At 40.2% G+C, this 72,089-nt stretch overlaps 1 long non-coding RNA gene across 2 annotated transcripts; it reads right to left on the reverse strand.

The window, feature by feature from the left end:
• Positions 1-16,281: 16,281 nt before the first annotated feature.
• On the reverse strand, positions 16,282-47,713 carry LOC148039681 (uncharacterized). 2 transcript variants are annotated; one of them, XR_015688337.1, is made up of 3 exons: positions 47,581-47,713; positions 40,626-40,741; positions 16,282-16,640 (listed from the first exon to the last, which is right to left on the reverse strand). It is a non-coding gene; the product is annotated as an uncharacterized LOC148039681 (long non-coding RNA). The 2 variants fall into 2 exon arrangements; XR_015688336.1 differs by lacking the exon at positions 16,282-16,640 and adding an exon at positions 20,369-20,884.
• Between the last annotated feature and the right edge of the window lie 24,376 nt (positions 47,714-72,089).

Consider the following 72,089-nt stretch of genomic DNA (forward strand, 5'->3'; position numbering starts at 1 on the left):
TCGCATCTCTCGAATGGTGGGATCTAAGAGGCCAAAGCTTCAACAACACACTTCATGAAAGTTTGTAGTGTAAATTTATAGTTAATACATAAATGACTACTACTTTCTATAACTTTCAATCAGTTCAAAACATTCGGTTGGATGTGTGCATTAGTAGAAAGATACATTTTCAGCAAAGATTGGTCTTCTATTTTGGAGCTGAGAGGTTGAGAGAGACCTTGTTTTCCCCTGATCCCATAATACCCCTTATTTTGGATTATAACATCTTCTTTAATGTGCACATATTTATTCTACTCTAAGTGTATCCCATGAACCATAGGGATTTGTACGGACCTATCCGTCCACTTGCTAGGCAAACCGTGCATATAATAGTTAGCACAAAGCTCAGGTTTCAAAATATCATAAGGGGCTTATTGGGCCCTCGTCATCTTGCTGAGATTAATGCATCTATGAATCCATTTATTCTACCCTTAAAAAGATATAACTTGGGCCTAGACGTATTTATCTTTATTTTGTATTGAGCTAGATCAACATCTTCCTATCATGGCTTTTCCAAGCTTTTTTGGGCACAAAGGAGAGAAAACTCTAGACTTTCTAGATGACTTAGAAATGGCCTTCCTAGTCACAAGACGGGATTATGAAACGACCAAATTACGGGCCTTCTCTTTAGCTCTAAAGGGTGATGCTCGAGTGTGGTATCAAGCTCTCTCGAAGGCTACAAGGGGTAGCTGGGAGGATCTCAAGACCGCATTCGTACATGAGTACCAAGGTATAGAGCCTCCTGAAGATATTTGGAGATAGCTCCTAGATCTTCGCCAAACCTTACCAGGGGAGTACTAAGCATATGAAGGCACGTTTATAAAATTGTGGGATAAATGGATAGCCTCCTTAGCCGAGGGAGAGAGAGTACTTGATTGCCTTAAGAAAGATTTTTTTCTGGCCGGACACCACCCTTTACTAAGGGAGAAGGGCAAAGGAAAGTTTCCCACATCCTATGAAGAATCAGTCACTTATGCCAGGGAGAAAGATAGAAAATTGAAGTATCAAGCCTAGTTGAAGGGGAGAGTTGAGCCCATGTAGGTTTTACCAACCATGCCAAGGCCTAGAGAAATAGCAGAGGCCCCACCCGAACCAGAGATACCATAGCAAGAGCTCATACAACACATTACTAATCAACTTGAAAGCCTTTTGTTGAATTTGGTGCAAGGAGTACGGCCCCCTCCCCTCACAAATGAAGGCAATCAAGGTCCAAGGAGACAAGAAAGACAGTACGTTTGCAATACTTGTGGGGAGACTGGCCATGTTATGTAATTTTGCCCTCATCCCAGGCGTTTGCTAGGAAATGGATTCCAACCAAGAAGGAGGGGACAACAAGTGACACCACCTAGGGAGAGGCTTGTTCCACCAAATTTTGGGCCTCCTACCACAACCGGTTCAAGTTATCTAGCATCCTCGACCACTTGCAGAGGTGTCGCCCTTGCCTGTCTAGCCACCAGAGAATCGTGATGTTAGGATGATCAGTTTGGATGCGAGTGATGTCAAATGTAAGGCCAAAGTAACAGAGGTTGAAGCAATGTCAGTGAAGAAAGCCTGTAGAATTGAGAGGATGGAGCCTACACCACCAGAGGTGTTTGAAAATATGGAAGAGGAGGCACAGAGTCTTCAAAGGCTGTAAAGACACGTAGTACTAAAAAGAGGAGGGCTCGCTCATGCCAACACATTGAGCTAGATGATTTTTCCCTGGGTAAATGTACTAGAGCTTATGATTTGCTACTGATGTGAGGAACCAAGGGCCAAAAATTTCATTGCCACAATTACTACATCTATCTCCAACAGTGTGGCGACGATGGTCAAAGATGGTAAGCATTAAACCCATGAAGAATAGACATGTGAATGCAATCCAGGCTAGAAAGACGAAAGATATTTCACCTCTAGTGGAAGCCGAAATCAATGGGCAGAGAGTGTCAAAGACATATGTGGATGAAGGTGTAGAGATTTGTGTCATGATGGAAAATTTGATGCATAGTTTGGGCTTAGAGGTAAATGAAGCTACTGAATTTGGGGCTAAAATGGCTAATAATGTAGTAGTAAATTGTTTGGGAGCTATAAAAAAAGTCAAGGTAAAGGTGTGCGGAGTGCAATTGGAGCTTGACATGTATGTGATGCCAGTGAAGGGGGATGGCTATCCACTCATTCTCGGGCGACCATGGATAATGGGAATGAAAGCCAGACAAGATTGGGAGACAGGGGCTTTATAGCTAAGGCCACAAAAGGGGATGTAAAAAAAATGGAAGAGCACTATCTACAACATGAAGGAGGGCCGACAGGAGGATCTTGTGTTAGAGACCACCGCTGATGAATGGAGTTCTAGCGAGGATTGGTCATCTACGACAAGGGGAGAGTCTTCTAATGAGGAGAAAGAAAGCTCTCTAGAAGTGATGGGGATTACACTAAAAGGGCCTTCTAGTAGTGAAATTCCGCAGCAGCTTCCAAAGGTCAAGAAGGAGGGGTTAGAAAAAATGTTGGCTAAGGATCTATTAGTTGAGGAGAAGGCATCCTAGATGGAAGTGGTGATAAAACACTCTGTATTTTTTATTTTTGATTATGAACACATCATAGGTGTGACAACAGTACAACATCACATTAATCTAAAAGAGGGAGCAAGGCTAGTGATGCAGCGACTATGACGGTTGGGAGAAGTTCAACAAAACTCTCTACTCATTGAGGTGCAGTGACTTTTGAAGGCAGGTTTCATCTATCCAATAGGGGACTCATAGTGGGTTTCACCTATAGTGGTAACACCCAAGAAGAATGGCAAATGGAGGATTTGTGTGGACTACAAGCTGCTAAATGCTGCAACAAAGAGAGATCACTTTCATCTTCCCTTTCAGGATGAAATACTCAACGAGGTGGCTAGGCACGAGAGATACACTGTTTGTGATAGGTATTCATGTTATTTCCAGATTTGAATAGCTGAGGAGGATCAACAAAAGACCACCTTCACCACGCCTTGGGGGTGTTTTGCTTACAAAGTAATACCATTTGGATTAATAAATGCCCCAGCTACCTTCCAATGATTCATGAATTATGTCTTCTAGCCATATTTTGGGAAATCCATCAGGGTCTTTATTGATGATTTTGTATTTATAGTTCTAAGGCTCTACATCTAGGGAAGGTGGATGAAGGTTTCAACCACCTTGCACAAATGGGGGGTAGTTAAACCAATAGAAGTGTCGCATTGGTGAAAGTAGTGTAATTTTTTTAGGGCATGTCGTAAGTGTGAGGGGCATTGAAGAAGATCCAAACAAAGTTAAGGCCCTATTGGTAGTGCCATCACCATCTTATGTGAAGCAACTAATCTCTTTTATTCAAAAGGTGCAATATATGGGGTGATTCATTCATCTCCTCTCCCAATTAGTATTTCCACTGCAACAGTTGACTCACTCTGAGGAGCTCATGTGGAGTGACGAAAGCAAAATGTGCTTTCATGAGGTGAAGAAGGCTCTTAGCACCCTTCCCATAATTTTACAGCCTTGCTGGGATTAAGAGTTTTTTGTCAACCCGAGTTTTGGGGAAGATTCTCTAGGGGCAGCACTAATACAAAAGGATGCTAAAAGTGGCCTGATGAGGCCGGTTTACTTTTCTAGTAGAGTAATGACAGCATCAGAACCAGGGTGCAAGATGGTGGAGGTGATGGTTTTGTCTCTAATGTTTGTTGTAAGAAAGTTTCGTCCTTATTTTCTCCCTAGGCCGTTCACAGTGATCACGACAGAAGAGCATTTTCCCTATGCCTTACAGCACATGGATGTTTTAGCCAGAATCGCTAAGTGGGTGATACAACTCCAAGAGTTTGACTACACCTTCAAGATGGAGGACTCTACTCGGGCTTGCCTAGCTAATTTGTTGACCCATAGATGCCATCAAAATAAGGAAAACGAGAAGGGAAAGGTAAAAGAGGAGAAATCTCCTCTTGAGGAGCCGCCACGGGTGGAGAATGCCCATGCCCTCTACTTCGATGGGCCTACAAGCGTATTAAAGACAGAGCGGCAACATGAATAGTGGTGCTTTGTCCCAAAGGTGACAAACTTTATGAAGAAGGTATTAGCTTGGAGGATGTCCATTCTAACAATGAGGCAGAATATTAAGCCTTGCTTTTAGGTTTGAGGTGGTGTCTCTTACATGGTGTCACTCGACTTAATGTTTTTGGGGATTCTATGCTAATTGTTAAGCAAATGAAACAAAATTGGGCTTGAAAAAAAAATAACTTAGTAGTTAAAATGAGAGAAGCTAAAACTCTCATGAGAAAGCTACAAAAAGCCCAAATCTATTTTTTTTGAAGGCGCACAAATGGCGACATAGATGCTATAGCAACTGAAAAATTGAAAGAGGTAATGATGGGCATCATTGCAGTAAAGCTTCCCTTGTTTCAGGGTAAGTTTCAACTACAAGATGTGGTTTATTTTCTTGAGCATGGTGAGGCACCTACACATATGAGTAAGAGTGAGAAAAGGTATTGGTCACCAATTTACAGCAGAAAGTCTACAAAAGCTGAAAATTGGTGAAGATTATTTTATCTTGCCGGCTGAAAACCAAATCTTCATGCAGATGTTAAAGAACCATGGTAAAGCTTTTTCATTTCAGCCACATGAAATTGGCTGTGTGGATCCAAGCATTGTGGCACCAATGGTAATTTTTACGGTCCCACATGTGCCTTGGAATCTTAAACCAATTCCGATTCCAAGGGCTCATTTGCCTAAGTTATTGGAACTTTTAAATGAAAAGATTAAAATGTGAATATTGGAGCCATCTTCAGCTCCATATTCCAACCCTTGGTTTACCGTACCTAAAAAGAATGGATCTTTACGATTCATTCAAGATTTACAACCCGTCAATAAAGTCACTATTAGAAAGGTTGGACCAGGACCAATTGTGGATGAATTTGCTGAAGCTTTTGCAGGTAGGGCAATCTATTCCATGGGAGACTTATATTCAGGCTACGACCAATTTCAGCTTGCTTTGGAAAGCTGTGACATTACCACAATGAAGATGCCTCTTGGCCTAGTCCGCATGTGTACTCTACCTCAAGGGGCTACAAATTCAGTAGCTCACATGATGAATGCTATGCATAAAGTATTGAGGGATTATATTCCTCAATTGACTCTTCCTTTTCTTGACGATGTTCCAATCAAAGGATGTGAAGTTCATGAGAAAAATGAAGAACTCAATGAACTTGGATGTCGAAAGTTTGTCTCTGATCATATTAATGATTGTGCTCAAATCTTGTCTAAATTGGAAAAAGTCCATCTTACTCTTTCAGGAGCTAAATATGTTTTTGGAGTCGAAGAAGTCCTTGTGGTCGAACATATGTGTGGTCCATATGGCCGAAAGCCTTCTCCATCCAAAATAGATGCTATCAGCAAAATGCAAGAAGAATGTACAAATGTTTCAGAGGTGAGAAGATTTCTTGGTGCATGTGTCTTCTACCTTATTTGGATTCCACATTTTGCCCATGTTGCTGAAAGTCTTTATCAGCTTCTAAGAAAAGGCCAAAGGTTTCTATGGACAAAAGAACACACTCAGGCTATTCGGAAACTCAAGAAAATGTTGATTTCAGCCCCCACTTTAAAGAGGGCTAACTACTCTAATGGACAGCCCATTATACTCACAATGGACACAAGTCCTATTGGAATAGGATGGGCAGTTGGACAAGACGACCTTGAAGGCAACAGATATGTAATCTGATTTGGAGCGAAGGTTCTTAATGAACGACAAAGAAGGTATGCATTAAAAGAGAGCTTTGGGGAGTAGTAATTGCATTAAAATTTGACAAGGAGTACTTTATGGGCGCACATGTTATAGTTGAGACAGATTGCCTTCCACTCTTGGGCATGATCGCCAACTGTTCCACTCCTGACATAGCCATGCTCAAATATATAGCCTATATTAAATCCTTAAATTCTGATTTGAAACATATTCTAGGTAGAGATAATCCAGTTGGTGACATGCTTTCACGTGCCAGATATATAGATGAAGAAGAAATGATAGATGAAGAAGAATCAAAGTTTATAAATGATGCCGTTAATGCAGGTACAATAAAAATCACAGCAAGAACAACAGTTTCAGCTGTTAAAACAACTTTTACATCGGCAAGGAAGGATGAATTAACCAAAGAAGGATAATGGTCAGGTAGTAAACAGCATATTCCATGTTTTGTTATGGTTTGTTTACACTTTAAAGAAGAATATTATGCAGATGATTGGCTAAAAATTGGCCAATTTTTAGCACTATGATGAAGAAGGAAGGTTGGACTAATGAAGAGTTCAAGAGAATTAAGAGAAAAGCCTATGGTTTTTTCTTAAAGATGGTTACCTTTGGAGGCATGCGAAAAAGAAAGGAAGGGCACCTGTTCGTGTCTTAGGAGATAAAAAGACACAAAGACAGGTCATGCAAGAATTCCATGAAAGCCTATTGGCTGGACATAGAGGCATATGGGGCACTTTTGCCAAAATAAAAGAAAAATTTTGGTGGCAAAACATGTATAAAGACATTGAGCATTTTGTTGAGTCTTGTCATGCTTGTCAAATATATTCTATGGTAAAGCATATAGATGGGCTTTAGCCTACCTATCCTTTATCCATTCACTATAGATGGGTTATTGATTTAGTAACCATGCCTACAGGAATTTGGAACATGAGATATCTAGTACTTGCTAGGGAAGATCTCACAAATCAAGTGGAAGGAAAGGCCTTGACAACAAAGTCCACTCATGCTGTTTGTAGATTTCTACTTGAAGAAGTATTTTGCAGGTATGGATGTGTTGCTAAAGTAACTGTTGATAGAGGGGAATTGGATGCCGATGAGGCTCGCCATTTCTTTGCTCAATTGGGAATTAAGCTATCTCTTACGTCAGCCTACAATCCTGAAGCAAATGGTAAGAGTGAAAGAGGCCATCAACCAATTCTTAAAGCTTTAGCAAAATCATGCAAAGGGAAGTTGAGGGAATGGCCTAAAATGCTACCATTCGCATTATGGGCTGATAGAACTACCCATAGTGCAGTGACAGGATATATGCCAGCTGAACTTATGTATGGATAGCCACCCGTTATGCCTATTGAGGAATCCATTGTCACATGGAGTATCTTGCCTTGGGATGAAGGCATGAATAGAGAAGAATTGCTGTCTTTACGCATAAGGCAACTTGAAAGAAGGCCAGAAGATGTCAAAACAGCCATTGAAAGGCTAAAAACAGCAAGACTAAAGAATAAGAAGAGGTTTGACAAGCATCATCGACTCCGTCCAAGAGCTATTCAAGAGAATGATTGGGTTCTTGTCTATGATAGCAGCCTGGACAATCAATATAGTGCTCATAGGAAGTTAGCCAGGTTTGGACCATATGTTGTAAAAGTAGTACATAATAATGCTACTTACTCTTTGGCTGAAATGGATGGGACCATGATAAAGATTCCAATAGCTGGGAAATGAATCAAATTTTTCAAACGAAGAGAATCTTCAACTTATGAACTTGATGACATAAATATAAGCCCTCTACTTGAAGACATGTAGGAAGAAAAAGACTTAGAGAATGAAGATGATAAAGAAGATCCTCCTTGACCTGTAATCTTATGAAATGGCACATGCTGGAGGATGTGCAGGTTAGGAGGGGGTGAATGTCAAAGAGTTTACTGTTCATAATATAAATCATGGGATTCTTATGAACACAGAAGAGCTTCACTGGAAGTTATATGAGAAATTTGTATACAAAATTCAGACATTGTTATCCAATAACCACCTTAGTTATACAAGTTCTTTTGTATTTAGCATATAATTTTCAGTCATACCATGTATACTTATGAAAAATAAGTCTATGGGAACCTACAACTTGGTCATCTAGAAGAAATTGACAGTCTGCAGGATAAATCACATTAATTCAGGTACAAAAATATGGTCAGAACCCAAGAAAGATGCCAAAAACTGCCAAAAGTCCACTAGGTCCACATGGGACCTGGAGTAACAGACTTAAGTGACTAGCAAGTGACCTAGTCTGGTTAAAAAGTGACCAGGGACTGAGCAAGGAGCAGCCCGCGTTTTTCAGTGCAAAATGTAGGTTGCATTGTCTGAGGCAAACTGGAGAGAGCGGGAGCTATGGTGCATGAAATGGAGCATGCAAACTAAAGATCAACAGGCCCAACTACTGAAGATGTAAATATGGTGAGAGCTCCACTTCTCTGCCTCTTTGGTTTGACAAAAATGCATGCTGAAACAGTCTATAAAAGAGGGAAATCTGAGAAAAGAGTATTCAGCCTGCTCTTATGCACGACTTCTCTCATCTTGTTTACCTTATTCTTGGTCCAATGAAGCCCGACTTGTACCCAAGTACTTGAGTGACTTTGGGGCAAGAAAAGGGTGAGGATATTGAAGACTTATGGGCTGTTATGGGCTGAAATAACCAGTTAGAAATAGGGCAACCCACTATTATGGTCCATTTTTATGAGCAAAAATGGGATTTTTATGGTTGTAATGGAAGGAAATGACCTTTTTTCTTCAAGACATTGTTCATGAATGATTAGAAGTGCTTCCTCTTGAGTTTATGCACTCATTTTGAACTTGATTATGGGCTGAAATTTTCTATTTTAAAACAGGGATGAAGCTAAAATTATACTTTTTCAATTCATTTCATGTATCTTTGGCCCAAATCTTGGATGCATTTGAATCTATCAACAATATACTTGAACCAAAGGGTTGAAATCCATCTATGTACTTGAAATAAATGCCATTAGAGCTTGCATTTGACATTCATAAATGAATTGAGAATCTAAAAATATCCTTTATGATATGATGTATGTATCCAAGAGGCATTTGATGTAATCAAGATAGACTTATTCCTTCTGTTCATGTATGCTAAGTACATAGTGAAAAGGCTTGAACTCTTCTTCCGTACCTAAATCATTTCTAAATCCCGGATCTTATAAAATCCCAATCCATTTTCCCTTCTCGAATCTTGAATCCTAAACTCTTCTTCTCCACTAAAAGCCCCGTTGGTAGACCTTCAACTCTTAACCTGACGACATCGCGCAGCGAGAAATTTTCAAGTAACCTCCCCGCGACAAAAAGACCTTGGATAAGCACTTACTCCGCGTGCATCATCAAAATCTAGCCCGCGTTGTACGAAAGAGGTCGATGCTAAAAACTCGCAAGCCCACGCAGGAACACACTTCACGAGAAAAGAAAATGGATAATGGATAAGAATTTTGCTAATTTTTTACTATTAACCCCTCCCCTTCAATCGTTACATAGCGGGGGAGAAGAAGTGTGAGAGGAGTGATGAGGAGTAGGAGAGCACGGGGGGAGGAGGAAGCATGCAAACTAGCCACATGTGTGGCTATCTCCCCCCCCCCCCCCCCCAGCCCTATAAAACCACCCCCTCCCCAAGCTTGAGGGAGGGGAGAGAAGAGAGAGAGGAAGAAAAAACCTACCGCCGTGCTGCCGCCATCAACTGCCACGCTACCGCCGCGAGGGTGCTATTGCGCCACACTGCCGCCAAGGCTGCCGCCTCACCTCCACCTGCACCATCATCATCATTATCCTCATCATCATCTCCTCCATCAAATTCTTTCTCTCTCCACGTTTCTGACAGTAGACAGAAGCTTAGAAACTTCTTTAGAAGCTTCTAAAAAAATAAGGCTTCTAGAATCCCTGTACACATGGCCTTCCCCGGGTTCTTTAAAAACCATATCTTGTAAAGGCAATTCCTGTGCAAGGGGGGGAGTAGGTAGTTTTTGAGGTGATTTACCAAAGCTTGGAGGGAGTTCGAAGATCACATAAAGGCAAGGACAAGTTTGCGGAGCCAAGGATCTACGTCATCGATGGCTCCAAAGCTAAAGACACGAGGCGCACACGACACACGAGTCTCCAACCCAAGTTCACGCGTGGACAACGCTGCAAGTCCTCATGCCCAGGCTCCAATTGTATTTCTCGCATGAAAGGGATGCGTTAAGCACGATGGTTTTTAGAAAAATTTAAATGCATTCATCCATTTGTCTTACAAAGTTTAGTGCATGCCGATTAATTGAAATTGCATGCACTCTGTCAATAAGGGTAGTTGCAAATCTTCTTGAATGATAATGCATAGATTAGAAGAGGATATCCTGCTAAGAAGGATAGAGCTTATGTTGCATGTTGCACTTATGGTTTAAAATTCATGGACGTGATTTGTATAGAGGATAATCTTAGTCGCCCATTGAAGGTTGTCCAAAGAATTGCAATGCATGGAAAGGAAACCATGAACTTGCCTATTGCATGCGAGGATGCTTGTATTTTAAGTCGGGTTAAGTGCTGTAGAACGGATTGAGTCAATAATAGTCCTATGACATTCGCTCATGCATGAACTTCTTTTATCGAAGTTGTTTTAGAAAAAGATGCATTTCATATTAAAGCTTGAATTCAATGCATTAAGCAAAGGGTTATGAGCATAGTTCTTGTTGAAATTCAACGTAGGGTTTATACAAGTTAGCCATAAATTGTCAATCTTTATAGTTTAGGCAAAGAAAAGAAATGGGCATTGTAAAAAAAGTCCATGAACTGCATATTTGCATGGAATGTTGCATTTTGAAATTATTTACATCTTTTTAGGAAAAAGTATTTGCATCTCTAAGAAGAGATCACCTCTTGTCGCAAGACCATTAGATCGATTAGGTAATTCGCTTGCAAAGGTGTAACTCAAGAAATGATCACCTCAATGCGCTAGATAGAGTTAAGTCACGATAAAATTCTGCTTAGTATTGCATTGTAAAACCGAATTGATAACTCCGACCTCAAAGGTCCTACCCACATTCACGCAACGTTAGGGTTAATTGGACGCCCATAAAATAACGATCTAGGGTTTTTACCCTAGGGTAAATTGGCCTAATACTAGACTTCCGATTGAGTTTAGAAACCCTAGGGCCAAACGTTGTTGGCCTAGTATGGTTAGGGTTGGGTTGGGGTAAGAAGACATCCCAAACCCTACATCTTGACCAAACATATTTCTTGACCAAGGAAGGTCGTTTGATGGGAGGAATGATCCCACAAGTTAGGTGCGACACTTATCTCGTGCAACAAGTTGCAATGTTGCATGGCTTTGTGTTTAAATCATAAGATAGATTTGCCATTCCTTGGAATAACATTGGTAGGTTCTAAGTGCAAGTTTAATTTGCAAGAGGAGGAGTAGTCATCCTGCTACATCACCCTTCTATGAGGATGAGTTGCCAAGTTAGGGTAACTTTGAATTGCCTAGCAAGCAATTGACCAATCAAGCTAGGGCGACGAGGGTGCCCAGGATTTACTCTCTTAGTTTAAGGAACCTAAGGTGTTTGTTAGTTGGGTTAACAGGGTATAAACCCTAACCCAAGGATAAAAGGGATAAACAAACAACGAAAACCCTTGGGGGATCTTGCCATGTCGCAATTGATACCGGATAGAATGCTGGATGCATTCGGAGAGAAGGATTCAAACCTTAGCAGCAACTGACCAAATAAACGACCACTAGATTGATTGTGTTTGTACAATTAGGAGCATTGTTTGTACTTCTTTGCTCAAAGAATCTAATGCTGGAAAATAATTAATGCTTCAGGTTGAAGGTCTGGAGGGAGAGGCAGTATCAGTTACCCCCGAACTGACCCTATCCAAGGGGGTTGTTAGCCGCGCTGGGTAGGTGGACTGAACCCGCCGCGAGAGGTCTCTCCGTGGGTGCTACTTGGAGCAAGAGAACTCTTGGGTGCCAGGGGGCTCTGGTCGTAAATCCCTTGCCTCTGGGTCCTGCACAAGAGGCCGACGTGACTCGAGATTAGATCTCGAGGCCCACATACTAGTCTGCGGGGGCGAAAACTTGGATTAGTAATCCTTGAGGATTGCTAGATTAGTCTTCGGGTGGATTAGGCTTCGGACTGGATTATGGAATAGCCTTCGGGCTGGATTATATGATGTATTCCAAAGACTGATAAATAAGATCAATTGTTGAAAAGGAACCTGTTTGACATTGTTTTTCTATGTTAGTGCTAAGATTACATGAAGGAACCGGTGAATAATTGGCTAATTAAGGAAGCTATTTTTGTGTGTCAAACTAAATGTGATAGGTAATTAAATAACTAAAGCACCACCCTGAGGAAAGTGTGGTGGATGTGACCATGGGTCCATCCTATGAAAGGGTGGTCCCGATTGGTTGAGAACTTTTCTCGAAGGAAATTGATAGCAAGAAACGATGACCTAGAATCTAGGATACTAGAGTCCGGATTTATGTTGTTTTAGGGGAATGGAATGGGACTATGCCTTACGGGCAGAGAGGTCGAGCCTTGCATCCCTTTTATTTCCACTAAGTGTAGCATGAATCCGCTTGGACGCTGACGTTTCTGCGTAAAGTAGTTCGTCTGGTGTTCAACGCTAGTTCGTGGCGGACTCAGAAAGACCTAGATCGCAAATCCCGTGACATTTCGTGGGAGTGTCGGGCAGCGTTTTCTGGATTCTCTTTCCGATGGGCTGCTAAGACATGTCATACAAGTGAGCAGGTGGACACATTACACAATGTCTCGATGGTCATTATGATCCTCACATGACCACTAACTTATCACTTATTATATTAAGTTTGTTACACCTATCTACAGGTGGACACGTTACACAGTGTGTTGATGGTCATTATGATCCTCACATGACCACTAACTTATCACTTATTACATTAAGTTTGTTACACCTATCTACAGATGGCATAGTCATAGTGCAAGTCAAATAGTATAGTCAGTTATGCTACAAAAGTTATTAGGTGATTTGGATGTGCAAAGAGATGTTCCAATTATCATTCACTTTGGCAGCATGAGTAGCATACAATTAACTAGGAACCTAGTATTCCAATGTAGGGCAAAACATATTGAGGTGCATTACCACTTTGTGAGAGAGAAGCTAATTGTAGGAGAGATCAACTTGTTAGTATACATAGGATCAGATAGCTAACATTTTAGGCATTGGTTATAGAGAAGCTTCAAAAATTTTGAAGCCTACATGGAGTTGCAAAGATACAGATGAGCTTGAGGGGAAGTGTTGATATGGCAAGCTCAACATGTATGGACATTGATGATGGACCACCTAGGTAGATGGGTTTGCATGTCTACACTTAGCACATTGATTGTCATTATGATACTCACATGGCCATTGATTTATCACTTATTATATTTGGTTTGTTGCACCTACTTATAGCTGGTATAGTTATAGTGCTAGTCAATTAGTATAGTCAATTATGCATTGTTTGACTTAGTAGGCCACTTTCCTTTATATTGTATATTACCTATAGTTTGTGTACATTTTATTTAATGTGAAAGAAAAAGAAGAAAAAATCAACAAGAAAACATCTAGGCCTCTATCTCTCTTCTTGTGTTCTTGAGTGAGCTTCCTCTTATGTGTATGGTGTGTGTTTGGCATAGCACCTATCTCAAGAAAAACCCCTTCACAATGTGATTCATGATGCCAACCACCTATAAACTTATAAATCCTAGAAATTCTTTATGCTCATTTTTATTTTTTAATCTTGTTTTACTGCCAATGAATCCCAATGAATTTTAAGTCTTTTCCAATCCCAAGTGGTCTTTTGTGATCCACCACTTGTGATGAGAGATAAAATGGTAGACAAGGCACCTACATGGGCTTTGAGACTCCCAAGATGTGCAAATTTCATTCTGGGCGGGCTAGGTTATGCACTTCTATAGAGTCTTAAATATCAAGGGAGGGTCAATTGTCTTTTATCTTGCTATCTCATCATACTGACTTTAATCTTTTTCCTTAGCTAATATGTATGCATTGTTGTGCTAGTGTTCTAGAAAACAAGGATGATATGCATGGTTGAAATAAAGTTTTGGGCATTCAATGATATGTAAGAATTTGAAAGCTCAATGAAATCAAAGAGGGCTGAGAAAGGTTATCTTTAGTAACTAGTGACCCACTGGATTACTAAACTCACCTTTTACAAATTCTTAGATATTTCAATATATATGATTATCAAAAGATCAAAATTCAAAGATTAGCTAGTCGCATAAGTATGAAATTACTCAAAATTTTAGGTAACAATATACTTACATTCATGTATCGTTCATGGGAAGTATTAATGAAAGAAAATAAGCTTATAGACTAAATTATCGAGCTCATAATCTTGGAAATTCAACCTTCAATGGATGGGCATTAAAGTCTAGTCAACTAATGCTTAGAATTTCCATCAAGCAATGAGGGCATTAAACAACATTAAAGAATAAGAAAATGCCGTGAATCTTGATAGCTTGCTTCAATATTGATCAAATCTTCATAGTGTGGCCTTGATCTTGCTTCCCTAGAGTAGAATGCTTCAAAGTCCCCATGATTTGAATCTAAATTGATCAAATATTTAAGTAAATTTGTGGTTGCCCTATTTTTTTCAAATTGGAGAGGCAAAAATACATGAAATCTTACTAGAATGCTTCAATCTTGTATCCTTAATGCATGCTAAAGATCAAGAATAGTATTTAGGAAGAAATTGAATAAAAACCCCTTGAAAATTTAAGAATTCAAGTAAGATATTGCTTGCTATCTATAAACTCTATTGCTAGGGTTTGGAATAAGCTTCAAGAATGAAGAGTGAGTATAATGTCTAATGTTTGAAGTAAAAGAAAGTTTATTGGAGTTTAGAGAGTAAAAGCCCCAAGAAATCCTAAAGAAATTCACAAAACCTTAGTGTTATTCTAAGATTCCACTAAGAGAGAGAGAAAGAATCCACCATAATTGACCCAAGAAGGTTGTAGATGATTCCAGCTCGAAGAAGAGTCATTAGGAAGTGCCATGAACAATTTTTGAAGCATCAGATATGCGATTGAAACTAGAGAAGAATGCTAGAATATAGAGTGATATTTTTTGTTCATTTTGCATTGATCAATCCTAATTTTCCACATGGCTTTTCTACTCCTTATCTTGGTCACTATGCTGCTCCAAATACTCTTGGGAATAAGAGGAATGATGTTTTGCACTCAAAAGAGGGAGATCAGGTCACGAGAGGTTGATTAGGCTATGAAAGCAACCATGAAAGCTTGAAGCAAGCTACGAGAAGAGAGAGAAACCTGGATTAACAAAAAGTAACCCTACTTATGCTTTTTATAAACTCCATTTATCCCAATCAGGCCAAGAATCTCCAAAATGGACCTCTTTTTTACTACGAATTGCTAAAATGTCCAAAATCCTACAAAATGGATAAATTTACACATGAGTCAAAATATCCTTACATTGGCACCCTCTTGCTTTTGTACTTTAGCCTAAAGTAAGCTAATTTCCCAAACTAAGGGGCATGAAATTTTTTTAATTACAATCCTAATGATTGTGGATATACTGACTAAGATTACTCACATTATGCCAATCAAGTTGACAGATGATTTTTGACATCGAGAAGTGCTTAAAAATAGCCAAAAATTTTGAATTTCAGGGAAAAAATAGACTTCGTCGAAGGTGGCAGCTGCAATCAGTACGATTTTAAGCGGCAAAGCCCAAAAGTGCTTTAAAGACCCATCGGGCGAAGGTTGGGGAATTTTCATAATTTTTGCAATTTTCGGATTGGGATCTGGGAGATGCCTAGAAATGGGGAACTTTGAGACATTCGAGCAAAAATTTTCAGACCTCGAATCCAATGTCGGACACGGAAATGGGGGTGCCCGAGAGGCCAAGGGCCAAAGGTCAAGTGGAAATGGACTTTAGAAATGGCAAAGGGTGTGACCCTTGGGGGCTCGCTTTGGGGGGACCCTAAAAAATCTTGATTTTGTGGGGGCAGGGGAGGGGAGGGGTCCATTTTTTTCATGTGGGAATTAGGAAGATGCCATGGCAACAATTTTGGTGGAGGGGAGGCATAGGCCATCTCCCACCTCCATATACCCATACTAACCAATCTTACCAATCTGATACACTCTCTCTTCTCTCCCTATCGCCACCTTCAGCCTCTAAATGGCTGCCTAGATGAGGAGGTGCAAAATTAGTCTTTCTCTCTCCTCCCTCTCTCTCCCCTTAAGGGGCAATTCATGCCCATGAAGAAGAATGAAACTGATTGAAGGATGCTTGCCCGAGATTGAAGGATGCTTGCCCGGCATGAACCGGATCGCTCCAAGATCAAGAGGAGGTTGAGGGGAGATGTTCAGCATTGAAGATTTGCTACTGGTCGATCCATTGGCAGCCCAAAAAATGTAATTACAAAACCTGCAACACACAAATAAACGGTATGCCTCATTTTTACAAAGGAAATTTGCTTCTTGTTGATGTTTGATTGTCTAAGTGAAATTCATATGGAACAAAAATTTTTTGTGGCCTAATGAAGAACATAGCAGCCATCAAGGGCATAAGATTGTGTGGCTTCTAAATAGTCCTTTCGCAATCCATCTTGAAGATACAAATTTTTTATTCTCTCAAAAGATCCCTTGCAATATACATGTACAGCAGCTTGATTATCTTGAACAATCACACTCATCATTGCTCTACCTTCTTACAGACATCGAGCCATTGGAATTTGCATCCCAACAAAATCTCGTGACAAGAAGAATTTCCATGTTTCCTATCTTCGAAATCCATGACCTTGCTTTGGGTTGACCGCTTCAACAAGTGTTGCAATGCAATGTGCCCTATTAAAAAAATATGCTATTAAATAAAACTTTGTGTCACATCATTCATGATTTGAGAAAATATGCAAATTAAGATCTATATGATGTAGTCAATCAATCAATGCTCCACGCAAAAATTATGAATGCGTCATGCAAAATGCAAACAAAAAGACGCACATAATGGAAATTGTATTCCTAATGACACTGACTAATGTGTTCAAATTCTTGGCAAAAAACACAACTTTGTGTCAAATCATTCATGATTTGAGAAAATATGTAAATTAAGATCTATATATAATTAAATTATGGCCCAAAAAGTGCATTTTTAGTGTAAAAATGAAGGTTTTATTGGTTTCGGGTCGAGAAAAGAGATGCGCATGGGATAAAATTTGGAGACAAAACATCTTTTAGCTGGCATAATCAATCACTAATCATAAATCAGAAAATAATCTATTTTTATGCACAAATAAATAGAGAAAAATAGTTTAAAATGGGAAAAAATAGAATTTTCGCATTATAAAAATCTAGAAAATTATGATTCATGATTGTAGCTGTATAACGAAGCTAAGGCATGAAGTTTGGATTTATTTTGGCTTTTTTTATGTGTTATATTTTGTGTTTTTTTTCATTTTATGCGAAAAATACATACAAAATAATACCATACACCTATGCAATGCAGCATAACCTAAACGTTAGAGGGAAAGGGTGATGTTAAGAGATAAAGAGGGCTGAGAGGGTTTGATTTTGTGAAACATTTGATTGTGCATTCCATTTATAATTGTGATAATTGAGTCTAAGGGACTAGTAGCACGAGAAATCGGTGCTAGTCTCCATACATCGAAGCATACGTTTAGCGAAAATCATCAAAGGGTTGTTTTGTCCACATCACAAAATGCTGATTTGATAAATATTGTTTGTGCACTAGGATCATATGCACTATGCATGACGCATGACATGGTGTCAGCCTTGGATTGCATAACAATTGTCTTCTAGGACATGACTTATACGTTGAGTGGGAAGGAGGTTTTGCTATAGGCCAGTTGTACGCTTTCCTTGGGACTATTTGGTGAGGATTTCTATATTCCTGGATCATACAAAACAAGAAAAGAGTGGAGTTTGTGAATTATGTCTTATATGTTGGAGCTACGCATCTTGGGGCCAATCCGTGAGGTGTAGGAGAGTCGTAGTGGAGCCGCCGAAATCAACCGAGGGGAGCTTCCTGATGTTTGTGTGACAAGGCACTATGCCTACATGTTATGGGATCTCCCTCTGAGGATAAGGGAATGTAAACGTTGGACTACATATCAGCTAAAAATGCATAATTAAGTCTATCTAGTGTCTATCAGTGTATTAGAGACGCTCCTGGACCGCGAGATCATGTGGTGGTGGTTAATGATCGAGAGCTAAAATTACATGGGAGCAATCATCATGGGACAAAATCTTCCAGAAGCCAGTCTTATGATCTTTAATCTTGATCCACTGATGATGGATTATGCTAAATATTGATTGGTTTGGGATTCATCTACTATTCTTCATCAACATTAAGAGGTAATTCTATTGCTTTCAGTTGAATCTCTCTTTTCATCCAATTGTTGAACCAGTCCTACTGTTGATAGGAGAGATTGAATGAAATAGATCCTCTTAAATATCCAGTGAAGGACATGTAGAATTCAACCTAGGATTGATTATGATTGCTTATGAATTTTCTTTCCTGTCCATTCATATATTGATGCCAAATTGATTGCATAAGTGTTACTCTCTATCTACTTAACTTGGAATTGATATTGTAAAAGTAGTGAGTCATTGCCAAAGGGTAATACCCTATCCATAGCACTTTCAATTCAATCATTTTCCAAAACCCACTTGCATATTATTAAAGAATTTAAAGGCTTTTTCAATCAATGCATAGCATCCTTGTCTAATTAGCCATTAGAATTTACTTGCCATGTTGATTTTGTGAGGAAAAATTGGCTGCCAAGCAAGTTGGGAAGACAATAGTGAGGTGACCCTCCCTTTTTGATTATGACCCTGAAGGGGTGCACAACCCGGCTTGAGGAGGAACTTTGCACATCCCTCAAGTCTCGGAGCCCATGCCCTTTTCAAGTTTAGGTGTTGATACATTCCCATTGTCAAAGTTTGACAATAGCACAACAATGATTACCTCTATTTAGAGTGCTACAGGTGGTTGAGGTTCCATTGGAACAATTTTGGAAGAAGTGGAGGGCATCTCTTATTCTCTAGATACATACAAGTGGACACAGTTACACAATTTTATACAATAGGTACCTACCAATCTACAAGTCATTCTTGAGCCTTACAGGTACCTCATAAACCTCTTTAGGTTTCTATGGAGGTTTCAAGGGTTGTTTTCACTCAGGGTCCCACATGGTCAAACAAGGCAGTTATAGGTTGTGGACAGGGTGCAGGAAACTTCTGTTCAAAACTGAAAATCCTATTACACAATTTTTTTTCCTGATCCATATTGATAACTTGATATCTCCATTCAAATAGTGAATCCTAATATTTTATTTTAATCAAAATTTTTTTCGATCCGATATTGGGAGCTCAAGTTATTGTTGATTTACTACCAGTAGGTACACTAAGAGAGCACCCAGACAGCATATAGGGGAACATTGTTTATCATTGTTTCACCTAAACTCTCCAGCAGCCCAAGTTGATATCTTTTGAAATTTTTATATCTCCATATAATAAACTTCCCATAGATCTATTAAGCATCAGGATTGGTGCTATATTCTGAGAGAAACATGGACTTTATTGACAAACTATCTACTATTACAATAGTGTCTTCTAATGGCAAGGAATAAGAAGAAAGATCCTATTACTGAAGCATTGAATGAGGGTGTCAAAAACTTCCAAGAGGATCAAAATTACACAAATGAATCCAATAATTTTGAGCGAATAGATGTGACCTAAGCATTGGAATTGCTTAACACAACACATACCAAGAAAGGGATGACACACATGAAGTACATGTAGTGAATGAATCACCTATTACTGTCAAAAGCGTTGGATCATGTGAATGAAGGCATTTATAAAGAATTTAAGAATTTTAATGAAGGCTTAATACATGTGAATCAAGGTTTATTGCAAAGGATGGCATAATTTAATAAATGTATCAGTAATCTTTAGCAAAGCAACAAATCTTTATTTCAAGAACTCGTTTCAATCATAAAAGAAATTGGTAGCAAGACACAAAGGAAACCTCAAACTATTGATGACCCACAATGTTGGAAATTTTTCCCATCCAAACAAAGAAAGTTCTCAGCTAGCTATGCATACTTTTTAAAGAGGAGAACCATCAAGAGGGAGGGGTAACCATCATCCTTCACAAGTCCATGGTATTCATACCACAATGCCTCAGTTTAGCAGCCCAAAGTATAGTCTTAGACATGAAGGGGAACAAGATAACAATTGGTGGGATAATGATTATCATGTATGTGATCCCTTCTACAATTCTTTTTACCATCATCCCTCTAATGTGCAAAAAGAAAATGCAGTTGACAATCAAGTTCATGAAGGTGAAAGAAATAATGGGAGATGATCAACCCATGATCTCTCAAATAAAGAGCATGTTTCAAAAGATCAACCCTCATCTCATGGTTTTGGCCACCTACTTTTAGGCACAACTCTTGGAACAAAGATTCATGGAAGCAACATTTTTATGAACAACCATTGTACGATGAAAAGGAGTATAAGGAAAAGATCAATATTACTAATTTCAAAGGGGATAATGCTTCAACTTTGGAGTGGGAGGAATGGATTAACAAGCTTGAATTGTACTTCACCCTTTATCCTCAAAGTAAAGAAGCCAAGATTTATTTTGTGGCTCTTCATCTTGAAGGTTACGCCCATACTTGGTTAATTACATGCACAAGATTGGGAAAAACTTTCTCACTTGTTGGGAGGAGTTCAAGCAAGCAATGATTGATGTTTTCATTTCCTCTTTGGAAAAAGAAAGGCTTCAAAGAAGATGGTACGCTTGTGCTCAAAGAGAGTTATCCACCATTAGAGACTACTCCAACATCTATTTAAATCTCTCCATGTACATTGAAAGCATTCCAGATTTTGCTAAGCTGAATAAATATATTTTTGGTCTTGACCCTGCCCTATCATCGAAGGTGGGAGCTCAACAACCAAAACTTTACATGAGGCCATACAATTGGCTGAAAGATACTCCTTGAAGTATAAGAGAGATGCAAGAAATTTATAGCAAAGGAATGCGGGCAACAAATTTTCCAATCAACCTACAAAATATGGGCAAGTTTTTAGCCAATCAAGAGACACATTAAAGTAAGAAAACAAGGGTTATAACAATCAAAACAGTTATAATAGCAAAGTGCCAACTTTATCTATTGTTTATGCCTCTAAACAGGGTGGAAATTATACACATAAACATGGGTAAATTTTTAAAATTTTGGGTAAGACAATAGGCAATTTTTCAAGGGCTAAAAGTGCTCCTAAACTGTTCTAAAACAATTCTAATAGCAACTTCCTTTCTCACACAAGGTTAGAGAAATGCATGCTAAATGATTATGTTTCAAATATGGGGAGAAGTGGTCACAAGATCATAAGTTGAAGTGCAAAGCCAAGAATTCAAAAATCAATATGGTAATCACTCAAGATGTTGAAGTTGAAAAAGAAGAGGAACATGAGGGAAATCTATTTCATGTTGATGATTACCCAATGGTAGAAGAAATTCATGAAGAAGAGGATGTCACTAATGAAGGATTCTATGATCCCATGGATGGATTTTCATTTCATCTAAGTGGTTCTCATGATACTCATTCTTTATTATATATTATTTCACATTATGCATGGACCAGATGCAAAGGGAAAAGTACACTTAGACTCAAAGGTATTATTAATGGCAAGGATGCATATATTTGAGTAGATATGGGTAGCACTCATAGCTTCATCAACACCAAATATTTGGAAATGGGCTAAAGTTGCTACCCATTGCATTGGAATCATCCTTGTCGATACAAGTTTCCAATGGTACATATGAGTCTTGTAAAGAAGTGTGTCCATGTACTATCACCCTCTTGCACAATACATGTGGATTTGATCACTTTGAATAATATGGGGTATATTGACATTGTTATTGGTTGAAATTGGCTAAAAATCCTTGGCAATTTTACTCTAGATTTGGAGCAAATGCAAATGGAATTTAATTGACAAGGACAACACACAGAATAGAATGGCATAGACCACAAAATATAGAACTCATCTCCATGAAGAAATTGTGATAGGAAATCAATGCCAAGTCATGCATCTTCACTCTTTTGCTTGCAAAATTAGATGAAGAGTGGTCATCAAATCAACCATCTTCTTCTACAAGGAAAAAGGATTCTAGATTGGAAGAGCTATTAGAGGAATACAGGGATTTATTTCAACCACCATCATCTTTACCTCCAAAGCAAGAGGTTGACCATCCTATTGATTTTTTGCCAACACAAAGCCCATTAGCAAACCTCCATATCGCTTTTCCAAGTTTGAGAGGGAAGATGTGAAGTGACAAGTGTAAGAATTGCTACAAATGGGTTTAATTCAGCCAATTCAATCACCATTTGCCTCTCCCATACTCTTGTTAGATATGCTCAATGCCCTACCATCATAAGGTGCCACCAATGATCCATGGTGCTCAAAGTTGTAAGGACCCCATTATGAGGAGAAGCCATATGTGAGCCCGGATATTGGTTGAGTCCTGACTTGTATGTCAGATGAGGTCTATGTGATCGGATGGCAAAAAGGCGATCATTGTGGGTCTACTCTTTGGGTTAGACAAGTAGTTAATTTGGTAGAAACTCGAGACACATTGCATCGAGTTGTGGGGTAAGGGAGTTATTAGGGGCCCCTATTTTGGGGTGGGTCCCAAGGGGAGCAGCGGCTCCCCTAGGGCAAGGATTCGAGGGCAGTGCCCCTGGCCCAACAATAAAGGGAATATTCCCTTGCTGACTAGTGGAGGCTCATATGGTAGGTCGGTCAAGCCGACCTAACCACCTTTGCGGGCTATAAAAGCTAAATCCCTTCATGGCCATCCATCATCTATCTTTCACCCAGTTAGAGTTATTCCAACTAGCCTTAAGCTCTTCACCTATCTTCTATCTAGATGTCCATTTAAGCTTCATAGTGGAAGTGCATGGGTGGATAGAGCCATCTTTGTATCAATTGTTTAGAGCTAAAGAAATTTTTTAATTCTCCTCTTATCTATTGTGTACTCTCTATCTCTTTCTCAGATTCTATTCTCTATGCCGTGTAGTTTTTACATGGTATCAAAGCCCAAGGCGCTCTAGGGATCGAAGAGTGCACAAGAGGCAAAGTCTTCAACAGCAAAGAGGAATGATGTCGTCTTCTAGAAGCAGCTTTGGTGCATTAGGAAATGGTACAGGAGGTGATGCTGCTATAGTAGCTATTCAAAACACTGAGAATTCGTCCACCAACCTTTAATGAAGGCAAGTTAGTGTTGAGATATCAAGCTCCACTCGTGATATGCCAGGGTGACTGTTGTGCATTTATATCACCGACGTGTCAGTTGTGCAGATGCGGTTGATACACTGCTCATGAATAATAGCTAGATGACAGCTATCTTTATCTACTCTAGTTCGTGGCTCAGTTAGTATGCCACCTTAGTTAGTTGAGTTTGGTTTGAGATCCATATATAGGGTTCTTCTATTTCCTTGTACTAGACTTCTTTTTTGGCTTACATAACTAAGAAGAGGAAAACTGTTTTCAGCCTCCATCCTTGTGTGTATTCCCCCATTGTGCAAGCAAGAAAGCTACAAGTGAGACTCCTTCCTTCTCTCCCACAATCTTGACATGGTATCAGAGCCTTGTTCGTGGTAAGGAGCTCAAGAAAGCAAGCCAAGCTCGCGGTGTTCTAGTAAGAGGAGCAGTGTTGCTTTCATTTTCTGTTTTGGGAGCAGATCTCTGCAGGTAGCACATCCGAAAATTGCAAGAGTGGATTGTCTTAGGTTGAGACGCCCTTCGCGGTGAAGCAAGAGGGCAGTATTTGAGGCCATTTCGGGGCCTGTTTTGGAGGCGGAAGTTTTCTGCATGCACTCAGGAAAAGGCCCAGTTTTATGCTGTGCAGCCACTGTTCTACAGGTTGGTGAAAAGTGACTATAGAAATTGCATCATATACCTGTGCGCAGAGACATTGGGAGTTACATAATCATCCTCGTTGCCTGTTGATGCAAAATCGTCACTAAGAAGTGACTGTGTGGTCAAATACCACTTCCGTCAGTTTTGCAGATTAGCCCTTGTGAGGCTGAAGTTGTGTTCTTTGCAGTGACAGAATTTTTGCAGTGTTCTGTAATGGCGTCTGATTCTCTCTCACAGATTGTCACTGAAAAGCTTGACAAGAACAACTTCCAAGCATGGAAGTTTAGAATGACGAATTTCCTTATGGGAAAAGGATATTGGGAATTTGTTGCAGGAAATGAAGAAGAACCAGTTCTTCCTGATGTTCCCAATCAACAGCAAATGCAGGCATTCAAAGCATGGCATGAGAGAGCCACGAAAGTTATGTACTGGCTATCTATCAGTATTTCAGACTCTATGATTGTGCATATTCAGGATGCAAGTACGCCAAAGGAGGCATGGGATACTTTGTCAAAAATGTATAGCACAAATACGCAAGCCAGGAAAATGCAGCTCAAGCAAGAGTTGCATAATGTGCAAAGAGAAAGTATGAGCATCAATGACTACCACATGAAGGTGAAGAAGATTGCAGATGCACTTGCTTCCATTGGGTCGCCAGTGGAAGATGATGATTTAGTTTCTGTGACCTTGAATGGTCTAGGAAAGGATTATGCACAGTTTCGGACATCCATTTCAGTTCGTGAAAGATTTCCTGATTTTGAGGAGTTGATTGCTCTTCTAATTTCTGAGGAGCAAAGAAATGGTGGTGCATCTTCTTCAGGAGGAACTTCAAAAGAAACTGTCTTCTACTCAAATGCTGGAAGAGGTAGAGGCAGAGGTAGAGGAGGCCGATTTGGAGGCCGTGGCAGAAATCAGAATATGCAGCAAACTCAAGAAAACTAGTCCTATGGAGGAGAACGTGGTAACTCTAGAGGCAGGGGGAGCCAAAGAGGTCGTGGTGGATGGCAAAGAGGCCAAAATGCAAACAGTCATGTTGAATGCTACTACTGTGGTAAAATGGGTCATATGGCTAAAGACTGCTATAAAAAGCAGAATGACATCATGAATGGAAAACTGCAACAAGGGAATTATGCATCTTCTAGTAGATAGGGTGATGAGAGAAATGAGCATTTGTTTATGGTGCAGCACATGAATAATTCCGTGACAAGTGCAGAAGAAAGCAACGATGTATAGTATGTTGACTTAGGTGCATCAAACCACATGACAGGTCATGCAGAATGGATGGAGGATGCAAGGAAAATGGAAAAACCAGGATTTGTGGAGACTGGTGATGATACTGCACATCCTATTGTGCAGATTGGAAAAATTGCTTTGTCTATGCAGGATGGGAAAAAGAAATACATGTCTGATGTATTTCATGTCCCGAATATCACCAAGAATCTGGTTTCTGTTGGTCAAATGGTTGAGAAGGGCTTGCAGGTCAGATTTAATCCTCATGGATGCTTTGTTGAGGATATGAAAAATAAAGGTCGCTTGATAGCAAAAGGAAAGAAGAAGGGCAGAATGTTTACGTTGGATGCAGACATGTCTGAATTGAGTGCAGCAATGTTTGCACATGGGACCGGTGTAGTTGCAGATATTGATATCTGGCATAAATGCATTGGTCATGTTAATGTACAACGACTTAAATCAATGCAGGCCCAAAATATTGTTGCAAGATTGCCTAAATTCAAGGTTGCAGAAATGCATAAGGTATGTGAAGCCTGTCAATTTGGAAAATAGGCAAGGAGACCATTTCCTAGACATGTTCAAGAGAGTAAGAAGCCATTGGAATTAATCCATTCTGATGTGTGGAATACTAAAGCTGCATCTCTTGGAGGCTGTCATTATTTTGTAACTTTTATTGATGACTATAGCAGAAAAGTTTGGGTGTATTTTATAAAAAAGAAAAGTGAAGTTTTTGGACATTTCAAAACTCTTAAAGCTATGGTTGAAAAAGAAACAGGCCTGCAAATAAAATGCCTAAGGTCAGATGGAGGGGGAGAGTACCTCTCAAATGAGTTTGCAAGGTTCTTGCAGGAGCATGGCATAAAGCAGCAATATTCATGCAGTCATACCCCACAGCAAAATGGAATTGCAGAAAGAAAAAACAGGCATATTGGAGAGGTATCTCGTGCCATGCTCAATGAAAAAGACTTGCCAGATTTTTATTGGGCTGAAGTAGTTGCTACAACAGTCTATATAATGAACAGGACTCCCACTGTAGTAATACATGGGATGAGTCCAGAGGAGAGGTATACTAGTAGGAAACCAGATATTTCTCATTTGAAAATTTTTGGTTGCATTGCCTATGTACATGTGCCAAATGAGTTGAGATCCAAGTTGGATCCAAAAGCTGAGAAGTGCATCTTTATTGGTTACTCTATGCAACAAAAAGGGTATAGATGCTATAACCCTTCTACTCATAAGTTTATAGTGAGCAGAGATGTTTTTGATGAGATGAGTAGCTGGTATAAACCAGTAAATGTGATTGATGATGTAGATGCACAAAATGGTAATGCTGCACAGAATTCACAGCAGCAGTCACAAAATATTAGTGGACCTGGAGCGTCCTCTAGTAGTGGTTCACATTCTTTGCCATGGACAGGCAGATTCAGATTAGGAGAATCTTCTCAAAGCAATGCAGATAGTGGTATGCAGGTATCATGAAAAGGAAAAGAGAAGGTTGATCAGCCCATGTTTGATGTGAATGCAGGTCACTCTTATGTGGATGGTGAATCTAGTGGCTCAGAACAGAGCATTGATGATGAGTTGGGTATTCCTTCTATTGTTACACCTGGAGTAAGGAAGACCAGGGATGTTTTGAGAGCACCTGAGAGTGAACCTACTTTGCGCAGGTCTACCAGAGCTAGGTATCCTGTGGATAGGCTGAAATATGATGGATTTACAGCCATTCACTATGCATATATGGTCAAAGTGATACAGGAACCAGAACCCACTTCTTTTGAGCAAGCCATGGGAAAAAAAAAATGGGAGAAAGCCATGGATGAAGAAATGGATGCCTTGGAAGCAAATGCTACATGGGAATTGGTACCTTTGCCTAAAGGTAAGAATGCAATTGGTTGTAAGTGGGTTTATAAGGTGAAGCACAATGCAGATGGTTCTGTGAATAGATACAAGGCAAGATTAGTAGTCAAGGGGTATGCACAAACATATGGCATTGATTATGAAGAAACATTCAGTCCGGTTGCAAGGATGGCAACTGTAAGAGCAGTCACTGCTATGGCTGCATCAAAGGAATGGTCTTTACATTAGATGGATGTAAAGAATGCCTTCTTGCATGGTGATTTGCAATAAGAGGTCTATATGGAGCAACCACCAGGTTATGTGCATGATGTTCATCCTGAGTTTGTTTGCAGGTTGAAGAAAGCCTTGTATGGCTTGAAGCAAGCACCTAGAGCATGGTCTAACAAGATAGGGTAGTATTTTGTCACTATTGGCTTTCAGATTTCCAAGGTAGATTTCTCACTTTATGTGAGAAAAACAAAGAAAGGTATTATGCTGCTTGTCATTTATGTTGATGATTTGATTATGACAGGTGACAGTGATGAAGATATCCTTCATGTGAAAATGCTATTGAAGCAAAAGTTTGAGATGAAGGATTTGGGAGAGCTGCGTTATTTCTTGGGCATTGAGGTGATTAGATCACCAAGTGGGATACAGCTCTTGCAGAGGCAGTATGGATTGGACATGATGTCCAAATATGGGATGACAGGCTGTAAGCCTATTTCAGTTCCTTTGGAGCAAAATGTGAAGCTGAGCGCAGATGGAGGTGAGCTTCTGGAAGACCCTACTATGTACAGACGCATAGTAGGAAGTTTGATTGATATCACTATTACCAGGCCAGATTTGAGCTATGCTGTTGGATTGGTAAGTCAATTTATGCAGGCTCCAAGGAAACCGCATTTGGATGCGGCTAGACGCATACTCAGGTATGTGAAGTCCACATTGCAGTATGGACTATTTTATGAGACTGGGGTTCAGATACAGTTGCATGGATACACTGATGCTGATTGGGCTGGTGGTATTTCTGATAGACGATCTACTAGTGGGTATGTGTTCTCTTTTGGGAGTGCTGCAGTCACTTGGAGCAGTAAGAAACAGCCTACAGTTGCCTTGTCGAGCACAGAGGCTGAGTATAGGGGCGCAGCAATGGCTGCATGTGAGGTAGCTTGGTTGCATAAGCTACTTTATGATATGCATTAGTCTACAGATGGGCGAGTTGTCATTTATTGTGACAACATGAGTAGTATACACTTGGCAAATAACCCAGTCTATCATGCTAGAACAAAGCACATTGAGGTGCATTATCACTTTGTGCGGGAGAGGGTTTTACTAGGTCTTATTGATCTAGTTTATGTCAGCACAGAGGATCAGGTAGCTGGCATATTCACGAAGGCATTGGGCGCAGAGAAGCTGCGCAAGTTCAGAGACCTACTTGGTGTGCAGGAATTGGGATTGAGCTCGAGGGGGAGTGTTGAGATATCGAGCTCCACTTGTGATATGCTAGGGTGACCGTTGTGCATTTATGTCACCGACGTGTCAGTTGTGCAGATGCGGTTGGTACACCGCTCATGAATAATAGCTAGATGATAGCTATCTTTATCTACTCTAGTTCGTGGCTCAGTTAGTATGCCACCTTAGTTAGTTGAGTTTGGTTTGAGACCCGTATATAGGGTTCTTCTATTTCCTTGTACTAGACTTATTTTTTGGCTTACACAACTAAGAAGAGGAAAACTGTTTTCAGCCTCCACCCTTGTGTGTATTCCCCCATTGTGCAAGCAAGAAAGCTACAAGTGAGACTCCTTCCTTTTCTCCCACAATCTTGACAGTTAGATGGTACAAACTACACCTTATGGAAGTTTAAAGTTACAACTATCATTGATTCTTATGAGATTTTGCAGACTGTGCTGTGGACCGATGCAGAACCACAACCTACCCCTGACCCATCAAATTCTAGTGTGAATGCAAATCTTCTACGAGCTTGGAAATCAAGGAATGCAGGTGCATTGTGTGCCTTAATTATAAGCTATTCTGACAGTGTTCTAAATTTGATTCAATATATAACCAAAGCATCAAAGGCTTGAAATGTACTAAGAAGTCAACATGAAAAGCAAAACCAAAAAAGGATTCAAAACTTGGAGAATCAACTAGTAGCGGAGAAGTTTGCTGAAGGAGAGACAACTAAAGCATTTATCACTCGAATTAAGAATCTACACGACCAAATGGTTGTCACTGGGATACAAAAGACTAGCGAGGAGCTAGTAAGGAGGTGTCTTCGGATTTGTCCACAAAAGTATGATGGACTAGTAACTGCACTTAATACTCATGTGAGACCTTAAGGGTTGACTTTTGGGGAGTTTTGTGCATTATTGATGGAGGAGGAGTTGAGGTTGAAAGCTTGAGAAGAAAGCAACAACGGAGACACTACATTCTCTGCCAATGCAAAAGGCAAAGGTGGTTTTTCCACCAAAAATGATGGTGACAAAAAGAAGAAGGGTGGTAAGAAGAAGTTTCAAGGAGAGTGCTTCTACTACAAGAAAAAGGGACATGCAATCACAGATTATCGTGTCAAGAAGGCAGATGAAAAGAATGGTACCCTTAAAAGTAAAGGGAAAGAGACAGCCAATACAACTGAAGCAGAGTTGGAGTTATTCATGGCGACCATTGAGGAAGTGTGCTCCTTGATGCAAGAAGAATCTACCATTGACTCATGGGTGTTGGATAGTGGGGCCTCATATCACATGACCAACAAGAAAGGTCTATACAGTTCTATGCAGTCTCTACAAGAATCCATCACTGTGATGATTGGAGACTATGCAAAATGCCCTACTATGGGCATAGGTACTATTTATTTTGTTGCTACAAATGGTGAAGTCAAAAAGCTTACAAATGTGTTGTATGTTCCCAAAATTATGAGAAATATGTTATCAGTTGCCATAATTGATATTATTCATGAAGTGAGGTTCAAGAAAACATGTGCAGAAATTCTTAACAGCGCTGACAAAGTTTTTCAAGAGATGCGAGATCTAGAGCATGGTAAAAGCTATGTTGATGGAAGATGAAGATTAATCTCATGATGAAATAGACTTTGCTTGCATTGGTCAACTGGTGCTTTTATTTATGGTCCCCCTCAAGCAAAGGTACAATCTTTGAGCTTTGCATGGTCTTCAAGATAGAAGAAATGTCTTCAAAAGCTTGCACTATCTCTAAGGTAGCAAGCATGTCTTCAAGTTCTTCAAATGAAAACATGGATGGCACTTGAATGATCACAACTCCATTTTTCCTTGCAAGTAGAGCAAGTACATCTTCTATGTGGTGTACAAATGAATGAAAAACTTCATGTTTGTCATTGAAAATCAGCTCCAAATCTCTGATTTTTTTACCAGCAAAATAGTTGAAACTTAATGTGTCAAAAGACACAAGAGATACTAGTGCCAAAAAGCACTATGTAAGTATTAGGAGATACTAGAAAATTTTAACTTTTGATGTTTGATGTTGATGTTGATCCTTTGCTTGATGAACCCGTTTCTTGAGTCCCCTCCTTGCTGGTAAAATCTTGTTGGACACTGAGTAAATACTCTGACAATAGTTGCACTGACAAATGGAGTAAGAATCAAAGAAAGAAGCTTTGGTGTTGATGCTAATCCTTGAGGTCTTCAAGACTTTTATAAAAATCTTCAAAAATATCCCAAATCTTTGCTGAAACCTTCAGATTTAGTGCAATCATGGTGGCATTTGAGTGGAAGGAGAGAGGAAATGAAGAAAATGATGAGTTCTTATGATCTTCAGCTCAAAAGCTACGGAGTCTTTACAATTAGGGTTTTGACCCGACTTGTTTTTTGATTCAGTGTAGCTCATATATGCAACTATAGCATGAATGATTTGGTGGGGAGTAAGCTTACAAGGTAGGCATCATTTGCCCCATGAACAGTGACAGATTCACACAGTGCAAGAGGAGAACAAACAATACAAACAGAATCAGGCGTAGATCAGGCAACGTCTTCAAATTTGTGCAATGCTGAGCAGTTGGGAGGCCAATGTTCAGCTGTGATGTGACAAAGAGTTGCGCTAGGAGTAGACAAACATTTTCTTAGAAGAGAGCTTGTGAAAATATTACTTGGATGGAGAGATCCAACTCCTCCAAGTGAGCAAGGTCTTGTCTAGTTATGGCAGCCATTGAAGCTTCACTAAAGGTAGAGTGAAAATTGGAACCATTAGATGACCTAAGGTTAGGAGAAGCTAGAAGAGTAGAGAGAAGAGTTGGGTTGAGCTAGGCCATGTCCAACTGGGCTCTATGGTGGATGGAAGAGTGAAGATTAAGCTCATGATGACATAGACAAAGACTTGACCTATTACACAAGTGAATTAGGTTCCAAGATTGAGACTTGGACTGATAAACACAATCTTGTATATAATATTAACAATGACCAAGAAACTAGTTGAAAGAGGAAAGCATCATGATATTGCATTCATCATATATAAAAAAGTGATAGTCAATGCTTTACAGTTGTTGGATAGGTAGCAATCTCCCTCTTTGTGCCTATGGGATTTATTTTGCCTACATGTCCTAAGCACTGAACTGCCTCATACAAAGAGGTTGAGTTAGGTGCAATTGCAAACAACTTGAAAAAGTTTCTGGCAAAGGAGAAATAAGGAACAACCTATATGAGCTAAGTGCTCTTACAACTACTACCGGACTGGGCACAAGTAAGCTTTGGCATGAAAGGTTTGGACACATCAGATTCGCAATGTTGAAGGAGATGCACAAGCAAGGTATGGTTGCTCACCTACATAAAATGATTGAATTTAAGGAACCATGTGAAGCTTGTATGATGGGAAAGCAATAGAGAAAGGCCTTTCCACAGGAAAGCAAGAATAGAGCACAGGCTCCTCTAGAGTTGGTGCATGCTGACTTGTGCGGTAAGATGCCTACATAGACCTTGGGGGGATTTTCTTATTTTATGATGATTGTTGACAACTACATTGGGAATATGTGGGTGTACTTCCTTCATGATAATGTTAGAATATCAAGCTCATACTATTCTCCTGTTAGTATGTATGAGTGACATTAGCCTTGTCCAGCTATATCAGCAAGTGTGGGACATTAAATAACTTGGTGGTCTTAGACCCAGTGTGAATGGTCCTAAGGACCTTAGTACTATTGTATACACTTATTCTATGTGTGTGGTAATGTGAGAATGAATGAATGAATGGAAGAAGAAGAGAGCATGCTTTCTTGTCACTCTGTCTCTGCCTCTCTCAATCTCAACATGGTATCAGAGCACCCATGACAGGGCTGTATGGAAAGCATTTGTGAAGAAAGCTAGAAAATTCAAGCTTTAAGGTTCTTGAGAAGAAGGGCTAACTGCTCCTGCTCCTGTAGAGGTATGCATCTACTCATTGTAAGGTCTATGGTTGATATATGTACTTGAGGCCTGTATGGAGCCTATGGGGAGCTCTATTGAGCATAAATAAAGTGCTAATTACCATCATTGTCACCAGTATAAGCTACTGAACACATCAGCAGATCTGCATGAACTGCGCCTGTCCAGAATGTGGACTCAGATGCTTACAAATGATGATTATGATCAGCCACTAATTGGTAAAGAGCTTGTCTGAACCCTTTGAAGGGTGATTGAAGGCCTGGAACCATTCTTGGTCAACTCCAAGCCTTCCAAACTTGCAAGGAAATCAAAGCCAAGGAGAAATTTTTCATAGCATGTTAGATGCCTAAAGGAGATTAGAAGTGCAATGAAGGTTCTAGATAATGCAATTTCAAAACTACATTTTCAAAGGCTTCTCATTAATTTAGGAATTTTGTGATATATTCACCTAGAGTTATGATGAATTGGGGGGTATTCCCTTGAAAGAGGAAAGTTGACCTGTGCGACAAAAAGTGAAATGCATAGCTCTTGAGTTAAGGTATGGGCTATTCAAAGAGTTACAAAATTTACATAAGGGTGGCCCAATATTTCGTGTGCCAATTGTCCCTGGTGGGTTATCCTACACTAATAGTGACTAAGAGCACTCTTGATGTAGCATTGAAGTATGTATTTTCACCTACCAATGGTTGGTTAGTGCCACATGGTTGTGAGCTGACTTGTGGCTGGTTATGAGCATTGAATGTTCAGTTTTGGATTGTTTTACTATTGGTTATATAGTTGATTAGTTGGTTACATCTTGTAAGAAGCTTGTCTGGTACTTCTGCTAGTTGTATGAATAGTTATTGATGCCTCTATGCCTCTACATTGACTCTAGAGGGTTATGACACATGTCAAATTTGTATTGTAATGTTTTAAGCTATGAATAATCATGTTTTAATAGATAATATACTATTGGTTATTGCTACTTACAGACTGCTTGCTTGTCCACTATTAGACAAAACATGGAGTAGTTTTCATCATTGGTTATTAAATAGAAGAATAATAATCAAATCCATCTTTGCATTGATTTTAGAGAGCTCAACAAGAAAACCATTAATGATTACTATCCATTGCCATTCATTGATCAAATCTTAAATCAATTGGTAGGTAGGGATATATACTCCTTTATAGACTATTTTGCCCACTACAATCAAAATGGTCATTGTAGAGGAAGACAAGTTAAAAATGACATTTGTAACTATATTTGGAACCTTCCCATATCATGTCATGACCTTTGAATTATGTAATGCATCGAGTTCTTGGAAATGAATGGCCAACAAAACCTTTGATGACATTTCCCTAAAAGAGCTAAAAGTTTTCATTGATGATGTGGAGGCACCTACCACTCTATGGATAGATAGTTAATAATTTTGAGGAAATTTTTTGACCGTTGTTGACACTTTTGCATTTATTTAAAGCCAAGGAAATGATTGTGATCATCAAGACACTAATTGGGGACTCAAGGCACATGAAATGACATGTCTGCAATTGCTTCTTAATTATTTGAATACCTAGACTCTTAGTGCTCACACTATGAAATTCTAACTCCTACTTATGCTTGATATAATGGATCCATCATGTTTATGGGACTATCCTTGAGATATCTCAAGTGCTAGGACTTTAAGGATATGTGACTTGGTCCCTAGGTTTTGTCACATGAGCCTAAGCTCACCCCTCTAACTTGGTTGAGAGAGAAATGAAACTACAGGAGGGTGACTAAACTCTAGGATGTAGAACCTTAAAATCCACTAAGAATCTACACCATAGAGCCTTGGACTCACACCGCTCTAAGGTTATCTACTCTAATAGAATCATTGTTGTGTGCATGTAAGGAAAGTTGTTGTTACTTAAAGTGTTTTCTCCTCTTAGTCAACATAGTGCAAGTGTATTTGGTGTTAGGAATAGTGAGATATGTTGAGATATCGAGCTCCACTCGTGATATGCCAGGGTGACCGTTGTGCATTTATGTCACCGACGTGTTAGTTGCAGATGCGGTTGGTACACCGCCCATGAATAATAGCTACATGATAGCTATCCTTATCTACTCTAGTTCGTGGCTCAGTTAGTATGCCACCTTAGTTAGTTGAGTTTGGTTTGAGACCCATATCTAGGGTTCTTCTATTTCTTTGTACTAGAGTTCTTTTGGCTTCCACAACTAAGAAGAGAAAAACAGTTTTCAGCCTCCACCCTTGTGTGTCTTCCCCCATTGTGCAAGCAAGAAAGCTACAAGTGAGACTCCTTCCTTCTCTCCCACAATCTTGACATGGTATCAGAGCCTTGTTCGTGGTAAGGAGCTCAAGAAAGCAAGCCAAGCTCGCGGTGTTCTGGTAAGAGGAGCAGTGTTGCTTTCATTTTCTGTTTTGGGAGCAGATCTCTGAAGCAAGAGGGCAGTATATGCTGCGGGTGAGAGCTTTAGCTCTCGGCGACCCTGTTTTTTTGATTTGAGGCCATTTCGGGGCCTATTTTGGAGGCGGAAGTTTTCTACACGCACTCAGGAAAAAGCCCTGTTTTATGCTGTGCAACCACTGTTCTACAGGTCAGTGAAAAGTTACTGTAGAAATCGCATCGTATGCTTGTGCGCAGAGACATTGGGAGTTACAGAATCATCCATGTTGCCTGTTGATGCAAAATCGTCACTAGGAAGTGACTGTGTGGTCAAATACCACTTTCGCCAGTTTTGCAGATTTGCCCTTGTGAGGGTGAAGCTGAGTTTTTGCAGTGACAAAATTTTTCGCAGTGTTCTGTAATGGCGTCTGATTCTCTCTCACAGATTGTCACTGAAAAGCTTGACAAGAACAACTTCCAAGCATGGAAGTTTAGAATGACGAATTTCCTTATGGGAAAAGGATATTGGGAATTTGTTGCAGGAAATGAAGAAGAACCAGTTCTTCCTGATGTTCCCAATCAACAGCAAATGCAGGCATTCAAAGCATGGCATGAGAGAGCCAGGAAAGTTATGTATTGGCTGTCTATCAGCATTTCAGACTCTATGATTGTGCATATACAGGATGCAAGTATGCCAAAGGAGGCATGGGATACTCTGTCAAAGATGTATAGCACAAATACGCAAGCCAGGAAAATGCAGCTCAAGCAAGAGTTGCACAATGTGCAAAGAGAAAATATGAGCATCAATGACTACCACATGAAGGTGAAGAAGATTGCAGATGCACTTGCTTCCATTGGGTCGCCGGTGGATGATGATGATTTAGTTTCTGTGACCTTGAATGGTCTAGGAAAGGATTATGCACAGTTTTGGACATCCATTTCAGTTCGTGAAAGATTTCCTGATTTTGAGGAGTTGATTGCTCTTCTAATTTCTGAGGAGCAGAGAAATGGTGGTGCATCTTCTTCAGGAGGAACTTCAAAAGAAACTGTCTTCTACTCAAATGCTGGAAGAGGTAGAGGCAGAGGTAGAGGAGGCCGATTTGGAGGCCGTGGTAGATATCAGAATATGCAGCAAACTCAAGAAAACCAGTCCTATGGAGGAGGACGTGGTAACTCTAGAGGCAGGGGGAGCCAAAGAGGTCATGGTGGATGGCAAAGATGCCAAAATGCAAACAGTAATGTTGAATGCTATTACTGTGGTAAAATGGGTCATATGGCTAAAGACTGCTATAAAAAGCAGAATGACATCATGAATGGAAAACTGCAACAAGGGAATTATGCATCTTCTAGCAGACAGGGTGATGAGAGAAATGAGCATTTGTTCATGGTGCAGCACATGAACAATTCTGTGACAAGTGCAGAAGAAAGCAATGATGTATGGTATGTTGACTCAGGTGCATCAAACCACATGGCAGGTCATGCAGAATGGATGGAGGATGCAAGGAAAATGAAAAAACCAGGATTTGTGGAGACTGGTGATGATACTGCACATCCTATTGTGCAGATTGGAAAAATTCCCTTGTCTATGCAGGATGGGAAAAAGAAATACCTGTCCGATGTATTTCATGTCCCGAATATCACCAAGAATCTGGTTTCTGTCGGTCAAATGGTTGAGCAGGGCTTGCAGGTCAGATTTAATCCTCATGGATGCTTGGTTGAGAATATGAAAAATAAAGGTTGCTTGATAGCAAAAGGAAAGAAGAAGGGCAGAATGTTTACGTTGGATGCAGACATGTCTGAATTGAGTGCAGCAATGTTTGCACATGGGACCGGTGTAGTTGCAGATATTGATATCTGGCATAAACGCATTGGTCATGTTAATGTACAGCGACTTAAATCAATGCAGGCCCAAAATATTGTTGCAGGATTGCCAAAATTCAAGGTTGCAGAAATGCATAAGGTATGTGAAGCCTGTCAGTTTGGAAAACAGGCAAGGAAACCATTTCCTAGACATGTTCAAGAGAGTGAGAAGCCATTGGAATTAATCCACTTTGATGTGTGGACTACTAAAGCTGCATCTCTTGGAGGCTGTCATTATTCTGTCACTTTTATTGATGACTATAGCAGAAAAGTTTGGGTGTATTTTATGAAAAAGAAAAGTGAAGTTTTTGGGCATTTCAAAACCCAAAACCCTTAAAGCTATGGCTGAAAAAGAAACAGGTCTGCAAATAAAATGCCTAAGGTCAGATGGAGGGGGAGAGTACCTCTCAAATGAGTTTGCAAAGTTCTTGCAGGAGCATGGCATAAAGCAGCAATATTCATGCAGTTATATCCCACAACAAAATGGAATTGCAGAAAGGAAAAACAGGCATATTGGAGAGGTATCTCGTGCCATGCTCAATGAAAAAGACTTGCCTGATTTTTATTGGGCTGAAGCAGTTGCTACAATAGTCTATATAATGAACAGGACTCCCACTGCAGCAATACATGGAATGACTCCAGAGGAGAGGTATACTGGTAGGAAACCAGATATTTCTCATTTGAAAATTTTTGGTTGCATTGCCTATGTACATGTGCCAAATGAGTTGAGATCCAAGTTGGATCCAAAAGCTGAGAAGTGCATCTTTATTGGTTACTCTCTGCAGCAAAAAGGGTATAGATGCTATAACCCTTCTACTCGTAAGTTTACAGTGAGCAGAGATGTTGTTTTTGATGAGATGAGTAGCTGGTATAAACCAGTAAATGTGATTGATGATGTAGATGCACAAAATGGTAATGCTGCACAGAATTCACAGCAGCAGTCACAAAATATTAGTGGACCTGGAGCGTCCTCTAGCAGTGGTTCACATTCTTCGCCATGGACAGGCAGATTGAGATCAGGAGAATCTTCTCAAAGCAATGCAGATAGTGGTATGCAGGTATCATGAAAAGGAAAAGAGAAGGTTGATCAGCCCATGTTTGATGTGAATGCAGGTCACTCTTATGTGGATGGTGAATCCAGTGGCTCAGAACAGAGCATTGATGATGAGTTGGGTATACCTTCTATTGTCACACCTGGAGTAAGGAAGACCAGGGATGTTTTGAGAGCACCTGGGAGTGAACCTACTTTGCGTAGGTCTACGAGAGCTAGGTATCCTGTGGATAGGCTGAAATATGATGGATTTACAGCCATTCACTATGCATATATGGTCAAAGTGATACAGGAACCAGAACCTACTTCTTTTGAGCAAGCCATGGGAAAAGAAAAATGGGAGAAAGCCATGGATGAAGAAATGGATGCCTTGGAAGCAAATGCTACATGGGAATTGGTACCTTTGCCTAAAGGTAAGAATGCAATTGGCTGTAAGTGGGTTTATAAGGTGAAGCACAATGCAGATGGTTCTGTGAACAGATACAAGGCAAGATTAGTAGTCAAGGGGTATGCACAAACATATGGCATTGACTATGAAGAAACATTCAGTCCGGTTGCAAGGATGGCAACCGTAAGAGCAGTCATTGCTATGGCTGCATCAAAGGGATGGTCTTTACATCAGATGGATGTAAAGAATGCCTTTTTGCATGGTGATTTACAAGAAGAGGTCTATATGGAGCAACCATCAGGTTATGTGCATGCTGTTCATCCTGAGTTTGTTTGCAGGTTGAAGAAAGCCTTGTATGGCTTGAAGCAAGCACCTAGAGCATGGTCTGACAAGATAGGACAGTATCTTGTCACTATTGGCTTTCAGATTTCCAAGGCAGATTTCTCACTTTATGTGAGAAAAACAGAGAAAGGTATTATGTTACTTGTCATTTATGTTGATGATTTGATTATGACAGGTGACAGTGATGAAGATATCCTTCATGTGAAAATGCTATTGAAGCAGAAGTTTGAGATGAAGGATTTGGGAGAGCTGCGTTATTTCTTGGGCATTGAGGTGATTAGATCACCAAGTGGGATACAGCTCTTGCAGAGGCAGTATGGATTGGACATGCTGTCCAAATATGGGATGACAGGCTGTAAGCCTATTTCAGTTCCTTTGGAGCAGAATGTGAAGCTGAGCACAGATGCAGGTGAGCTTCTGGAAGACCCTACTATGTACAGACGCATAGTAGGAAGTTTGATTTATATGACTATTACCATGCCAGATTTGAGCTATGTTGTTGGATTGGTAAGTCAATTTATGTAGGCTCCAAGGAAACCGCATTTGGATGCGGCTAGACGCATACTCAGGTATGTGAAGTCCACATTGCAGTATGGACTATTTTATGAGACTGGGGTTCAGATACAGTTGCATGGATACACTGATGCTGATTGGGCTGGTAGTATTTCTGATAGACGATCTACCAGTGGATATGTGTTCTCTTTTGGGAGTGCTGCAGTCACTTGGAGCAGCAAGAAACAGCCTACAGTTGCCTTGTCGAGCACAGAGGCTGAGTACAGGGGGGCAGCAATGGCTGCATGTGAGGTAGCTTGGTTGCATAAGCTACTTTATGATATGCATCAGCCTACAGATGGGCCAGTTGTCATTTATTGTGACAACATGAGCAGTATACACTTGGCAAATAACCCAGTCTATCATGCTAGAACAAAGCACATTGAGGTGCATTATCACTATGTGCGAGAGAGGGTTTTACTAGGTCTTATTGATCTAGTTTATGTCAGCACAGAGGATCAGGTAGCTGACATATTCACGAAGGCATTGGGCATAGAGAAGCTGCGCAAGTTCAGAGACCTGCTTGGTGTGCAGGAATTGGGATTGAGCTCGAGGGGGAGTGTTGAGATATCGAGCTCCACTCGTGATATGCCAGGGTGACCGTTGTGCATTTATGTCACCGACGTGTTAGTTGCAGATGCGGTTGGTACACTGCCCATGAATAATAGCTACATGATAGCTATCCTTATCTACTCTAGTTCGTGGCTCAGTTAGTATACCACCTTAGTTAGTTGAGTTTGGTTTGAGACCCATATCTAGGGTTCTTCTATTTCTTTGTACTAGAGTTCTTTTGGCTTCCACAACTAAGAAGAGAAAAACAGTTTTCAGCCTCCACCCTTGTGTGTCTTCCCCCATTGTGCAAGCAAGAAAGCTACAAGTGAGACTCCTTCCTTCTCTCCCACAATCTTGACAAGATACTCCCTCTCTTACTAACTCAGAGTGTTCTCTCAGGCCTTAGTTCTTTCTAAAATCCAAACAACTAGCACTTGAGTCCACACCCATTCAAGTGTAAAGGAAATACCCTCTAGATAGTGCCATCGAGAAGTTTGAGAAAGCTTCACATTGTAAAGATCTTGACCCATGATCAATGTAGCCGAGGCTTGATAAGGTCTTATAGCCAACAAGGAAAAGAACTAGAGAAAGAGCCAAAGTAGGAGAAAACGAAGGGTTATATGATGAAATATAAAGAGTAAAGGGAGATATTATGGCTCAATAAGGAGGAACTGTACACAATGAGAGAAATCATCATATTGGGTTCTAAGTCACAAGAGGATCTCCTAGAAGCTTACTACTCATTTTAAGAGACTTGAGAAAAAAAAAAGGGTTTGGGACTAAGAATTGGAATGGTGAAACTTGTGCAAACACATGCATCAAGTTCTCGAGTGACCCCAACCACACAAATCTAACCATCTAATCTCAACAAAGAGTGAAAACATAGAATCCTACAACTGTCTCAAGCACTAAAATCATTGAAATTGAGCTTAAGTGTCTAAGGAATGTGTTGCACATTTGAGTTTCAATGTTTGCTTTTGAATTGCATTATAATGAGGTGAAAATGTCTAATTGGGTACCATTGTTACAAAGACAAATTCATAGCATTCAATCACACTTCTTCTGAAAAAATGAAAAGCCTAGTTGTGTATCATGCATCATCAACTACAAAAAGTGGTAAGAAGACTATTGTTATTAAAATGAATACAAAACACATAATTTTTAATGCAAAAATAAACAAAAGCCAAAATTTATATTAATCTAGAGAAACCAAGTAAGGAAAAATGAAACCTCAAAGCTAGAAAATTGACCCAACAAATAACTTATAGTGAGAGAAGAAAATACATAAAAAGAAATCCAACCACTAGTAACCTCCAAAGAGAAACCACCTTACTCCAATTGAGCACATGCTAATCAAGGAGTGAGGCTCTAGGAGTAAGAGATGTCTTTGTCATGAGCACTTAACACCCTAACTAATATTATCTACATCATTGAAATCTTAATCCTGCAAGAAGAGAAGGCAACCATGTCAGTGTTGATCTCAAATGTAGATGACCTAGGGTTTGACCCTAGTTAATTTCCAAAAAAAATTAATATTTATTATTACAATAAAATAAAATAAAAGAATAATACATGTGGTTAGATCATTACATGAGATAATAGATCTGGAAGAAGAAAGGAAGCTAGGAAAATATCTATTAGAGTAAGTCACTAGCTTCACACATGTGCAAACAGTCGATAGGAAATGGAGAGAGATTGAACTAAGCTAGATCCAGTGCATCTTGACATTCATCAGAAGAACTAGAATAGGGACCAATGCAAATAGGGAAAGAGTCCTTGAGGTAGATTTCATGCTAGCTTTAAGCAGTTGTTGGATAATTTGGGCAACAAGTGAAGTAGTGTGGTGTTAGCTCCTCCATCCTAGTTGGATTAGGAATAACACACAACACCAAGTGCCAAACAAGAATCCCTATAGCCTATCACCATGAAAGAAATCAAGAATTATATCCATAAAGCTTAATGGAATAATTTTCTTGCAAGGCCAATAACCTTCAAGATGTTGGCTACCTCACACAAGCTTTTGGGTTGTGTTTAGGGGAGAAAGAGAAAACTTGGTTTACTGGCCTTGACGATATTAAATACTGACTTTAACATGCTTAATAATATCTTTATTAAGAGATTATTAGAAGAAAAGTATGCAAAAAACTTGATTTTCAAACTAATGAATGTAAGTCCAAAGGATAAGGTAGAATCTATAATTACACCACTCACATCCAAAGTCTCTTTATGAGGATCCTAACAACCCAAAAAATCAATTAGAAAGAAATCTCCATTTTGATTATTCATGGGATTAAGAATGGGAAACCTGACAAAGTACTCATAAGTAATTTGAGTCTAAAAAGAGATACACTAACCAAAGTTTTCGATGAGGTGATTTGTGTTGATGGCCAATTGAAGGAGAGAAACGTGAAAGCTATTCAATCAGCATGAATCATTATCATCCATAGTGAGAAATCTATAATTTTTAGTAAGATCAACCTATCTCAAACACTCAAGATAAGGGGAAGGGTATGCACATGCAAGAAATGCCAAAACTGAGCTCATTAAACTATAAGATGCATTACAACGACCTATGATACCACATGTTTAATGAGTCAATTGTGGTGGTAATCATATCTTATTGGAATGCCCTAATCCATGATCTCACAAATACACAAAATGCAAAATATTTAAGCATGAAGCCATTCATTTCCGATTAGCAAGGAGGCTACTATATTCTTAGCCCTACCCTGAACCATTCTATATTTAAATCCATGAGAAAGATGAGAGATTGGAGGGAGAGAGTAGAAGAGAGAGATGTGAGATACCAAAAAGCAAAGAGAGAACCTAAATGTAAAACCCCAAATCTATGTCAACAAAGAATTGGAGATAGGATTATATAGAGGGGGCCAAATTGCTATATATAGATGCACTATGTATCGTGCAATGTCTTGAAATCCATGAGGAAGATGAGAGATGAGGGAGAGATTATAGAAGAGAGAGATGTGAGATACTAGAGAGCATAGAGAGAGTTCAAATGTAGAACCCTAAAAGTATGTTAGTTGAGCACACTCGATAGGATTAGAGTGCTATATATAGATATACTACAATATTGTAACAAACTATGGAAAAGGAGCTCTACTAGCATTGGTAGCACATCTAACAACCAAAGACCTATAGCTCATAGGGTGGATATAAATATTATAATAATACTTAGACCACCATCCTGAGACCACCTAGGACCATAATCACTCATCCACCTAGTGATGATCCTATGCACCTTGTAAAGAGCCATTGGATGATGAGATATTTGTGAATCATTACATTACTTATTATTAAAAAGAGGGACATTTGATCCTCATTGATTTTAGACCATCAAATCAATCTAAGTCATGGCCTTGGGCAGGGGGATCAAAGTATGGGAGAAAAACAACCACAATAACCTCTCACCTATTGGACTTTGACCATGTGAGCCTTTTCTTAAACCTTTAGCAATTTGAGAGGATTTCGCTATTTGAATCTTTGGTTTTCCTGCCTCTTCTTGTGTGGTCATTGTTGTCCTACAAGATTCAAGAATTTAACTTGGCCTTTTTCACAATGAATATGAGCGTCATTGGGAATTAACCAGTCCATTCCTAACAGGCACTCATAGGTTCCCAGGTTACTCTCAAGGGCAAGCTAGAACAGGCCATAGTAGCTAGAATAAAGATCGCCAAGTGAATAGATAGCATGTCTAGCAAAAGCCTCTATGAACTCATCCACAAAAGTTCCTACGCCAACATTCCATATAGTGACCTTGTTGACCAATTGTAAGTCATGTATGAATCTGAGTCAAGTAGTCACGGAAAGAACAATAACGTGGGGTAAGCTAAAAGAAGTAGTACAGGGAAGGTACATGCCAATTACATACAAAACCCAAAAGATGAATGAGTTCTTTAAGTTGAAATAATTGGGCCTGTCTCTGGAGGCGTATTACTCAAAATTTATCTCATTGTTAAAATAAACCTTAACAATGAGTATTTCCCAACAAGTCTCAAAGTTTTGTGATGGGCTGAATCCACTAGTGAACACTCGATTGGAATCAATGCATCCTTTGGATTTACAAGATGCATTGATGAGAGCAGTGTGTGTGTGTGTGTGTGTGTGTGTGTGTGTGTGTGTGTGTGTGTGTGTGTGTGTGTGTGTGTGTGTGTGTGTGTGTGTGTGTGTGTGTGTGTGTGTGTGTGTGTGTGTGTGCGCGCGCGCGCGCGCGCGCGCGCGCGCGCCGCTGCTGCTGCGCGCGCGCCGCGCGCGCCGCGCGGCCGTTGCGCGCGCCCTGCCGCTGCTGCTCTGCCCGCCGCCGCCGCGGTCGCTGCGCCGCCGCCGCCGCCGCCGCTGCTGTCGTCGTCGCGCGCCGCTCGCCCGTCCCGCGCGCCGCCGCGTCGTCGCGTGCATAGTTGTGTAGCAATGGGAAGGGCAAAAACTTCCAATATCACCATTAAGGAAATCAATGAAGAAGAAGACCCGTCCATGGAAGCTGAGATTGAGAGGGCATCAGTTCATGCCTCTCTCCATAAAAAGGGGTCAAATCGCCAATTTTTAGTGATCCAAACTTCATCGGATTACCAAGGTAAGAAATTCAAAACCTTGATTGACTATGGTAGTACTCATTCTTTCATTTCACTAGCTTGTGCAAGAAGGTTAGGGATAGCCACTATAGATCCACCTACTTTTCTTGTCGAACTCACAAATGGGCAAGAATTTACTTGCACTAGAAAAACTACTAAGGTGGAATTTCTACTTAGAAAAGAGTCCACATCTATTAAGTTCAGGGTAATGAATCTAGGAGTCCATGAGTGCCTACTCCTCCGGATGGATTGGCTAGTCCCCAACGATGCTCACATCCATTGATGGAAGGACCAAGTTTCCTTTCAGAATCCAAAAAGTGAGTTAGTTACAACCCAAGGAGAAGAAGGTAAACCAAGGATCCATCTAGCCAAGGCAATGCAAATAGCTCAAGGAATGAGGAAAGGATTACCTGTCTATCGATCAAGCTAAACAAGCTGGAACAGGTAGAGGACTCCAATGAAGAACCATCATGGTTAAAAGAGTACGTGGATGCATTCCCAAAAGAATTGAAATTTTTACCACCGCCTAGGGAAGTTGATCATGAGATTAAGTCGATACCACGTGCTGCACCAGTTGCAAAAAGGCCCTACAATATGTCCATTTGTGAAGCTATTGAGTTAAAAGAATAACTCAAACAGCTATTGGACCAAAGGTACATATGCCCTAGCAGTTCTCCTTCGAGGGCTCCAGTCTTGTTCCAAAAAAATAAGAATGGTACACTGCACCTTTGCATCAATTATAGAGGCTTGAACAAGTAATCATCAAGAATAAATATCCTATCCCAAGGATAGACGAGTTACTTGATCGATTGTAGGGAGCAAAAATCTTCTCCAAAATTGATTTGAGGTTAGCAGATCTGCATCAAGGATGAGGATATTCCTAAGACGACATTCAATACTAGATATGGTCATTTTGAATTCACAGTAATATCCTTTGGATTGACTAATGCCCCTGCCACAATTAGTAGGCTAATGCAGGACATTTTTAGACCATATCTCAATGATTTTGTACTTGTATTCTTTGATGACACCTTGCATCATCCTTGAGACCATGAGGACACAAAAGCTCTATGCTAAGAAGAAAAAGTGTGCATTCCTCAAGAGACAGATCGAATATCTTGAATTTATTGTGCCAAAAGAAGGAATCTCTATAGACCCTACAAAGGTTAGGGACGTCCAAGAGTGGCCTCCACCAACCACTATCAAAGAAGTGCATAGTTTTCTTGGATTTACAGGATGGTACATGATCTTCATTAAGGACTATGCCTTAATTGTAGCAACCCTTACAAATCCATTAAAAAAGTAGGTTGCTATAGTGTGGACATCCATCGAAAGATCAAGTTTTGATCAACTCAAGCATAGCTTAGTGACAACACCAATTCTAAAACTCCTTGAATTGAACAAGGAATTTGAAGTTGTTACGGATGCTAGCTCACTTGCATTAGGCTATGCACTAATGCAAGAAGGTCATCCTATAGCATATTCGTTAAGGAAGCTAGAAACCCATGAGAGGAATTATGCTACTAATGACCTAGAGCTGCTAGCAGTTATTCATACTCTCAAACTTTGGCAACATTATTTGCTTGGAAACAAGTTCTCTTTAGTCACTGACCACAAGATCCTCAAATGGATATTCACCCAGGCTGACCTCAATATGAGGCAACATCATTGGATTAAGGTTCTATAAGAATATGACTTTGAGATCAGGTATAGGCCTAGTAAAGAGAATGTGGTCGCTGATGCCTTAAGTCACAAGACATTCCTCTACTTTCTTATTATGGAGGAATCTTGAATGGTGGAATCATTAGCAACTATGGTGTCAATGCCTAGTAACCCTATCCTTGAATTAGCTAAGGAGGAAGCTATCAATGACCCAGAATATCTGAAGATGATAAAGGAGATTTTGGAAAAGGACCAAAACCCTAGACTCAAGATCAAGTATCAAGAATTCTCTATCAATGGGGGACTTGTCTATTTTAGGACAAGATTATGCATTCCCTCAAGCAAGAAACTCAAACAAAGAATACTCTGGGAAGCACATGACTCCCCCTTTTCAGGCCACCTTGGATATGTTAAGACCCTCAACACGGTCATGAAGAGCTACCGTTGGGAAAGAATTAAGGGAGATCTACTCAAACATATCATGGAATGTTTGCCTTGCCAGCGCATTAAGGTAGAGCATGTCAAGTTGCATGGGAAGATGCAACCTCTTGACATTCCTCAAATGAAGTGGGAATTTATCAGCATGGAATTTTTTGTTAGGTTACCTTCAGTTCAAGGAGGATACAATTCAATTATGGTTATAGTAGATATGCTCACCAAGGTTGCACATTTCATTCCAGTCAAGATAAATTATAAAGCTTCAGATATTGCTAGATTATTCATTAATGAGATATTCAGACTCCATGGGTTGCCTAGAAGGATCATTAGTGACTGTGACTCCCTCTTCACATCTCACTTCTGAAGAGGGATATTTGAGGCCATTGGGACTCAACTTTGTTTTAGTACAGCCTATCACCCTCAAACTGATGGGAAAATGGAGAGAATCAACCGTCATTGAAGATATTCTTAGAGCATATTGCTATTGTGAACCCAAGAAATGGATCCAATACCATTGGTAGATCTTGCCTATAATGCTTCTTACCAGCATTGTATTCAAATGACACCTTTTCAAGTGTTGTATGGGCATGACTGTCGTACTCCATTGAATCTTTTAGATCCTACCTTAAGGGTGGAGGCTTTCAAGAAAATGCTAGAGGAAATGGATGAGCAAGTCAAGACCATCAGACAAGACATTGGATCCGCCAAGGATAGGTAGAAAGCCTATGCGGATCTAAATAGGCAACAGCGGCTCTTCAAAGAAGGAGATATGGTTTTTATTTGTGTACGACCCAAGAAGAGCTCCTTATCATTGGGAAAGTTTAAAAAGCTAAGTCCAAGGTATTGCGGGCCCTACAGGATCCTCAAGTGCCTAGGACCCAATTCCTACAAACTCCAACTCCCCGAGAATGTAAAGGATCACAATGTATTTCATGTTAACCTACTAAAGAAATATGTGGCCAACCATAGCTATGTGCTCCATGATCAATAAGTTGTAATGTCAAGCCAAGGAGTCATTGAGCTCTGGGCCAGCGATGGAATCCTAGACATTTGGGAGAAGCGATTGAGGAGTAGAACTCTTAGAGAGTACCTCATTTAGTGAAAGGACTATCCAAAAGAAGATGCCACATGGATTGATGACAGTACTCTCAACCAACGATACCCCCAATTCCTTTTGAGATGAGGACATCTCGATCCCTTAAGGGGGTAAGGATATAATGACCCCCGCCCTCCTTTGAAAAAAAAAACATTTGAAAGTTTTTTACTTTCCCGCATTGTCGATGCTACAAGCTAGCGGGAGGGAGGGAAGTAGTAGAAGATGATGATAATGACGAAGTCGGGGATGATAATGAAGACAATGATGATGATGATGGGGAGGAGGGGCACACGTTGTTATGCGAGCGGTGATCGAGAACTAGCCTCACTCACAACCCAATAACGAGATGTAAAGGAGTGCCAGTTAGGGTAATTGACTTTGTCGAATGCACAACACGACTTGGAAATTTTAAATATTTGACGAAACCCACAACCACACAAGACAACTCACAAAGAAAGTATCAAAATTTTGACAACAACCAAATAAATTATATTCTCATACCTTAATAGCCTCAATCTGAAGCTTGGCTCCACAAAGTCTAACTTCTTCCTTTTCCACAATAGCACGTCCAGAAATTCTCTTGCATGCGACCCTCCTCTCACATCTCTCACAAGATGACAAGAAGATACAAGGGAAGCAGGCCCCTAACTCTCTCCTCTCCTCTCCTTTTATAGTTTTTTGGCATCCTCCCTTACGTTGAATCATGCTTTTGCTTTCTCAAAAAGCCTTAGGCTTTTTTATGCCTTTAAGGAAATTTAACGTTTTTAATGTTTAACATATTAAAGCTTTTAAATCCTTTAAGCCTTTTTTACTCCATGCGTTAAGTGAACTCAACTCTTGCTGAATGGCCTGCTTTATCGCACCCTTTTTCTTCTATTGTGTCTTCCTGCCTTTAGCCGTCATCTTCTGTAAGTCTTCGTCTTCATTTTCGTTCCCCTTTTTCTCAGCAGCAGCTTCTCTTCTTTCGGTCTTCATTATGCCATGCTCTTCAACACTTTTGACTTCTCCAAGCTCCTTCTTCGTCTTTCGCTGCTTGCATGGAAGCTTTTCCTCTGTAGTCCATCGACGATTCTCTCTCTCTTTCTGTGCACATTTTCCTCTCCCTGAGCCTTCATGCTAATGCTCCCTGGACACCATACTTGCCAGAAGGATCTTTACATCTCGCATTACATTCTTTTAACGCTACACATTCTCCTTTGCCAATGTCTTCATGCAGCTGTTACCCGCAAGAACACATGCGTGAGACGGTTCTGTGCAGAGCCCAGACAATGCAGTCGTGCATTACGACCCTGCCTTATTGCCTGTCTGTTCTGCCTTCTAGACTTAGGGCATCATCTTTACACTCGTTCTATGCGTAATACGCGCTCTCTCTCTCTCTACTAACAGCTTAAGCCTTACACTAAATCCAGCCTAGAAGAGGGATCATGGATGTTGCTGGAGACCTCTGATGCCACAGAAGCAAGCCCATCCAAGTGCCCAATAGGCATATTGAAATTCGGTCCACCGAAAGCAACAATGGCATCTCTGGCTGCCAATGCCAGAATGTCCGCACAAGAAACAGTGCCTTTTCATATATCCTCTAGTGTGGCCTTTGCTTGATCGATTACCTCAAAACCTTCAAGAGTGGCACTGACACTGGCACTTTTCTATGTTGAATTGGTTGGAGTGGAGTCAAGCAGAATAGAAGTGTCGTATCCCCGAACGAAGCAGTCATGGAACAAGAGATGGAGGAGCTTAGCAAGGATACTGGGGTCTTTCTTCTGGGCACCGAAGACAGTTTACTGCACAATGTCCTCAGCCAGCGGGCAAGAAGTGTCATAGAAGTGGACTAGGAGCTGCCCATGACTTCTCGTCACCACCTGCTCATAACCAACTTGATCAAGAATGGCACAAACATTCTCTGACATGCAATCCACACCAAGAACAACAATATGCTTGCAGCCAGCATCTACCATCTTCACAGCCCGGTCTTCATATACAGACATGAAGCACAACTACCAGTCATAGAACAACCTTAAACCGAAGAAACCCCAGGAACTATAGAAAGTTTAGATAGTTTATTTTGAGCTGTGATGGGACCTAAAATGGGCCGGAATTGGCTATAGCACTAGCTGGACCTCATGCTCATGACACACAAACACCCTCACGGCCTTGCGGACCAGGAGCATCAATCTAATGCTAAAGGACAAACTGCCCTAAAGCTTAATTCTTTCGTTTATAGTTTATAGTCCAACGTTTCCCTTAAACTCCTTGGAGGGAGATCCCAAAGTACTTAGGCATAACGCCTCGTCACATGCACATAGGAGGCACTCCACCGACTAATAGTCGGAGCCCCACGGTAGCTCTCCTACATCGCAGGGATTGGCCCTTTGATGCGCTGCTGGACATATAACATAAACGAGCATAAACTCCTCTCAAGGTATCAATATTTTACATTCTAGGATGTACCATTTCTCGCTACAATTTTCCCCTTAAGACCCAACGACTAACCTACAACTTAGGACATCCTCTCATGCTCATCGTTGGTCTCAACCTAAAGAAGACAGGTGCCATGCATCCAAGAGGTTTTTCTGATACCTTTTAATTATTATGCTTAATGCAAATCGTGTATGGCTATGTGCTCAGACAAAAAAAAGATCAGCATCGTGCATGGTGCATAAAGCATTCTTTCCATGAATTTCACTAACGTGTGCTGCGTTGAAAGGAGGCACCGAGCCATATGCTCATGCTACCATCCTCTTTATTCAAACCATTTCCTATAAGCCAAGTGCAATGCATAAATCAAATCTTTTCTTTATCTTTCAATATTTCAGCCCCTCTTCATCCAACTCTTAGCATTTTATATCATTGATCGGTTAGATAGGGTTTCTATGCATTTCTCTCTTTTAAAAGAACAATAAATACGCACAAAACATAGAAACGGGGACAAACCGAGGCCAACCTGGTGCTTTGCCATCGTTATACATTGCACAAACATAGATATAATTTTCCCTAATTTTCCTCAGCCCGTTTTCTATTTTTCCCTATTTTTAAACCCATTTTTTCCATTTTTGGCCATTTTTTCCTATTTTTCTTTAATAAATAATGATTGAAAATGAAAGTTGATTGTGGGCTATGGCCCTTAGGTTCATTGATAGCAAAAACTCAGATTTAGTTGGTGTGACATATCATATTTCTCATTTATATAGCAAAAAACCCACTAATACTATGTCTTTATTATCTCAACATTTAAGAAAAGTTCCCAGCTAGCTAGGACCACCCTTCCGTAGGATGGACCTGGGTCACATCCACCGCACTTTCCTCAGTTTGCTTTAGTTATCTAATTATCTAACACATTACATTTTGACATGCAAAATCAGCTCCCTTAATTAAACAATTTAATCATGGGTTCCTTCACGTAACTTAGGCACTGACACTAAATGGGATGGTCCCTACAAGATTGTGAGGCTCGAAAAAAATAGGTCTACGGCTCTATTAGCTGATTTACAGGGAGTAGAGTTTAAAAATAAGGTTAATCTTAATAAGATTAAACCTTATTATTTCTAAGTATGCTAATACAAAGAAAATGCATTGCACGTCCATGCTGGGGATGATTTGAGACCTGCAAAAGAGCTTTAAAGCCGGTTAATTCCTTATTTGGAGCACCCGTATCTGGAGTAGAGATACCATCAAGGAAAACTTATCTGGTGGAGCAAAGGATACAAAGTGATTGAGCAAGAAGACAAAACCTTTGTGTGGGAGATCAAAGTCTTCTGCCATCACTGCTTACAACTGCTGACGAGTATCCCTGTTGAGTTCAAGGGGCCCTAATAAAAAAGGCAGTGTTGGAGTAGTAATCCGAGATCCCCGAGGTAGAGTTACGATGAAGTTAGCTGCTTACCTCGGGGTAGGATTCACTAACAATATGGCGGAGTATAAAGCCTTGATTATGGGATTACATATTGCTAAACAAGGTGGTATTCATCGGTTGTTAGTAAAAGGGGATTCCCAGTTGATCTTGAATCAGCCAGATGGGACATACACAGTGCGAAATCCCATTCTCTGTATGTATCATTGAACTGCTATGACCCTACTTGAGGAGTTTGAGAGAGTGTCTTTTCAGCTGATTCCACGTTACTGGGATCAGTTTGCGGATTCATTGACAAATCTTGCTTATGAGAAAGACCTCTTCTTTAATTGTGGTCCTAGTTTGGATATTGTGATCAATGATGAAACGGGACCCGGTCGCTTGTGAGGAATGTTATCAGAGCATGCAATATATGGCAGACGATGGTTGATATGGGTGATGCAAAGAGTAGCTAAGACCAATCTACCGTTATTATCTTGGACCCATAGGCTGATTAGACAACATGTTATGCATACACCTCTTGCTATATATGCAGGAGGAATGGGTCATAACCTTATGCATTTAGTTTAGGGCTACGAGCCCTATGTTTTCCTCCTTGGAAAGGAGCTTATTATTGTACATTTGTGCTATTTCAGGGAGGGATTTGTAGGTGCTATGTTGTTTTATTTCGTTAGGCCAAGAGGGCTGATTAAGTTTTGTGGTGAAGTGCTGTATTTTGTTAGGCCAAGAGGGCCAGTCATCTGTTTAGTGCAGGTACAATTAATGGTTTCTTGTTTTAGGTTTGTGCTAGACAGGTTTGGAAGAAGAGCTTGGAAGGAGCCTTTTGTTGCGCGTAAGCTTCTCGTGGCCCTATCCAGGTGCTATCTTTCCTTTATGAGTACTGTGGTTTCTATGTTATATATGTATCTGTGTGCTTGTAGGGGATTTTCTTTTCTTGTTGGGAACCGGAGTCCAAGGCATGAAGTCCCAAGGTTTAGGTTCAGTATGTCTGAAGGGAGGTCTGAGTAGTCATTGCCTCCTGTAAAGACATTGTCAGGCATTGAAAGACATGTTTTAGAAGGGAGTCCTAGTGACCCTATTCTGCTAGCCTACTAGGCAACCGTTCTCGAAGTTCTTGTTAGTTGTGAGACAGTTAGAGAAGCCTACCAGAAGAAAAATAATGATGATGATCAAAATCCTGAATATCTTAAAAGGAAATCAATATATACAAAGGTGTGTAAAAAGGGGTTCTAACCCCTATAAAAATAGAAATGAAAAGAAAAGAAATTTATGAGTAGTTGATCATCGCCTTGCGAAGGCCTGGTGGGTTCCTGGGGATGAGTCAAGACCCGGGCCGATGCCTTGTCTTCCTAGGGGTGGTATCTTGCTGGAAAAAAAAGGAAGTAAGGAAGGTTGGAGCGAAAATAAAAGTGAGCGTCAGGGAAGGATTAAGTGATGCCTTGCGAGGGCTTGGTAGGTTCTTGAGTACCGAGACAGGTCCTGAGACCGATGCCCTGTTCTCCTTGGGTCACTATGCTAATCTCCCTCCTTTTTACATGCCCGAATATTGATTTTTTTTTAAAAAAAAAAATCTAAAAGAAGAAATGTGCTAAAAGAAAATATTTCTTGATCAGGCTATAGGAGTCCTCGTCTAGTACGAGCTCCTGGTTGTGTTGTTCTTTGTTAGGTAGGTAGTTCATACCACCACTTAGGGCAACCTCTTTGATAGTTCTTTTTAGTTTGGCCGTGTTGGAGCAGTTGGTTAGTGACTAGCTTCGGACCTTTTATCAAATTATGCTAGGCCTACTCCTTGTGGATGTCGTGCCTTGGTTTTGTCAAGGGGTAGGGTGAGCATTGTGTTATGTTTAGTATGTATCTATTTTGTATCAGCTTGATGCTTCCTTTGGTTGTTTTGTGCAGATCTGGTGTGGGATTCGATGGGCTGAGTCACCCTATCCCGTGGTTGCCAATGAGAGCGGATTTTTGATGCCGAGAAGTGCTTAAAAATAGCTAAAAATTACGAATATCAAGGGAAAAATATTCAACGTTGAAGGAGGTGGCTCCAGCTAGGACGATTTTAAGCATCAAGTGAAATACGACTCTTAAAAGGCGCCCGAGCAACACTTGTTGATTTTTGATAATTTTTCAGTCTGCCGTGTGGGTTTTCAAGAGTTTCCAACCAATGCGGGATGTCAAGCCGGACGCCCAGGTTTTTTCAGAGCTCAAATCGGAGCCCGAACGGGAAAATGGCCACAAAATGGTCAAGATATGAAAAGGTGGACACTTGGAAGGCCAAAATTGGGCATGCCTTTTGAGTTTGGACTCCCCCTCCCCTCCTCCCCCCCCCCCTCCCCCCCCCCCCCCCCCCCCCCCCAAAAAAAAAAAAATTATGTACCTTATGAAGCAAAAAACGTGGAGAGAGAATGAGGGATGAAGAAAAAAACGTGGAGCAACATGGCGGCCGTTTTTTGCGCCCTCTCATGATGGAGATGGAGTATGCAGGCTGAAAGCAACCCATACAATCGATCATGGGGCTGATCTTCTCCTTTCTTGCTGGTCTTATCGCCTATCTTCTCCCGTGAAATGGCTGTGGGAATGAAGAGATGGAAATCTAGTCTTTCTCTCTCCTCTCTCTCTCTCCCTTAAGGGGCTAATCTTGTGTGGAAGAAGACAATGAAGAATGGTGGAGGAAAGCTTGTCCGGATGAGACCGGATTGCTTTCGGATGGCTGAAGACATGAAGAGTACTGTTCTTGAAGATGCTGAGCATTAAATGCATGCTGGAAATCAGTCCCGTGATCAAGACCAAGAAACCGAGACCTGAAAATAAGCGATAATGCTATTTTTATAAAGAAAAATGATCTTTTTATGCTATTTACTTTATGAAACCTTGTTCATATGGGATGAAAGTTCATTATAATATTTTTTGCCATGAGTTTGATCAGTTTATGCTCTGAAAATCAGAAAATATAAGGCTACATGGCGGGAATTAGTGTTAAAATACATGGAAAACACGTTTTCAAATGCTCTAAGGTCATGCAAGTGCTTCATCCGACGCTTGGCTACCTCCTGGTGTAATAAGCTTTGCAACTTCAGCTCATCCAGGTGGGCTATGGTCGTGAAACGTTCAAAAAGGGAATCCTCATCTCCCAAAGAGTGGTTAATTGCAAACTGTATGGTTGGTAACTCGATTTCAAGGGGTAACACACACTCTTCCCCATAAACCAATTTAAATGGAGTATGGCCAGTAGCTCGCTTGAACGTTCCATTGTACGCCCATACTGCCACATACAACTTCTTGTCCCAGTCTCGTTTCTTCTCAGAGACTATCTTAGACAAGATACCCATAAGCTGCTTATTAGTACTTTCGACTTGTCCGTTTGCTTGCGGATTATAAGGAGTCGTTTTATTATGCTTGATTTGCCAAGCTTCTGTCATCACTTTGTTTAAAAAAATGGGTTTCACGGTCCGACACTAATTCTTTCGGTGGACCGAAACGGCACATAATCTGCTCTAAAAGGAAACTTGCAGTCTCTTTTGCATTGTCCTGCCTCATCGCCCGCGCTTCTGACAATTTTGTAAAATAATCAGTTGCTACTATAATATACCTCTACTGGGTAGTAGATGACAGGGTAATAGGACCCACAAAATCAATGCCCCACTTCTCAAATGGAAGGATAGCCATGATAGACGTAAGTGGGCATTTTCTATTTTCTCTACTATCATGCCTTTGACAGGTATCACATCTCTTCACATACTCAAAGGAATCTTGGAAGATGGATGGCCACCAATACCTAGCTCTTAAAGCTTTCTGCGCCGTCAACCGTCCCACAAAGTGCCCTCCACATGCAGAGTCATGGCACTCCTCCAAGATGAAAGGAGCCTCGTCAGGCATCACATATCGGTGATAGATATCATCAACACCCCGCTGATATAGTGTCCCTGCGATCAAGGAAAACTTCAAAGCCTGTTGCTTGATTTTCCTCTTTTCAGCTTTTGATAGACCAGCTCCAGTCTCTCCTGTTGATAGATAATGCGTAATAGCAACATACCAAGATGGAATGGAATCTGTATCAATTTTAAACATTTCTGTAATGTCGCTTCCTTCAGCCAAAGTCTCTTTCAGCTCTCCGAAATCTACAAGGCATTTCACAATACCTTGCAACCTTGGTGGCTTACTCTTAATCTCATAATCGAACTCCTGCAAAGTGATTAGCCATTTCGCCAAATGATCAGGCGGCTGTAGCTTGTTCATAAGCAATCTAAGCCCTTCTGCCTTCGTATAGAAAACTACCTTCTCATAGAGGATGTAGTGCCTGAATTTCTTAGTCCCAAAGACCATCGCAAGATACAACTTCTCCATGTAGGTATAGTTGATCTCTGAAATGCCCAATTTCCAACCAGCAAAAGCTATCGGATGATACCACTTTTCCTCCCAAATTTGAGCTAAACAGCAGCTTATACTATGCATGGTGGCCGCTAAAAATATATAGAACACCTCGTCTCTTTTAGGTTCTTTTAAATGGGTGCTTTTACTAGCTCCTGTTTCACATCCTCAAAAGCTACCTTACAAGGGTCACTCCATTCAAATGAACAGCTGAGGGATAATAAGTTCATTAATGGCAACGTCCTTTCTACCAAGGCATTGATGAACCTGCGATAATACCCTATCGACAACAGAAAGCTGTGCACCTCTTTCGGAGTGCGTGGTGGACTCATAGCGACTATAACCTTAATCTTTTTAGGGTCACTTGCGATTCCTACTGAACTGACCACATGGCCTAGCAATAGCCCATAAGGTACTCCAAAGACACACTTCTGTGGGTTAAGAGCGATACAAAATTGCCTACAGCGCTCAAAGCACTTTCTCAAAATAATCAACATCCTTTTCCTTACAGTGGCTACCCCCAGGTCATCAATAAATACTTTCAACTCATTTGCGGAGATGTCACCAAAGGTCCTGTCTGCTGTTCGTTGCCACGATCCAAGTGCATTGCATAAACCAAAGGCCATTACATGGTACGCAAAAGTACCAAAGACCCTAATAAAAGTTGTTTTCAACTTGTCCTCTTCTGCAATTGCCATCTGGTCATATCCTGCAAAGCAATCCATAAACGAATATATTTTCCTACCCGCTAATTGTTCCAAAATTTGGTCAATAAATGGCAATGGGTAGTAATCTTTAACCGTCTGCTTATTCAGCTCTCTAAAATCTACACATAAACAGATCTGGTTGTTTTTCTTCTTCCCGATAACCACTGGTGAACACCATTCTGTGTGTTGTATAGGGAAGATTAACCCAGCTTTCCTTAACTTCTGCAACTCCTCAAACAGCCCGTCCCTCAATTCAAAAGGCATACGCCTTACCTTCTGACGCATAGGACGACTGCCTTCTTTTACAGGAATAGTATGAACCGCTAGGCTGGGAGGAATGCCTCTCAGCTCATCATAACTCCAAGCAAAGATATCGTGGAACTCTTGAATCAAGGACACATAGTCCTCCCTTTCTACAGAACTAAGCATGGAACCTAATTTAATTGGTCGCGAATCATTCGGCATGCCAAGGTCTAACTCAATCACATCCGCATCTCTAATCCTATCTTGCGGCGCTATTGGATCGTTTAGAGTTATTTGATAGATATCCTCTGTAGTGGACCCCTCTTTAGATTCATCACTGGATAATGTCTCACTACCAGATCGATCCTCTGTTGTTTCTAATTTAGTAGAAGATAAAGGAGCTCTCTCACTTTCAGGCGACTCTAGGTAAGCATCGACTATTACTTGATTAGCACCTCTACCTAGAACCACTCAACCGGCGGGTATATCAACTTGACAGTCTGCTCGTAAGATCCAAGGCCTACCTAGAAAAACTCGATAGCTAGGACGTCCTACAAATCTGATCACCCTAAAGTCCAAGAAACATTCTACACTCGCAACTGTAACATGGACCTTAGTAACGCAACCTTCTTGTTGTCTTAGACTATCATCATCCATTCTAAGAAGGGTGGAGCTGTCTTTTTGGATACCTAGACCCAGCCTTTCCATCAACTCTGAACTCATGATATTGACGGAGGATCCAGTGTCTACAATGGCATGTTTCACTAATATTCCATCCACATAAGCTGAAACCCTAGGGCAGTTCTTTTCAGCATGATCAAACCAATCTTCCCCTACTCCTGCTATGCCCAAAGGTTCTACAATATACCCAATACACAGGATCTTCTTAAATTCCTTGCGTACTCCTGGAGATAATTTGATCAATTGCAAGAGGTTCACATATGGTTTGACTTCACAAAGAGAACTTGCTAAATCAAAATCATGATAAGTAGCCAAAGCTCTCTTTTCTCGCCAAACCATCCTCTCTTTTGGTCTTGGGACCGGTTTTGGTGCTTCTTTCTTAGCTCTTGCCTTCTTTCTTGGCACTTCCTCATCCTTCTTAGGGTCGCCTTTCCTGTCAACCGACCTTAGCAGTCCCCCTTCCATACTAGGATTCTAGACTTGCGTCCCCTTATCCCCTTGTTTAGGGTTTGCCTCAACCGGTTTTGTATTATCTTTGTCAACCTCTTTAGCCTTTTAGCCTCTTGTCATGGCTCTTAAGTTAGAGGTTTCAGTATTATTGACTCGCACAGCCTCAATAAGGCTGACTCCGTTGCCTTGTGGCAACTCTTCTATAGTTGTTTTTCCCCTCTTTAATATTTGTCTTGGTGCGTCATTCTGCTACAAGTTATTTCCTTGCGCTCTATGATTCACTGGGCCCGGCTGTTTACTCCCTTGTTGGAGGGAACTAATCTTACTCCAATAGGTAGCAGCTAAATGCCCCGATTTCCCACAAATGTCACATTTCACATTTGGACAGTTTCTGGGGAAGTGTTGTCCACCACACCACTTACAACTGAATCTAGAAGGTCCACCCTCTTCAGGGTGCCGACTCCCTATCAAAATTTGTTGCTTATTCAAGAAATTAACATCAAAGTCTATTTGTCGATATTGTTCAAAAATCGTGTCGGTATAATGCTTCATCATGTCCTTAACTTCGCCAAGAACATTAGATGCACTCGACTCATAGCCTTGATCGTCGACCCGTCGTTCCATTGGCCTAACAATCTGATTTGGCATTGGCTGTTGACCCACAGGAACAACGTTAGAATTCGAAACTTGGCCTCCAACATTTGATGGAGCCAACTGACTTGCCATAGGCATAGTCACACTGGGAGGAGCCGGTAGTAAAGGTACATTAGAAACAACACTCCCTCTCCCATTAGGGTTAGTCATAGGCATCCCTTGACTTCCATTCGTCAATGATGGATTGCCGCCAGGTACTAAACCCCCATTAACATTCATTCGAGAGGAGTAGGCCATTTGTAATCGTGCTTCTACTCCCTCTACCTGCGTAATAGCGGTGTCTATATTTGCCAAGGCCACACTGCTCAATTGTACTTGGATATTAAAATCCAACCCATGCAAAAAGTATTGCAATTGGGCAACCGGCGGAATGGGAATGCAAGTTTGTAACTTACGGAATACTTCTTTAAGCTTCTTGGCATAAGCTTTCACATTCTCATGAGGCTCTTGGCGTGTTACATTCAAGATCCGCAACCAATATTGGCCACCTCTTTCAGGGCATATTCCTCTCGGAAAGCTGCATAGAATTGATCAATGGTGGTTATGGTTCCAGACTCTATGCTGTGATACCATACTGTAGCCCTTCCTTTTAACATCATATTGAAGAACATCATGAGATGTCCCTCATCTTGGATGCGATAATTGAACATCAAACTTTGAAATTCACAAATGTGAAATTCTGTATCCTCTTCTGCTAACCCATTAAAAATGGGCAAGGGAACTCCTAAGGCTGGTAAATCCGGAGTCCCTGTAGGAATTGCAATAGGCTGTGCCATGGCGACAATCGGATTAGCAATAGGAGCTTGAACGGGTGAATTCACCCTCCCACTTGAAGTGGGTAGACTTGGTGGAGGAGGGGAAGAACTTACGCTTTCTCCTACACCTAACAGACTATGTGGAGCAGTTGGGTGACTAAGACCACTGCTTCTTATACATACTGGGCTACTCCTTTGAGAAGAATAATGACTTACAATCTCTAACCGCCGTCTAGCCCCCTCAGCATGTTCTGCTTTTTGGATTTCGGCTTGACGGTCCTTGTCAAAGGACATAAACCGACTTCCTTTTGGTCCCTAGAAACCCTAGATCCGAAAACCACCACTTATAAGCAGCTCCTCGCACACGCACCACTGATGGGACCTAAAATGGGCCGGCACTGGCTATAGCACTAGCTGGACCTCATGCTCATGACACACAAACATCCTTACGGCCTTGCGGACCAGGAGCGTCAATCTAATGCTAAAGGACAAACTGCCCTTAAGCTTAATTCATGTGTTTATAGTTTATAGTCCAACATTTCCCTTAAACTCCTTGGAGGGAGATCCCAAAGTACTTAGGCATAACGCCTCGTCACACCCACATAGGAGGCACTCCATCGACTAATAGTCGGAGCCCCACGGCAGCTCTCCTACATCGCAGGGATTGGCCCTTTGATGCGCTGCTAGACATATAACACAAACGAGCACAAACTCCTCTCAAGGTACCAATATTTTATGTTCCAGGATGTACCATTTCTCACTACAATTTCCCCCTTAGGACCCAACGACTAACCTACAACTTAGGACATCCTCTCATGCTCATCGTTGGTCTCAACCTAAAGAAGACAGGTCCCATGCATCTAGGAGGTTTTTCTGATACCTTTTAATTATTATGCTTAATGTAAATCGTGTATGGCTATGTGCTCAGACAAAAGAAAGATCAGCATCGTGCATGGTGCATAAAGCATTCTTTCCATGAATTTCACTAACGTGTGCTGCGTTGAAAGGAGGCACCGATCCATATGCTCATGCTACCATCCTCTTTATTCAAACCATTTCCTATATGCCAAGTGCAATGCATAAATCAAATCTTTTCTTTATCTTTCAATATTTCAGCCCCTCTTCATCCAACTCTTAGCATTTTATATCACTGATCGGTTAGATAGGGTTTCTATGCATTTCTCCCTTTTAAAAGAACAATAAATATGCACAAAACATAGAAACGGGGACAAACCGAGGCCAACTTGGTGCTTTGCCATCTTTATACATTGCACAAACATAGATATAATTTTCCCTAATTTTCCTCAGCCCGTTTTCTATTTTTCCCTATTTTTAAACCCATTTTTTCCATTTTTGGCCATTTTTTCCTATTTTTCTTTAATAAATAATGATTGAAAATGAAAGTTGATTGTGGGCTATGGCCCTTAGGTTCATTGACAACAAAAACTCAGATTTAGTTGGTGTGACATATCATATTTCTCATTTATATAGCAAAAAACCCAATTTTACCATTAAAACGTGTGTTTTCCATGTATTTTAACACTAATTCCGGCCATGTAGCCTTATATTTTCTGATTTTCAGAGCATAAACTGATTAAACTCATGGCAAACAATATCATAATGAACTTTCATCCCATATGAACAAGGTTTCATAAAGCAAATAGCATAAAAAGATCATTTTTCTTTATAAAAATAGCATTACCGCTTATTTTCAGGTCTCGGTTTCTTAGTATTGATTACGGGACTGATTTCCAGCATGCATTTAATGCTCAGCATCTTCAAGAATAGTACTCTTTATGTCTTCATCCATCTGGAAGAAATCCGGTCTCATCCGACCAAGCTTTCCTCCACCATTCTTCATTGTCTTCTTCCACACAAGAACAGCCCCTTAAGGGAGAGAGAGAGAGAGAGAGAGGAGAGAGAAAGACTAGATTTCCATCTCTTCATTCCCATAGCCATTTCACGGGTGAAGACAGGCGATAAGACCGGCAAGAAAGGAGAAGATCAGCCCCATGATCGATTGTATGGGTTGCTTTCAGCCTGCATACTACATCTCCATCATGAGAGGGCGCAAAAAACGGCCGCCATGTTGCTCCACGGTTTTTTCTTCATCCCTCATTCTCTCTCCACGTTTTTTGCTTCATAAGGTGCATAATTTTTTTTTTTTTTGGGGGGGGGGGGGGGGGGGGAGGGAGGGGAGGGGGTCCAAACTCAAAAGGCATGCCCAATTTTGGCCTCCCAAGTGTCCACCTTTTCATATCTTGACCATTTTGTGGCCATTTCCCCATTCGGGCTCCGATTTGAGCTCTGAAAAAACTTGGGCGTCCGGCTTGACATCCTGCATTGGCTGGCAACTCCTGACAACCCACACGGTAGTCTGAAAAATTATCAAAAATCAACAAGTGTCGCTCGGGCGCCTTTTAAGAGTCGTATTTCACTTGGTGCTTAAAATCGTCCTAGTTGGAGCCGCCGCCTTCGACGTTGAATATTTTTCCCTTGATATTCGTAATTTTTAGCTATTTTTAAGCACTTCTTGGCATCAAAACTCCGCTCTCAAGTTGATGCATTTGGCATTGAGCTGGAGGATGTTGAAGAAATAGCATAAAAAACAATAGGAAGCTCTATTCTGTAAATCCCATCAACGAAAGATTGATTGAACTTAGGCTTTGAGTCACTCTTCAAGGTGACAGACCAACTCTCTAGAGCAATCCTAATGAGCAGGTCCCTTTGAATCTCTGTGAGAATAATGGTTTTGCCCATGCCCAAAATTCCTGCTTTGATCTGAGCAACTGCATCCTTCTGAATGCTAGGAGCAAAACCATTCTTGGAATTTCATGCAATGTGTCCTAACAAAAATATGATTTGGAAAAGAACTTCATGCATAACCATTCATGATTTGATAAAGCATGCAATTGATCTATGATATGCAATTAATCAATCCATGCTACACACAAAATAATGTATGCATTGAGGGATCGTGCCTAGCCTATCTAGATGTGATCGTGCGTCATGCAAAATGCAAAAAAAATTCCTTATTAATTTAAAATTCCTTATCCTCACCTCTCAACTCTCATAAGAAGATATGATATACTTCGCTCCACCCGCCCATAATCTCACCAACACTCTAGAAAATAATGGTCCTCAAGATGTCGACCAAATATGAACAACCCTTCTCACAATTGATGGCATCCTTCACGACCCTCGAACTCTCCCAACCACCTTACACTCTCAACCAGAGGTTCCTAGCTTTGTGATGAACATCCCAAATGGTGAGTGCAAGAAATGTGTGTGCTCAATGACAGGTGCTCTCTCATGTGCGCGTGCATCTAAGATTTAATGCATATAGTTGCAGTGGACCTCATGCCATGCTAGTGCTCAATGATGGTGCAAAATGTGCATAATCTCAACCCATGGCATGGAAGTATTTGATAGAAACAGGAGACGACCCCTGAGTGCAGTGCATCAATAAGTGCAACGTGAAGTGCTCATGAACCCATAATCCCTGTGATGTGCAAGAGTCTCGACAAGAATACATACCTAGCTCCTCAATGTTTGGTAGCTAATAGCAAACTCCAACTTCATCCTGTTAAAAAACATACCAAGCTCGACCAAGGCTATCAAGTTTCACACTCAACAAATCAAACAAAATGATAGAAACAAATTCTAAGCTAGAAAAACACAAGAAATCCAACTACGAAATAACAAAACAAACTGTCACACAAACAACTAAGCTAGAAAAAATCAAACCTAACTACAATTTGACTAGGGGATTTCAGTTTTCAGAAAAACACTTGACAACGTGTGCCACCTCCTCCCCCCCACCACTATCTCTTTCCCCCTCGCAGAGAATGTAGGACTGCATGGTGGTGGGCCAATCTGGCCATTCAAGTGGAGGGGCTCCATCATGCTCCCACAACACCCCTCCTCCTCCCTATAACCCCCCCCCCCCCCCCCCCCCCCCCCCCCCCCCCCCCCCCGCCCTCTAAAAGGAGAAAATGGATACCACCTCTCCCCCTCCCCCCCCCCCCCCCCCCCCCCCCCCGGCTAAAACCTGTGTGAAGACATATATGTATATAGAGAGAGAGAGTAGAGTAGTTTATTATCATCTATGGAAGGTCAAATTATGGCCCATGGGACCTTTCCAGACACATAATGATTCACCTCCCCCATGGTAGGAAAGGGTAGCTACGATGAAAGAATGATCTATGCAGTCTGGTTCTCCCAAAAGTGTAACATGCGGGTGATGAGAGCCTCTAGCTTCGATATAGGAGTAGTGGTTAGAAACTAGTGAAGTGGCCCCTATAAAGGGATATCAAAGTCAACCCATATGTGTGCATATGTTTGGCATGTCCTAATCGTGTGCTCCTCTAATTCTACACTCTGTAGTCCACATAGCTTGCATAACCTTGTCTCTCTTGCATGCCCACTCCATGCACATGTCTTGATCATTAAAGTGTGCGATTGAGTATGAAGTCATGCAATACTCCATCTAAATAGCACTGAGAGTGGGTTGACTATGTATGGTTGTGTGTGTGCTCTACCTGCATGTAGGATTCCCAACATGAAGGATAGATATACATACTATAATAAGCAAGTTTTCCATTTGCTCCCTTGCTTTGATGTTTTGCTTGATAGGCTTGTCAGAGGTCTTATTGAAATGTGTCCATGCATATATCTTCGGATTCCATATCTAGATATCTATCTCTGAGAGGGAGAAAGAGAGAGAGAGTCTGAGAGAGAGTGTGTGTGTGAGAGAGAGAGAGAGAGGTTTCCAAGCCCCCCCCTTGAGAGGGGTTCCCCGCAATATTTCTCTTGTAAGGAGCAAACCATCCACAAAGGACGCACATGCACGGAGTGGATTCAAGTTACCTTGGTTCGGAAATTGTTCGAGTATTTGGATGGTCCCCAAGAAGAAATTTCCTTGCACTGATGGAAAACCCACAAACCTCAATGGAGTTACCAGTCAAGGCGGTACAACAAACAACAACTTGAGTTCGGGTGTAGATAATACATCCTTAAATAATCAGGTGCTATCGAAAATTCTTCCTAGGTAGAAAATAGTAGATAAAGGAAATAGTTTTGACTTACAAAAGATCGTACTTCCTTGCATTGAAATGGTCTTACATTGAAATGGTCTATTGAAATGATCATATTGCATAAAATTGAATAGATTGGTGCATTAAATTGGAGTTATTTTGGCAGAAAGCTACCTATAATTCATGGGTCATTCTCACTCATAAAATCACACAACTAGCAATGCTTGCATAGAGCTACACATGAAGAGTGGATAGAGTCAAAAATCTTTGTCTTTGGCCCACAAAGTTGTACTCCTAGGTGTATGTACCAATACCTTTTGGTTGTAAGATGCATCTTTAGAAAAATTCTAGAACTAAGTTATAGTAAGGGATGGTATCTCAAGATGTGCTTAGAGGAAATAGCTTGCATCTCCACATTAGTCATGAAGGAACGCACATTACATGGAAAGCCTAAGCTCTCAAGGGTGTTAAAACTTGCATCCTGATTTTTCTCGATATCGTAGATATAATTTTTGATTGTACTACGCATAGGGCATGGTCTTCATTGTAATTTGTACTAAAGTTGAGTTGTAGAAGGAAAATTCACCAGGACATCCTTTGGACAGTAATAAACCAAGAATTCAACCACAAGGTAGATTGAAAAATGTTACAAAGACTCATTAGTTTTAGTCGAACCAACATTAGCGAGAATATCAAACCTTGTCATTAGTCGTTACTAGATTCAAGAATCCCTCTAGATAAACTTTCTGGGCATGATACCATTTAAATTGATGCATCAAACATCAAAGGAAGGACCCTCTCCACTAGTCAAATATCGTACCTAAAGCTTACAATTGGACAAGAGCTAACTAAAATGAACTAGGATATCCTTACCCTTGCAAGAGGATTGAATGAAAGATTTCCATCATGGAACCCTAGAGGAAAAAAACTCTTAATGAAAGTTGGAGCAGAATTGAAAATTCGTAATAGAATCTCAAGAGGATGGAGCCACCCTCAAACGTGGTTCTTGAGGATCTTAGGTTGGATTATCTAAGATCTTGCCGAAAACCCAACCCCTGAGCTATAGAACCTATGAAAAATTTACCAACCGAAAACGAATGGGCGTCGCTAATTGGATGTAAGACCGATTGCATAAAATCCAGTTCTTATCGCATAAGAATGAGGGATGGAACAAGGGTATTCCATACCCCCACAGAGGGCCATTGCAGTTGATACCAAGGCAATAGAAATACGAAGGTTGAATGCTAAGCGTTCAAAAAGGAACTCCACCTTAGCAAGTGTTCTAAGCACTCACCCACATTATTGTTTGTGCTTGTAATTTTAGGAGCACTATCTATAAAATGATTTTTTGACCCAAGCCCTCATAAGAAACTAGTATAATGAATTAGGCAAAATTCATGGATGGTCATGCCAAACCAATCCCAACTAGCCGCCAACCCTATCTAAGGGGGTTCTAAATAATCATGATGAGAATATGGACCAAACCTACCACGAGAGGTCTCTTCATGGATTAGTTTGAATGTAGGAGGATGCTTGGATGCTAGGGGGGCTCTAGCTATAAATCCTATGCCTTCGGGTCCTATCAAATGGTCTACATGACTTGAGATGGATTCTCGAGGCCCTGTTACTAATGCAAGGGTGGAAACTTGGAGGAAAATAAGACACATCCTCACAGATTGTGAGAATCGTCCTTTTGGACGGGACTTGTATCTCAACTAAAATGTTAATATAAAGTTTACTTCCAAGGAACTTGTCTGAACTGTTTTTGTGTTAGTACATAAAATTACGTAAAGAAAACATGTGGCTAACTGGTTAACTAAGGAAGCCGCTTGTATGTGTCACCACTAATGTGCCTTAGGTAAATAGAAAACTAAAGCTATCAAGGGAAGTGGGTGGGCGAAACCCCCGACGGTGGTCCCAAAGAACTGGGAGGCTTCTCAACATTCAAATTGTGATAACATATTGACATTAGATAATGTAGGTTAGAACCCTGGCTCATATCATTTTAGGGGACTGGAATGGTACTTTACCCTATGGGTAGAGAGGTCAAGTGATGCATCCCTCTCATTTCCCATTCTCTTTGAACCAAGTGCGATATGAGTCCACCTTGGTTTAGATGCTTTGTGCAAAGTAGATTTGCTAACACTAGAAGGTTGTAGCATGACTTGACCATTAGAAACCCAGAAAGATTGAGGTGGATCCTAACAAGGTTGGTCAATACGCTTCGTTGCGGAGTAGACTCGGGATTCACTATCCAACAAACCCTATGACATTCCGTGAGGGTGCCAGGCAATGTCTTTTGAAATAAACTCTCAATGGACTACTAAAACGTGTCGCGGCCCAAGCACGTTACATCTTCCGAGATCCCTAGTAGACAAAAAATGTGCAACAAATATATCTTCTTCTCTACTACTTCTTAGAATGGAAAATAGGATGGTTCCATTGACTTTGAAAGGGAGGTAAAACCCCAAACACCTACTTAGAAATCTCCCAAATCACTCTTTCTTCTTCTTCCCCATTTGGAGTGCTATTTGCTTCCTGAAAACTGTGATCTTGTGCCGCACAAATTTGGAAGCCCCTCTTTTTTAATGAGATCTATCAAAACTGGTTGACAATCCATTTTCTTTTTGCATGTTATCCTATTCTAGAAGTTTTTTGCATATTTTTAGTATAAGAAATAATATCAAAAATATCAAAAATATGTAAACTTGTCTAAAAGTCCCGTATTTTGAGACTTTTTATACTATGGTTAATAACATTAATGACTAATATGACATTTACTCTCTAGATGAATAAGAAAGAAGAATGATGATTCACTCCAGGTCTTTTCGCACTATGTCCATGTAGTGGCACGACAACATTATATGCTAGGTGATGAGATCTTACCCTATGTGTGGTGGATCTTTGATAATTTTGAGTTGTGATGAAGTTGCCTTGTTGTGGTGTTTTAGAGCAAGAAAAGAGCTTAGTATTCGAAAAAATGATTTTGTGGTTCAAAAATTGGTTTTAAAAGGACCTTTCTTCACATGTCTGGGTATTACAATGTGTAGTTTACTTGATAATGCGCTGGATAGACCATTCTTGCCTTAGAACTTGTGCCACATGTCACTAACATTTTTAGACATGATGGTGCCTTTATGGCACTGCTTTATGAGAGAAAAAGAGAGTTTTTAGCCTTAGATTTTTTTCACTTTAAATACAACTCTTTTGAATCAGTGTTGCGTGGTACATTTCTGAATAAACGCATAGTGACCATTGACAAATATATATAAGAACTCAAGATCATGTTTGTGCAAAAAAAAATTCCATGTATTTTGTTTTCTCTTTCACAACCATATCTTTTGTGCATTTTGCAAGCCGAGAGTATGCATACTCTTAGTGAAACCCATTTATTCTCAGGAAGCAATACATTTCTCAAGTAACAAACTCCTATTTGTCACTTTTTTTCTGTAGGCTTTGAAACATAGTTGAATGAGCTAGTTTTAGGTATTCAAAATGATTAAATCTATTATTTTTCTTTTGAAGTGATTCATTGCCTTATGAAACACGATAGTATTAATCCACAAAGGCATTCTAACAAGAATTAAGTCTACTTGATGAAACACAAAATTTCATGTCTGCTTTACTATTGTGCCGAAGGACTCAATTTGCATTTCATAAGGCATTACTATTTTATTTCGTCCATTTTTACATGTATGATATGTTATAAAAGCATTTGCAAATGTGGAGTATGATATATAGATTTAGACATGAAAGATGAATGAAATAAAGTGTCATTGTGGCCTATTGTTTTGTGTTTGTTGGTCTAAGATGAGGAAGAGAACATTGAAGCCTTGCTCAAGTTCCCTTAATGAGCGTGTCTTATATCAGAAGAGTAAACTTCAAAGCCAATAGTGAGTTTGTCACAAAATATCAAAAAGCTAAAAATGGCATGAAGGGATTGATGGATTTTTTCTAACAATCTTGCTTTGATCTTATACATATATAAAATGATGTGGTTTTGATATTCTATGTGTATTAGCTTAGAAAAATTTAAATTTCATTTTTGGATGCGAGAAAATGTGGATTGGTACTCCCTAAACTTGTCTTGTTGTTTTCAAAATTTGGTTTTGAGTAATGATCATGACTAAAAGGCAGATTTGTCTAGAGGGAATGGAGGAAGAGAATCTACATGATACTTGTGATGAGAAGCTCTTTGATTTTCTCCATGCAACTAGAAATTTATCCAGATTTGTTTACATAAGAGATATGCTTAATACTCCCTTTGATTTGCAAGATCTCTTAAAGGATCTTGAAGATAAACTAAAGGATTATAGGGAGTTTTATGATAGACATATGCAAGGCCTAGAGATTGAGGGATTTTCCCATTATAGTGATGTAGTGAAAGCTACTAATGCTGCTAGAAAAAATTTGCAAACAAGGTTAAGCCTTATTGATGAGAAATTTAAGAAGTGGGAAGCAAATTACCCTTTTCATTGGAATCAATATCAATGTCTTCTTGCACACAATGTTGTTGGATTTCTTATATATCTTCATTACATGGATAGTTGTTCTTTAGATACAATATAAGAGAAGAAGATAGAGTATATTACAAGCAAAGATAAAGAGGTTGAAGAGAAGGGGAAAATGTTTCAAGAGGATGTTGAGAACCAACTAGTATAGGGATTTGATGTTGCTTTGTTTAAAAGTGAGAACATTACAAAGGTGAAAGAAAAGGAGATAGAGTTGAGTTCTGAGATTAAAATAGGTCCACTTGAATATATCCCAACATTTTCTAATTACCTCACCAACAAAAAGAGATATATATTGCTAAATGATATTCAACATCTTTTTGATATCAGAGAAGATTACTATTGAGCAATCCTCGCAACATGGGGCCAATTTGATAATAATTTTATAGGCTACGGACGACAATTGCTAGCAAATCTTGATGTAGAGGGAGAGAATTTTCAAGAAAGCTATGTAGCCTTGCATTCATATATTAATCAGATTGTGGAATATGAAAAGAGAGGCTACCTACTATATAGAAAGAGTTCTTACAAATTCAGTGGAGTCTTGGTATCAATGATATGGGGTATGAAGAGAAACTGAAGTCTCCAAAGGAGGAACCAAAAATTCAATAAATCTTTATAATGTTAGTATTTGTGAAGAAGATGAAAACCCTAAGGTATGGAATATAATTCTAAGATATCCATTGTGGTTTATATTAGAGTATGTTATGCATTATAAAAAAATATTATAGGAAATTTATCTATTGACATATTATACTAATGTGGTTTATTGTGCAAATAGAAATTGAAGATGTAGATAACTTTCTTGGAAGAGCCAAGGGCTCAAGGCCATTGAAGCTTAGCAAAAGTCAAGGCCTTGGTCATTATATTGGAAGCTTATATAATCAAACAATTCCAATTTATCATAGCAAGTTGTCAAGCTCTCCAAGCTTGCCAATGATGGCTTTGAATTCTATCTCCAAGGTGATTGGATCCCAAGTTTTCAATATAGGATCAAATAAGAAAACTTTGGTGGAGAAGAAAGAAGATGTAAGAGTTTTTGCCTTCATGCCCAGATATAGTGGATCTAGGGCGGGATACTTTGGAGCTCTTGGCTCTTATTTTCTCTTCCATGTAGGAAATTCCAAGAATTTGAAGTTCCTTCTAGGCTATAGGAAACAAGAGTACTTGAAATGTAGAGGCCTCATTGAGTGGGATGAAACAAAAGATTCCTGTAGAGGACCTAGTGAATTGCTTAAAACTAGAAGGTCTTCTTCAACAGAGTCAAACTAAAAGATGTCAAGGGTTTCTTGAAACCCATATTATTCCATCTCTTTGTCTAGTTTGTAACCATTTTGAAAATATTTTCTTTGCACAAGGGTTTTGATATCCAGGAAATTAGTGCAAACAAAGGCACCAAAATGTGCTCAACATGGGAACATCTTTTGTGAAATAGCATTTTGCTTTTGTAACTCTTGGAAAAATTTCAATTATGAAGCAATGTAAAATGTGTAGTCCAAAAGTCTCACATTAAAAAATGTTGAAAGGAAAAGAAAGGTCAAACACCTTTTGTCCCATTCCAAAAATAAAGGCCTATTAGACCTTAGCCAAGGTGTATGCAAATTCAATTTTATAACATCAAGAAAGGAAAAGGAAGAGGCTTGTCGGGTGATTTGAGGTGGGAGGTTGAGGTGGTTACACCCTCTCTCTTCCTTTATCTTCTCCTCTCACGCTTCATTTCCCTCTCTCCCTCATTTTGGCACAACTCTCATCTTTCTTGTTCTTGTTTCTTTCTCTCTTGTGCTTTATTGCTTAATCTAATGGAGAGTGAGGAAGAGGAAGAGCGTGAGGATGGAAGCATTGCTCAAATTTTTTGTGTCTTCCTCTTGTGTGTTCTTGGAGCAATGGATTCTTGGTGAGAATGAGAGTTTTCTTGCAGGTTTGTGTGGCCATCAAGCTATTTGCAGCCTCTACCTAGCTTGTTTGTGGTTCGATTTGTGCCATGGTAGGGTGTTGTTCATTTGGTGCACTAGTTGGGAAGAAGAGGTGGCTATGGAGCTTGCAAGAAATTCAAAGGTTTATAATCAAATTTGGGTCATGGAATGATTCATCCTTGGGTGCATTCTCAAGAAGAACACATGGATTTTATTAATGAGAAGGTAGAGAAGAAGATGGCAGGTTGGTGAGCAAGTTCTGCCTTTCAAATAGTTATGTTAAAGAAAAAGAACATCTTATCTGTACTTCCCTCCTTCCTCCTTTGTCACCTCCTTGTGCGAACCCCCTTTTTCACCTCTCAATCTCAACCATTTCACTTCCCCCTATCCCTAGTCTCCCTATTTTCTTGCCTTCTTCCTTTCTAGTCCCGCCTACCCTCCGTTTGTCCCAATCCACCTCGCTAATTGCTACTCTAGCTACCCCAACAACTACACTTTGTTTATTGGTGCCTCTCCATTGCTAACCCTTCCATCCATTATTCATTTTGGCAACTCCATTCTCTCTCAATGCCTACGTCTATTTCATTCTCCCATACCCCATGCTATAGCACCAGATGAAGGCTTCCTCCGTGTAAGTGATGTGCGTCAGGTCTTTTAGCCTGGTAGCCTCCATGAACTTCTGGTGCTAACAATCTCTAATGATGGATACAACCTGGCAGCAAGATCAGCGTCCCAAATCTCTATGATTGATATGGTAGTTGCAGCAATTAGGAATCCTCATCTCCACCTCCTCTTGTCCATTACGTGGCAAGGCGTGAACTTATCCAGACTCCTGCAATCATTTTTATAAAAAAACTTTAACCTTTGACCTTAACAACCCTTCAATTTTATGAATATTTATCCTTCTTTATGGTTGTTCATGCGCACATCTCATTTCATCTTGAGTTTATTCTTCTCTTACCAAGATTACCCCTTTCAATATACACATAATTTTCCATTATTTTTTCCTTTTAGTAAATTTTATTTCTTTTTTAGTGCTTTAGTAGAGTAGCATTAGGACCAAGGGATTGTCTTAATAGTGCCCTGTGCTGAATTGTATTAAAATGTTTTATTTCATAAGGCCAAGAGGGCCATCTCTATGGAGTTCTAAGGTTTTATTTCATTAGGCCAGGAGGACCAACTTGTTGGTTGTGAAATGTTATATTTCTTTAGGCCAAGAGGGCCATAGGTTTGTTTGGTGCAGGTTCGTTTAATGGTTTTCTGTTTTAGTGATTGCATCACAAAGGTTGGATGAAGTATCTAGAGGGAGCCTTTTCTCTACCAAGAACCTCATTGTGGCCATTCCAGGTGGTGTCATTACCTTTTTGAGTTTTTTACCTAAGCCAATAGTGTTATATGTCTTGTCATTTATGTGTTTGTAATAAAACTTGCCTTTCTTTTCTCTTACCAAGATTACCCCTTTCAATATACACATCATTTTCCATTATCTTTTCCTTTTAATAAATTTTATTTCTTGTCATTTATGTATTTGTAATAAAACTTGCCTTTATTTTCCTTTTCAAATGAATTGGGTGGAGTGCGTAATTGCAATATCTTTTGTGAGGGATACTCGATGGTTATATCTTTTTCGGGTTTTAATGAGCTTCATGGTGTGGTTGTGTTTCAACCTATCTTGGGTGTGATGTTATCTTTGTGTGCAAGTTGGATTAAGAGCCCTACGTTTTGTGTGCTTGGTGAATTTTTCTTGTGGAGTGTTTGTGACCTAGGCTTTACGACCTAGTTGTGTCTTTCTTTTGTTTGTTATTTTCCTTCCCTATCCAATGACAATTCAAAGATGATGAAGAAAAG

Source organism: Lygodium microphyllum, chromosome 2 (genome assembly GCF_053477565.2).
Source record: "Lygodium microphyllum isolate KBCC chromosome 2, Lygodium_microphyllum_v1.1.10, whole genome shotgun sequence".
In the NCBI taxonomy this organism is placed as follows: Eukaryota; Viridiplantae; Streptophyta; class Polypodiopsida; order Schizaeales; family Lygodiaceae; genus Lygodium; species Lygodium microphyllum.